This window comes from Pseudorasbora parva, chromosome 4 (genome assembly GCF_024679245.1).
Source record: "Pseudorasbora parva isolate DD20220531a chromosome 4, ASM2467924v1, whole genome shotgun sequence".
In the NCBI taxonomy this organism is placed as follows: Eukaryota; Metazoa; Chordata; class Actinopteri; order Cypriniformes; family Gobionidae; genus Pseudorasbora; species Pseudorasbora parva.
The window spans coordinates 11673839-11734786 of record NC_090175.1 but is presented as its reverse complement, the minus strand read 5'-3'; the positions used below and the strand labels follow the sequence as shown (position 1 = coordinate 11734786).

At 38.9% G+C, this 60948-nt stretch overlaps 4 protein-coding genes across 5 annotated transcripts; 1 reads left to right on the top strand and 3 right to left on the bottom strand.

Moving 5' to 3' along the window:
- Nucleotides 1-4667: 4667 nt before the first annotated feature.
- On the bottom strand, nt 4668-10200 carry snrpb2 (small nuclear ribonucleoprotein polypeptide B2). The gene is made up of 7 exons (XM_067442616.1): nt 10097-10200; nt 9794-9871; nt 9504-9676; nt 7553-7684; nt 7422-7463; nt 7222-7310; nt 4668-5085 (listed from the first exon to the last, which is right to left on the bottom strand). Exons 2-7 carry the CDS (start codon nt 9855-9857, stop codon nt 4926-4928), a joined length of 660 nt encoding a protein of 219 aa, XP_067298717.1. The 5' UTR covers nt 9858-9871; nt 10097-10200; the 3' UTR covers nt 4668-4925.
- A 595-nt stretch (nt 10201-10795) lies between these two features.
- rnaseh2a (ribonuclease H2, subunit A) lies at nt 10796-15015 on the bottom strand. The gene is made up of 9 exons (XM_067442615.1): nt 14877-15015; nt 14206-14334; nt 14058-14129; nt 13823-13949; nt 12023-12110; nt 11802-11939; nt 11615-11702; nt 11264-11387; nt 10796-11134 (listed from the first exon to the last, which is right to left on the bottom strand). Exons 2-9 carry the CDS (start codon nt 14330-14332, stop codon nt 10975-10977), a joined length of 924 nt encoding a protein of 307 aa, XP_067298716.1. The 5' UTR covers nt 14333-14334; nt 14877-15015; the 3' UTR covers nt 10796-10974.
- Nucleotides 15016-15526: 511 nt separating this feature from the next.
- prdx2 (peroxiredoxin 2) lies at nt 15527-33683 on the top strand. The gene is made up of 6 exons (XM_067440905.1): nt 15527-15649; nt 24256-24383; nt 24563-24716; nt 28598-28720; nt 29988-30118; nt 33288-33683. The coding sequence occupies exons 2-6, from the start codon at nt 24281-24283 to the stop codon at nt 33368-33370; spliced, it is 594 nt and encodes a 197-aa protein (XP_067297006.1). The 5' UTR covers nt 15527-15649; nt 24256-24280; the 3' UTR covers nt 33371-33683.
- A 5584-nt stretch (nt 33684-39267) lies between these two features.
- On the bottom strand, nt 39268-40900 carry junba (JunB proto-oncogene, AP-1 transcription factor subunit a). Of its 2 annotated transcripts, XM_067440900.1 has the most exons (2): nt 40747-40900; nt 39268-40529 (listed from the first exon to the last, which is right to left on the bottom strand). In XM_067440900.1, the coding sequence occupies exon 2, from the start codon at nt 40489-40491 to the stop codon at nt 39634-39636; it is 858 nt and encodes a 285-aa protein (XP_067297001.1). In that variant the 5' UTR covers nt 40492-40529; nt 40747-40900; the 3' UTR covers nt 39268-39633. The 2 variants fall into 2 exon arrangements, with proteins under 2 accessions (XP_067297001.1, XP_067297000.1); XM_067440899.1 differs by having other exon boundaries at nt 39268-40870.
- Between the last annotated feature and the right edge of the window lie 20048 nt (nt 40901-60948).

The following is a 60948-nucleotide window of genomic DNA, read 5'->3' as shown; positions in this document are numbered from 1 at the left end:
CTGCATAGATCAACCTACCCTCAAAGATTCGCTCTGATTGGATTTCTACGTTTCTACCCAACACGGCCCACAAAAAGAGTATTTATGATTGAATCTCTTCTCCATTCGTCCCCCCCATATATTTTCGTCTCATTTTTATTCGTTGACTAAAGTGCCAGTTATATTTCGTCACGTTCTTCGTCATCATATCTGACTTTTTATTTAGTTTTCGTCCGTGAAAAAGGTTAGTTGACGAATATTTTTCGTCATAGTCTTCGTCAACGAAATTAACACTGGTCTGAAGAAATGTTAAATCATTTGAAAACTCAACTTGTCGTGTTTGGAGGAGAAAGAACGCCGAGTTGCACCATACCTACTGTGAAGCATGGGGTGGAAACATCATGCTCTGGGGCTGCTTTTCTGCAAAGGGACCAGGACGACTGATCTGTTTAAAGGAAAGAATGAATGAGGCCATGTATCGTGAGATTTTGAGTAAAAATCTCCTTCTATCAGCAAGGGCATTGAAGATGAAACGTGGCTGGGTCTTTCAGCGTGACAATGATCCCAAACACACCGCCAGGGCAATAAAGGAGTGGCTTCGTAAGAAGCATTTCAAGGTCCTGGAGTGGCCTAGCCAGTCTCCAGATCTCAACCCCATAGAAAATCTTTGGAGGAATTTGAAAATCCGTGTTGCCCAGCGACCGCCCCAAAACATCACTGCTCTAGAGGAGATCTGCATGAGGAATGGGCCAAACTACCAGCAACTGTGTGTAAAACCCTTGTGGTGACTCTGTTATTGCCAACAAAGGGTATATAACAAAGTATTGAGATTTAAGGTCCTTTCACACCGGACGCGTAACGAAAAAGCGTAACGAATAAGGGAATATTTCACATGCGAATATTTCGCGTCAAAACCATTCACATCAGCCGCGGCACGAATTTGCGATGTTTCAGAGCTCCAACATTCCAAAACATTCGCGGCGACAGCCGAGAAAACACGGGCACTTCATCATTCAGTGAAGACGAGCTTTTCATTTTATTTAAAGGACCAAGAAGAAGGTTTTGGGTGCAGCCAGTCTTATAGAACAGAGAGTCTGAAGGGGAGGATGCTAATCTTGTACAGGAGCTAAAACTTGATCATGGCCGGTTCAGCACTTACTTTCTAAAGTCTGTGGGAGATTTGAGGATCTCCTCCAGAGACGGCAGCGCATTTGACGAGACAAACCGCACACTTCAGGGAATCAATCGATCCGAGCAGATGTTTCCAGTCGAGTCATAATGTAAACATTTCAGTGCCACAGACGTAGCCTACTGATGGCAACACGTTCACTTTCCATAATTGTGGACACAATGTTTAAAAAAAAAAAAAATCAACTATTTACAAAAGGTTATAAGATATTGCTGTCTGTACCATACAGTGGGCAAACACAGCTGCAGCTGTACAGCTTACAGTTGTAATCTCATGAGAAATGCCACACCTGGCAAAGGTTAAAGTTGATTGAATAGCTCGTCACCTTGTTTCCTTTTATGTGATTGGTTGAAACCGTTTTTGTCGCCGCTAGAGTAAAAAAAAATCGACATCGACATCGAAACGAAAAAAATAAATGTCGTTTTTTCGCCTCTGCACATTTGCGTTCGGTGTGGAAGCGCTCATTACACAAACAGCTGATCGGGAAAAAAAACCATCGCGCGAATTATTCGCACGTCAAAATCGCGTCCAGTGTGAAAGGGCCTTAACTTTTGTAATTGATTAAATACTTATTTTCCACGATAATTTGCAATAAATTCTTTTAAAATCAGACAAATGGGATTTTTTTTCTCATTCTGCCTCTCATAGTTAAGGTGTGTCTATGATGAAAATTACAGGCCTCTCTCATCTTTTTAAGTGGGAGAATTTGCACAATTGGTGGCTGACTAAATACTTTTTCTACCCCCACTGCAACTACTGCATAAATGTAATATAGTACCATCAAATCCTATAAAAATATTTTCAAACTTAAACATAGTAAGTTAATTTTGTTGAAACAAAAAAAAAGGCGTATATTCTGACCGCCACATGACCAGCACCAGAGCATTATTGGCAAATCAAGTGATCTGTTCCGTACAAGAACTTCATTAAGATCCGTTTTCACTGCTTTACCTTTTTTAGAAAATAATTCCTGTTCTGTAGAGAGCAATGATTCAGTCTGAGAGCTATTGATTTAGTCCGTTCCATATTCGTCTTCGCTTTCACTGGCCGCCGCACAACTGCTGACGCTAGAGTCTGTTTTGAAACCATGACTAAATATTCCTGTAGGAGAGCAAAAGTTCAGCTCATCCTTACTGCTCAAGCTTCCCAATTAAATGTACCCGTTTCAAGAAAATCTTTAGGGATTTCCCCCCCTTTCCATTTAACCCACCGAACAAAGAGCCTTAATGGAGTCGTGTCATTCTATATTCATGTCTGTTTTGATATGATGCTTCATGGACAGCTCATTATGTGCTGGGACTAACTTGATTGTTTCTGTCAATTATTATGCAAACGTCTTATCGTGACATTTTAAAAGCAGCATGCCTGAAAATATCAGTGACCTCTGCGTTCAGATCCCCAGCTGTTTAAATGATGAGGCTAAAATAGAAACATGGCTAATTGAATCTGGTGTGGATGCTCTGCTGCTTTGTGACAGTTTCCCCAAGTTTGCCCACAATAAATACACATCCATTGCAATTAAAGTATCAACCACAAAACAGACACGTTTATCTCTAAACCACAAAGCACTTCTGTACACAGAGTGGATGAAAATGCCATGTAGCCCTAGGGGTTTTATGTCAGTGAGGGATTATAAATCAGAGCAAAACATGCTTCTGCTGTTGATGCACCTTTGTCTGACTCTGGCTATCACCACCAGACCAAGCTCAATTTAAAATTGAACACTATGGGGAGTCTGCTCTGTATTTTCTACTGCAAAAGAGGAGTGATCAACGAGCATTATTTGAATGACTCTGTACGTAATTGGATAGTCCTTCAACCAATCAGACCACAAGGCGTGATCAACAGGAAACAACCCATCGTTTCTCTATCTGTTATCGTCCTAAACCCGGAATAGCGTAGATAAGCCAGTCTGTGATTGTTTCTCGCAAAAAAGTGTAACCGAAGCAGTAGAAATTAATGTACAGGTTTCCAGACTGTGTTGCCAGGCGAAATCAAATCGTTGGCAGATAAGGCTGGGTTCAGCTTGTGCCCAAATTCATGATCGAATTTCAACCAGAAATAAATTTGCACTCGCATTATTATCTGCGAACTATTGCAATCTTTCAAGACCTTCTGTCGAGAATACAGAGTTCAGGCCTGACAGTTTACAACTGATCTCAATTCATACGGTTATGATTTATAGGAACAGTGCAGCTACAAACAGTACATTTGGTTTCGGACCAAAAAAATTACAAAATAGAGAGAAAACAATACATTTTGTCCTGGTTTCGCCTAGTGTTCACACTGTCATTTCTAACACTTGTCGTATGCCTATATATAATACATTTTATTTGTATTGCACTTATGAAGGTGTATGATGGAGCTGAGAACTCGTGAAAAGCTTAAATGTGTGAAAGTCAAAACATCGGCAGGAATCCCCCCCGTCACACACAAACGAAGCTCTGCTGCGAGGAGACGCGGTTCTGACAGCCTGTACCGAACTGTGATGGGCAACATTGTGTCGATGACCAGAAAAAACAGGAATAATTGAGCATTCTGTCTTTTTTAGGGTTGCATCTTGTGACTTCACGTCCTGTTCTTGGCTCGGTTGCATGTCTTTGGCAAGCGGCAACCTCCCCAAATTTCTCCTGGAACCAAAACGCAAGTGCCTTAAACTGCAATCTAGGGGCAGGCTCCAGAAAGGAGCAGAATCTTATTAAGCCCCATGTTAAAATTCCCAACTTTACAGCAGAGAAAAATATGTTTACAGCCTGGTACAAATTGTGGCTTTGGTCTATACGGCTAATTTTGCCCTTCATGACAACTGAGAGGTTGAATTTTTTCATAACTCATTTGTTTAAATTATATAAGCCTTAAAGATCTGCATAATTAAGGAGCGTGGTCCCATGAGTGACAGGTGGGTTGCAACTCCACTGTTAGCTCCACCCACTCCCCTGTTAGCCCCATCCACTATCCATGTTAGCCCCACCTACTCCGCGTTAGCTCCACCCACTCCCCATGTTAGCCCCACCCACTCCACCTGTTCACTTCCCGTTAGCTCCACCCACTCCCCCTGTTAGCTCCACCCACTCCACCTGTTCGCTCCCCCTGTTAGCTCCAACCACTCCCCTGTTAGCTCCAACCACTCCCCCGTTAGCCTATTTTTAGTTATCTGGAAGTGACGAGCTGCCAAGATGGCGATGGCCCACTTTAGGTTTCAGAAACCTACGCATGACGTCACAGACACTACGTACATATTTTTTTAACAGTCTATGGTCCATGTTGTTTTCACATTTCATTAGAACCGTTTGGAAGCGGACCGAGAGCCATGTTGTCTGCTTTGGTGCACACCAGATTTCAGAAGATGACAGTGTTCACACTTATTCAAAAGAACCGCACTAACAGAGCAATTGCACTACACATGCCAAGTGTGGACACACCCTAAGTGATGCCTTTTTATTTTTAGGTGAACTGTTCCTTTAAGATCAAGCAGAAAACCAAAACGTTATTAATGATATGGAAGGGCAAGGTGAGATTTATTTTCGAGGCTAATTTTATTAGTCTACAGTACAAAATAAAGATCTGTCCTTGAATATCATAATGTCCCTCAGCGACCAAATAATTTCCTTACAAAAAAATTAAACAGTCACTGAACAAAGGGTAAAAATAAAAAAAGATTAGACCGACTGAAAAGACAAACAAATCCAAACCGAGGATCCACTGATAAAGCCTCGGTTACAGTCCAGTACAATCTGCACGATGAGTGTGAGCCGGGTCACTTTTTCGAATAAGTGATCTTCATGGCACACGTAGCTGTAATTCTGAATCCCTGTAGTGCGTCTTTCGCCACTCCGGCTTGAGTCTCGCTCTCAAACTCCACAAACGCAATGTCGTGCTTTCCGGGGACCAGACGCACTTCTTTAAACCCAGGAAACCTGAAAACGTGGAACATGACAGCGAGCCGATGAGTAAACAATCAGAGGAGGAAATCTTGCTTAAAGAGCTATACATGATATCTCTCAATCAATCAATCAACTCGTGCTTTTACAACGACGATTGTTTCAAAGCAGCTTCACAGTGTTAAACAGGACAATATTGCAACACAATTTGATTTGGCTGTACAGTCGCTCTGGTGAAAACAGTGATGTTATCAGCTTATTTTAATTTATCATAGAGCACCAATGTTGGCAGATCAGTAGTTCATAGAATTAAATAAGACCTAATTAATTTTTTTTATTTGCATATTTAGTTGAATAACTTGGGATCATAATGTTAGTGTCCCCAATTGAGCAAGCCAAGCCAAAGGCGACAGTGGTGAGGAATCAAAAATCCACCAGGGCATGATGGAGAAAAATAAACCTTGGGAGAACCAAGTCTCTCAAGACAACACGGCTAGTAGTATATTTAAAGTGTTTAACAAAAGTGAAATGTTTTCCACACTAAAAGAAAACAATGAAGAATATTTCATTTTAAAATTCTCAATAAATGCCCAGCCAAAAAAGGTCACTTTTTGGATTTAAATAGAAAAACTGAAAGTCTTTGGGATGTGCTGGAGGAGACTTTACAGAGAGCTGGACTCTTGCACTGACAATGGTAAATGGACTGCATTTATATAGCGCTTTTAACAGACCCTATGACCATCCAAAGCGCTTTACATTTTGCCTCACATTCACCCATTCATACACAGACGGTGACGTCAGCCATCACATTCACCCATTCATACACAGACGGTGACGTCAGCCATGTAAGGCACCATCCAGCTCGTCGGGAGCAGCTGGGGTTAGGTGTATTGCTCAAGGACACCTCGACACTTGGTCAGGTGGAACCGGGGATTGAACCACCAACCTTTCGGTTTGTAGATAACCTACATGAACCACTGAGCCACTGCCGCCCCTATACAATACAAGATCTGGAACAAAATCTGATGCACCACTTGATGGAAATAGTTGTGACGTTATTTCCATCAAGAGGTGCATCAATCCAGCTCTCTGTAAAGTCTACTCCAGCACATCCCAAAGACTCTCAGTGAGTTTAAACTCTGGACTCAGAGGAGACAATTCATGTGTGAAGATGATTCTTCACAACCATTCCTTCAGTCTGAGCTGATGAATCTTGACATTGTCATCCTGGAATATGGCCATGATGGGTCTTCCTACATGGATGTTTAAATGAAAAGCTGCACACTCCATCAATGAGGGTCAGAAGAACTGATGCCGAACATATAACATGCTAGAGACATAATAATTAGGGCCGGGACTTTAACGCGTTAATTAAGATTAATTACGCAAAAAATAAATCATTTTAACCACACTTATTTTTGCACCGCGGAACGTTTTTCAATTAATGAGTTTCGACGGACCGATTGTACTGGAACACCAACTAGCGCTCACGACCAACGACAACAACAAACCATAGTGAACATGAACGAAGAAGCTGATGAGACCGCTTAGCTTGGCCCCGTGGATGGGAAATTTTGTTTTTAAAAACGAAAGGATGGAAACGTCGACAAGAGCATGGTTGTGAGCAAGCTATACAACAAGGAATTTGCGTATCACCGCAGCACATCGAGCCTCAAATATCACTTGCTACACTTAATGGCAAACATTGCGCTGGTCTGCTGGACTGAAATAAATCAACAATATTTTGTTGATTAAGCTTATGTATTCAGTCATTATTCAATGGTATACTAGAAATCCATGTGAAAAATTACTTCTCATTGTTCTCAGGTCAAATATTTATAATATTTATATGCAATTAAAATGTGATTCATTTCGATTAATTAATTACAAAGCCTCTAATTAATTAGATTAATTTTTTTAATCGAGTCCCGGCCCTAATAATAATCTCTACAATAATGATACAATCATTGACTCTTAAGCATTTGGCAATTTAAATACAAACAGTGACTTTGGCAGGGCAATGTGTATGTATGTACCAATATAACACCAGACTCAAAATAGATATTATAACAATAAGTAAATAAATAAATATGATAGATAAATAAACACTGCCATTTATTACAAAAACATATACTTATTTTTCCTGTAATGTTTACTAGATTTAAAACTTACTGGTTGAATAACATGGAGAGCATCATCTCGTTGGTTTCCTCTGGGAGATTATTCAGGAACAGAATATAATTTGGTGGGTTGTCAGGGACCTAAAACAATATCAAATCATTTATCATGCTGCATCTAATCATTGCAAACAAAGTGGCTAGAAATACTAAAAATCTAAATCACAAGACAAGTGTGTGAAATGTGTGACATACCTGGACTGTGGCAGGTGGAGGAGGTTGTGTGTTTACAGAGCCCTGCAGGGAAACACAACATTTGCTTAAATGATCTGTTTTTTTACTTTGACTACACTTTTTCTAAAAACATGATGCATTTCCCAACTCACCGCTGGTTTCTTGTTGACATTGGCAGCCTGTTCCAAGGCTTTCTTTTTCTTCTCTTTCTTCTTTTCTTTATCTCCAAACGTGCCCCTCATCTTAGAGACCAGGTCCGAGTCTGTTTTTGCATACTGGATTCGCTACAAGAACAGGTGAAGGTTAGCAAATGAGAAATGTGTAAAGCATCTCTAGTACTTTATGTGAACTGACACACGAAATGAATGACAACATCCTCACATCAGAGCAGCGGTTTACCCACAAAAGAAAATGGTCATCATTGGTATTATTTTAAAAGGTGTTTTATGCCATCACAACACAAATCACAACAAAGTACGATCAATGTAGTCCCTGAATGATTTAAGCATACTTAGGATACATTTTTAGAGTTTAATGGTGGGTTGCACTAATAAGGATTAAAATCAATATGTCATTTCATGTTGCATTTTTATCGGCTAGTCAGCAGATGAAGGTCGTAGCAGCTGTGGACACACTGAGATGATCATGATAACTTTCTGACACTGTCTTTGGTTGCAAGATAGTTACGACATAAGAAAAAAAAACATTTATTAGGAGTCACGACCACAGAAATCACCACGATTGGTCATCTTTCATCCAGGACAGCCCAAAATCATACAATGCGCATCAGGCATAAAACACATGTCACAATAGAGGGGAAAAAAGACTACCGCAACTATTTCATGCCGTATTTAAACAGTTTACCAAATCAGGAATTACTATTCTAACCTGTAAATAAAACCACCATCTACATCAAATGTTAATATTACATTTCCTTTTTGACACGGAAATCAACTCTCTCTCCGACATAAGAGGCTCTTGCAGATAAAGGAAATAAATGTGTAAAACATCACCTGCATTAACCGTAACCATTACCAAGAGACAGTTAGAACAGGGCCCTATGTTATATCAACAACATCTCTGGTCCTGTTTACACCTGGTATTAGGATGCGTTTTGGTTGATCGGACCACAAGTGGACGACACTAAATACAGGTGTTAAACCGGGTCTAAAACACTAAGCTTGTCCACTTTCCACCACTTATGTGGTTGAATGTGTTCAAAGCCATAAAAGACTGTCTACTGACTTAATGCATTAATATTATTGGAAGCGCGCTAGCCAGACTGGATTTAAACTGTCGGCTGAAGACCCAAGTTTGATTTGAAGATGAAAAACCAAGGACAATGTTCTCACCATTGCTGATTTCTAACACACACACACACACGAAAGCTTATACTCTCTGTACGTTTTTCAGCTGTCTCCAGTCACGCTCATTGGTAGAAATGAGGGTGAGTAATTCATTTTTCATTTTGGGTGAACTAACCCTATAATTGTAGCCTAGAAATCTAGACGCACCCTAGCGGCAGCAAATTTAATTTGCCCGCAAGTGTCGTCTAGGCACTCTCAATACCCATCTGAGCTGTATTCCTCAGAATCTGGACGGGCCAATCACATCGTGTATAGAGTCGGCGGGTGGGGCCATAATGACGACGGCCGAGTTGCGCTTGCGTGCTTCTAGTAAATACAGAAACTGGCGAATGGCGGCGGTCTTTCGAATCAGCTCTGACTGCGACTCTGGAAGACTTGGAGTTAAGCTTTTCTTTGAGAAAAGAACAAAGAGCGGCACTGAAGTCATTCTTAAAAAGGGAAGATGTGTTCGGAGTTTAGCCGACCGGATACGGCGAATGTTTAATCAGTCAGCGAGCTCTGCTTCACCTTCATGTTGCTCTGGTTGGTGTAGCGCTATCCTATCGCGTGCAGAGGGAGTTTGAAAGACAACCGTTTATCCCGCCCCTCAGATCGAGCCCTGTCTATGGTGAGTTTCCAGACCAAACATCTTGATGTGGGTCTGGCTTGTCAGGCTACTATAATTGTATCAGATACGTAAATGTTAAATGACTGATATGCCCAAACTATGAGAGCAAAGCCAGTGTCGCTCACTGACCATGGGCTTGTTGTAGAAGGGGAATCCTTGGAGCTGTCTGAGGGCATTGGTGGCTGCAGAAAGCTCTCTGAAGATCACAAAGGCCTGACCCCTCATCTTCGCCGTCTTCAGAGCAACAATGTCCATAATCTGGCCAAACTGGGAGAATAAGGCGTACAGCGACCTCTTCAACTCTGCAGAAAAGATCCAGGAAAAGGAAAAAAGAAAAGTTTCTGATTCTGAGCTCAAACATATAATTGAATGATCATTGGGAGACAAACACTACACTCGTCACGATCTTTATTTTTTACCTTCTTTCTTGATCTTATCGTTAACATTGTTGATGTAGATTGTGTGATTAGGTCGTATGTCCATGATTAATAATTTCACTGAAATAAACAAAAGCACACAGCATGAGATTGAATTCAATGAGCAGTAAATGTGAGCAACGACGACACAATAACAAATAACACTTATTAACTTATATTTAGTGTTCCGACTAACGTTAGTTAGCCTAATCTAGTATTAATAACAGTGCTGATTTGATACATTATACACGGTGTTTATTAAACACTAATAAAACAATAAAGCTGAATGAATCGCCTCAAACTTACCACACTGCTGAATTCAGACGGAAACTGCCGCTGCGCTTCTTCGGTTCGTTTGTTGTGAAACAGTTGCCGGTTGTTGCGCCTCCTGCTGTCGCGGAGTGATTTAACGTCAAACACGGAGCATGTTGTTTTTCTTAAAGCTTCCCCGTTTCACAGACTAGCATTAAATACACAATATGTAAGACGTTTAGATAAAAATATCCACACACACACAACACCACTAGAGCGATGTTATATATTTTGTTGATTTGTGTACTAACATTCTCTCAAATGTTTCCATCAATATTAAACAGGACACGGACCGTGTCTGTGCGTCGCCTATCAATGACATCATACCCCCGTTACCCTCAATTTCCGTGTTTTTGTTGTAGAAACCATGGGAACACCAACAAATTGTGTTTTATTTTACTGTGAGCAACTGTTTGGAAACATTCATCCACAAAGTAATCATTATTATATAGCTCAACAGTAAGTCTTATTGTTTATATCTTTCTTTAGTTACCTACAATGTTTTACCATGGCAACCCTAAAATGTAGCTACTCTAAGATAAATATGTTGATTGGCTGCAAGCTAGTTTGCACTTAGGCTTAGGATTTTAATCAATAAATAACCACTAATATTCATTCAAAGACTATAGAATTGCGTAGTATGCTTACCACCTTATTTAAAAAGCTGAGGCACATTCAAAAAGATAACCTACATGAAAATACTTAACATTTATTTATGTTACATCCAGTAAAGGAACAATAAACACCATAAAACAAAGACACATGACATTATAATACATTCTGTTGCTTAGCTGGTTCATGTGCAGTTGCACAGGTCATTATTTGTTGTATTATGTTGAATGGATGTGTATTTTGTGACATGCTTTATGTGTTTAGAGTGTGTTGATGCTCTGTAGTTTGCGCTCAGTGAAGAAGCGGTGAGTGTCTCGTGTGTGTGAGAGCTCGGACGGCTTGCTGCGGCCGAAATAGGACAGCATGGAGGTGTTACTCTTACGCGCAGCCGCCTTTTCTCCATCTTCCTCATCATCATCCCTACAACATAAAACATATTGGATTCTAAGCAAAATTGCACAAGTACATTACATATTCTAAGTGTAAGTGCAGCCGGTCTGAGTTTTTTTCTTCACATGACAAGGCAGCGCCCTCTGCTGTCAATCTCACCAGTGAACAGCAACAGCTTTACTCTCCATGAGCGTCTGCGCTGTGCTCCAGCTGAACCTCACAAACTGAGGATAACCAAACACTGGGTCCAGATACTTCAGCAACCAGCTCTTAGTCTTAGGATCTAAACGAGAGAGAGAGAGAGAGAGAGAGAGAGAGAGAGAGAGAGAGAGAGAGAGAGAGAGAGAGAGAGAGAGAGAGAGAGAGAGAGAGAGAGAGAGAGAGAGAGAGAGAGAGAGAGAGAGAGAGAGAGAGAGAGAGAGAGAGAGAGAGAGAAAGAGATAATTGATTTATCTAATAAATCAATTATCTACCACTATTTTGGAAGGAAATGGAAGGCTGTCTACTGACCATTAGGATACCCAGAGCCATAATCTGTGTCCACGTTACCCAAATCTTCTGTAAACTTCCAGGATTTGACAGCATGGTCTCTGGCCACCTACAAGGAGCAAAAATGAGAGTAAAAAATAAAACCAAAGCATCTTTCTTTCCTTATTAACTAATTCTCATATCATCCACCTCTGGAGGGGCCGATTACCTTGGCACAGATGCTGGCGGCACTGACGATGGGGAAGAGTGAATCAGCTTTGGGGCGAACGGTGACCTCCACCCCGGGGAAGCGCTGGGAGAGTTTGTCCTGATACTTCTCTGCAGGACCCACGGTATCCACAAACACCTGAGAGGAATGAATCACATGTCCTGACGGGTTTATCAACATTTTGGCTGAATATCATAAAGGTGTTGGTTTGTTCCAAGTACCTCTTTGAGCTGCACCCCGCAGTCCAGCGCATACTGCACCAGACCAATGGCAGCATCGTGTGACAGAGCGTTCAGATTGTATTTCGCTCTGAAAACAAAAGGACAACAGGTTAAAATGATTCTTACCAGCTTTGGTGTGCATGCAATGAAACCAGGGCTTGGCATTAATGCTTGTCTGGGTGGAATTTTGAAGGGGCAGGTAAAAGAAAATTTTACTTGCCCGACCGGACAAGTAGCCTGATTAAAAGTCAATAACATAAAAAATAACGACGAATTCACCAAAATTTGAGAATTCTGATTTTATTTAATTTAGTGTAAGTGGCAATTGATGGTGGATAATAATATATAATGTACATTGTACATACTATAAAGTACTGACAGTAACAAGGTTGCGCTGTTGAAGCTCACACAGCCTCTCAACAAGAAATAGATACAAATGAGCTCAGCACACACAAAGATTAAGAAACTCATTTAACATACGACAGTAAAAGTGTATCATCCTGAAAACCATCACGATTGAAAATGTGACACTAATTTCATAGGATAGTTTAATAAACATGCAAGTTATCCAGTTCTGAAAACAATTAAGAGACCACTTAACACAGATTTCTCAATACAACAAATTAGTAAAAAATTAGCCCTCTGAACAAATCGTTATCAAATTAATCGCTAACAAAACGAATCGGTAACAAATTAGCCCTTTGAACGAACTGTCCAAAACCCACACTTGAGGTCTTGGCCACTTGAGAGCGGGTACATGTGACAGGAAGTAAGTGCGCAAGACTGTCACATGTCTAAAAAAGCCAAAAGGGCAGTGCCATTGATGCACACTAAACCCACACTACTTTGGAGCGATATTCGAGGCTATCCAATCATGCATGTTTGGGAACTCACATGCCACAAATTAAGTTAAATTAAAGAGATATTACATATAATTTGGTAGTAAAACATAAAGTGTTGCACATTTTATTGGTGCAAAGATGAATAGGCTTTGTGTATTTTGTGCAACATTTGTACCTGCTTTTTATCACTCAATTAGAAGCACGACAATTTTCAAATGGTCTCTTCCGTTAAATAGCGACCACTGAACAGACATTAAGACCTTTATTTTAAAATACAAAGTACTGAAAATAAAAAAGCTCTGTAAACACTTGCATTTTTAAAACACTCTAACTGTGTCCCATCGGGTAATCAAAAGTTCTATACACACTTGTAGTCTTCCCCCTACTTAAACACCAAATACAGGAAATACATCATGCAAGTAAGTAAACAAGTGGTCATGTGCAAAAAGTGCAAGTGTGGGTATCTGCACAGGGCAATAAACAACTGCTTCTTGCTTCTTGAAGGAATCAGCTGTTCGAACGAATCGTTTGAGTCAAAGATTCAATGACCCATTCATAAACAGCTGCCTCACTTTTGAATGAATAAGCTGTTTGAATGAATGACCATCTCATAACATTATTCAATGCAATTGTGATTTTTCAGTGTAATTGATTTAATTTGATTGGTAACAGCCCTATAGTGTCTTAATATTCTAACAGAATTAATTGATCAAATTTAAGATTTTAAAATGAAAGATGAAGCATGTAAAATGCCCTCAGGGTAAATCTAAAAATATGTAAATTTTTATATTTAAAAAATTGTGAAAGCTGACTGAACAAATGCTTTAGAATAAATCATATTTACACCACAAAAAAAAAAAAAAAATTCCAGACAAGCAACTTTTTTACTCAGACAAGTGACTGACCGGATTTGTCTGAAGGCTTAATGTCGAGCCCTGGGAGTCATGTGTGCGCGTACCTCTGCAGCATGCTGGTGGAGATGGTGTTGGGCGAGAGGACCTGAAGAGCCCAGCCTACAAAACCTTTGGCCTCGTCGATCTTCAGAAACAGGTTCTCTCTCTCTGCCTCCGACAGCGTCTTTGAGTCTACATAACATACGGAAAAAATTTTATAAATACTGCAGCAATCCGAACGTCTGTCAAGATCTGCTCAGAAACATCAAAAGTTTAATCAGACGAATAACTCGAACCAACCGGCCACTTTCAAATTCTTCAGGTCTTCTTTTCTGGATACAGGGCAGAAGCATATCCCATACACCATGGGTCCTGAAATACAGTATATCAAATGTAAACTTAAATTTCATTCAAATTAAACAACTGACGTTTTCCAACCATCACTCACCCAGGACGGGTCCTCTGCCCGCCTCATCGATGCCCAGGCAGCAGTCCTCTGTTTTACACACATCTGGGATGGACGAGGACAAACGGCAGCTCACCGAGTTATCAGCCTCAAAATCACTCAGATCCATGTCTGAACATTCAGTGGATAAAACATTGAAACATAAGTTTAAAAGAATATACATATAATCAATTAAGTGTTGAATAATAGGCTTACATTTTAAGCTTTGATTTAAATGAACAAATATCAACAATAATAATATAAATGTTACAACTAATAAGAAATAAATAAAATAAAAACAATAGAAAAATCAGGTTAAGAAATTACAAAAAAATGTTTTAACTTCCAGTTTAATTTTTTATTGTCTTGCCATTATGCAAATTATCAAGTTATTTATAAGCATATACAAACACCTCCTTAAATGACAACACAAGGATTATTTTTCCCATTTAAGACGCTGTAACGTTATAACAGAAACGACCCACATCTGATTACTTGAATATTACTCAATATTACGAGATAAGACACAAAAATACAGTCAAAACTAGTGCAGAGAACATGCCGTTTATTAACTCGTATTAAATAACTAACTGGGTACTTCAAATGCATAATAACACTACGTGCATTATCATTAAAATGTGAGTAAGTTGGTGCATAAACAAACTTGCCCGAACCTCGAGTGTTTGTGAGTGCAGCCAGCGCGCCTCACCCGGAAATACAGAATTGGATTTGGCGCGAGTCTGACAGCGTGACCTTTGACCGACAATATTTGCTGGATAAACCGTATTTATTAATTAATAAAAAAAATACGACACTCACAGAAACATAATCAAAAATACATCTTATTTCTAAAAGTATCCAGCGAACGTGTTTAAATATGTGCCTCCACATCTCTCTATCGCAGTGGTTTGTGGGCAATGGAGTTCAGAGAACGTTTGACAAATTTCCTCCCTAAACCTCCCCTAAGTGTTTATTTGTATTCAAGTGAGAGCAAAAAAAGTTGAACACAAGAGTGGAGCAATAAATTATAAACGGAGGTAATAGCGAATTGTCTATTACCAAGTTTTTAGGACTGTAGCAAAACACATTATACATATAATATTTTTGTGGTACTATTTATTATCATGCTATGCATGTAAAACTTGGGTAAAATAATGAATAGATTTAGAATGTACTTTTCATTTTCTTATATATTAATATGGACAATAAAAAACAATTATAAATATATTGCTTTCTAAAATGTTTACAATCTGTAAACTACACGCAAAATGTGGCTTGAATTTGTTGTAAAAAAAAAAAAAAAAAAAAAAACCGTAGAAAAGGCGGACCTCCCTCCCTCGCGGACCCGACGCTCGCGCTGGCTAGTTTTACAGCAGGTCGCACAGTTATAACTTCCTGTGCTCGTGCATCAAGGGAAAGTGAGGTGTCGCTTCCTCGTGCAGAACAGGTGAGTGTTAAAATATCACTCTTTCGCGGACATTAATAACGTTTATGCACATGCACAAAATTCTAAATGATTAGTTTTGCTGAATTTTGTTGAACAAAAGAGCGCGTGGAAAACGCCGGCGCTGTTTTGATCTTGCACTTTGTATGCTCATATTTTAACACCTGCTCGAAATATCTTCATGCATCCAGCCTTTCGGCTTTACTGTGAATAGTAGGAAAGGCTAAGGACTTTGATAAGTTATTGCAGGTGTTATGATTCACGTAATGCTACTTTTATGTAATATCACCCACAGATCTGGTTTAGCCCGCGTGGCTAAGCTGCTAAATATATCCATTGTATATTACTCGTTTTAGCAGGGAATTCATCATGCATTTTAGGTCGTCTTACGTTTCCAGTCACCAAGTGAGCAAACTTCTTAGCAATTGTAACAAATACTTTTATTAGCGCACAGTCTCGGCCTTTTCTGATAATGTTTTTTCTTTCCCTGGCACTTTTCAGGTCAAAGTCTTGGGGTCGTTGACTCATTCATGTATTTGCTAGGGGTTATTATCAGTTTTGTCTGGCGCTATCAGAGATCACAGGGCCCCGCGAAAGGCGTGTAACGTTAGTCGATCTCTGAGCCAAGTTCTCTTCATAAAACGAGCGTAAAGGCCATATTTTAACTGTAGGAAAGACAAATTCTCATGCATTTGATCTGTAGTCGAACTGAGTCGATGAAAGGCCGCTTTTAGTTTCTCAGAAGCCCATTGTTCAGAATAACTGACTGTCATGTGACCTGGAGCGTGTGATCTACTTACTGAAAGGCTTTTGCATTGATACTTCGAGGTTACAAAATGAAGTTACCCCTTGTTGTGTTAGATAACAAGCTCAGTGTCATGTTTTTTAGCTTTAGAAATGTAGAACTTATAACGCTTTTATAAGTTATTTTTAAAACTTTTTAAAAAGCGTGTAGAATTTTGACTGATTAAAGTCACCATGATTTTTTTTAATGGCATATTGCAGTATTTATCGCATTATTAAATAATTTATCTGAGTGTTTAATTCAATTAATGTGCCCTCTCATACATCCTCTCCTCTCTGGTGTGTACTGGCACGGTGGCACCTACATTTGTTCTTGTTCGAGAAGCAACAAAAACAAAGAGCGGCAATTTATTTTTTACATGACGCGTTAACTGGCCGACCAATGTGAGCCGTTTTTTTTCACGTTCCTGTAGCTGCTAGCCTAGAAATATAGACGCATCCTAGCGGCAGCAAATCTAATCTGCCGCGAGTATCGGCTAGCAACTCTCAATACACGTCTGAGCTGTAAAAACCAAACTCTGGTCGGGCCGGGGCTTAACATAATGACGGGCGAGTTGCGCTTGCGTGCTTCTAGTAAACACAGAAACTGGCGAACGGCGGTCTTTCGAATCAGCTTTGACCGCGACTCTGGAAGACTTGGAGTTAAGCTTTTCTCGGCGAAAAGAACGGCACTGAAGTCATTCTTAAAAAGGGAAGATGTGTTCGGAGTTTTGCCGACCGGATACGGTGAAAGTTTAATCTGTCAACTGGTTGGTTGTTGCGCTATCCTATCGCGTACAGAGGGAGTTATTTTTATTTCAAATCACCAAAACAAACACCCCTCTACCCCCAAAAGGGTCACGCCCTATATTGATAGCTCCGCCCCACACATACGTAACCCAGGCAACGACTATGGCAGAATCTGTGTGTTACTAATCCAGGTCGAATATTCAATGAAAAAGTCACCCCTTCCGTCACAAAAGCACAAACGTTCTCATGAACAACTCGATAGTACACGAGCCGACAGTCCAGCTAATGACATATTACAATTATGACCGGATTAGGGTTATAGCAATCACAAAACAAACAGTTCTCATGAACAACTCGATAAAGTTAGTAGGCTATACAAGCTGGATAGTCCAGCTAACGACATATTACAATTATGACGTTAATTGTTTGGGTAATATAGATGTAAAGAGGAAACAAACATAACGGTATATTAGGAGTATAGTACATGTCAAACACATTTTGTGAGCTGACGCTTGAAACCTTGAAACATTGAGGGTTTTTAGATGCTCCATACGGTGTGGAAATGAACGGGTCTTTATCATCGCTGAAGTGAGCCACAATACGATCGCAAATGGACAAACAAGCTAACATGGCACATGAGCATAGTCAAGCAAAAGCCAGCATATATTAGCTATTTCTTGGCTAATGTCCGTCATGTGTGTCTCGTGTGTTTTGCATAATGTTGTGCACTGGGCCTCTCTTCTCACCATAGACACGCTCCTTTACCTGCTGATTGGCTACAAGTTTATTCCACTCGGCCCGAGTCCTTTTTCTAAAACGGTTAGTGTGAGCACTGTCATATACTGCTAAACCGATATAATAAAAAAAATACAGTGATATAAATGTTATCATACTGCCCAGTAGGGCTGTTTTGATATTGAAGAAAAATGTGATATGCGATGTCTTGTTAAATAATGCGATATTTGATATGTGATAAGATATTGCAATAGTGTGAAATCTATTTCAATTATATTTAAAAACTGAGAATGAAACCATTTGTGTTTCACATTCTTTCTGGGAAACGAAAGCATCACTACAACTTCTGAAAGTGACCAGCTGTGTTTTAGCAAAAAATAGGTGTCACATTGTTCACGTGTGTGTGTGTGTGTGTGTGTGTGTGTGTGTGTGTGTGTGTGTCTCAAACAGCGTGAGACTGCAAATAATTGTGTTTAATAACTCTTTTAAACGTCAAGCAAGTTAAAAAAGTACCAGTAATGTACCCAGTGTAGTCTCTGCCCAATGTGACCTAAAACGTACACTTTTCACTATGTTGAACAGCCTATTAAAATCATTCAGATATTGCGATATGTGCATTTGATATATTGCACAGCCCTACTGCCCAGCACTATCGCCCATCCCTAGACAACAACTCGCATTATTCTGCCAAATCAAGGTGTCATCAAGCTATGCCGTTGTTTTGAATAAGCGACCTCTAGCGGCTAAAAACTACATATTGTACCTTTTAATGTTGCCTATTGGATCTAAATATGATTTATTAGAATAATGTTTTAATGTCATAAGTTTTTAGTTAGTATTAGTGTTGTCAAAAATATCTATTTCGAAATGTATCGATACTGGAATATCTGAAACGATACGATTCTCAGTTTTTACAATATCGATACTAGGGCTGTGTATTCGCCTTATTCACCTGGCGGCCATTTTGAAAACTCTAACGCCGTTGTGGGGTACACAAACCCGGAAGTTGGACTCCGATACAGTACTAATCAGTAGCAGCATTCTGTGTCACTCACTTTCTGCCTGCTGTGTGTAACAAAATCATGTAATTCATCACTGATAATATGTTTATGTATATAGTTTTCATTTGTTCATGTTTTTTAATTTTCCTCCTAATGTAATTTCTAATGTTCTGCCCTTTTCTGGTACGTTTTTCCATACTTACAGTATACAAGCAGGCCATTTGTATTCCTCCATTCCAATAAATGTACATAGTTACCATTTACAAACCTAGACCAGTATGCCTATCAATGTTTTTGAATGACTTATTTCTTTCTGATGTTCTGACCAGTTGTCAATTTATGAAAGACATCATCCATGTGTAATAAAAAATTACTTTATTAAGATAAATGGACATTTTATTTTACATATATGAAGATCCAGTAGCTTATACATACACATATCTCCCACATGTAAATTAACTGTATTAACTATAATACTGATCTGCCCACATTGACACTATATGATAGATTAAAATAAGCTGATAACATCACCGTTTTCTCCAGAATGATCACAGCCGAATCAAATTGTGTTGCAGTATTGTCCTGTTAACACCGTGAAGCTGCTTTGGAACAATCGGTATTGTAAAAGCGCTAATGACATGTCCCAGTCTTGCTATTGCTTAAGTCTTTCGAACTTCGTCTGTAGTAAAATGCAGAAATTACGACCAGGATCCCTTCTGATATTTTTTTAATCCACTCTCCATGTAATCCCTTATCCTCCGGAAAACGGTGAAAGGTTTGTCCTCTGTAGGATTTTTTCCTGAGTGACGAAGTGCAGTGAAACAGAATGCTGCTACTGATTAGTACTGTATCGGAGTCTAGCTTCCGGGTTTGTGTACCCCACAACAGCGTTAGAGTTTTCAAAATGGCCGCCAGGTGAATAAGGCGAATTGCCAAGACTCTGGCGATACAATACGTATCACGATACAGGGGTTACGATACGATATATTGCAATATATTGCGATATTGTAAGAGAGGCAATATATTACGATATTTCTTTTTTGTTTTTTATAATTTAAAAGAATAAAGAACACAACCATAAGCCTAAAACACGAGACAAAGTATTTTATTTAATTAATACAGTATAATTTATATCACTAATCATATGCAATGTGCAATCTAAGTTGAGGGAAATGTAAAGTTACTGCAGGATTCTTTGTGTACATTTTTTAAAGGTTCACAGTATAGCAGTGGCTATTTAACAACAGAAAGTGCAGTCCATTTCATGACTGAATGACTGTTTGTTTTATATTTAACACAGTAGCCCCGATCCCACAGAACGCGTTTTTGTAGCGAGAGGCGCCTTTTTTGAATGGATTTCGTTTGGCAGAGAGCGTTATGCGCGCTGCTTATGCGCCCTGGGCGCCTCGCGTTTAAACCGCTTGCTGCACCTCGCGTTCTTGAAGGAGCGCTCTGAGCGCATGAAGTTAACTCTGAGTGGAAAAGCGTGCAACATCATCGAGCTTATGTTCTGTTGTCCAATCGAATGAATGAAGCAGCGGGCATTCCGTTGTGTTGACCGTTACATTGATTTGACTGACAGTAGTATAGGTGATTCGGGGCTTGCCTAGAAACATTAAAGCGCACCTGAAACCTGAAAAACGCGTTCTGTGTGATCGGACCCTAAAGCTGTTTTCTATAAAGCAGTCTATTGTATAAAGTGCTATTTCAAGTAACGTTACTGAGCTGCAGAGCTGGTGCATCCATATCCACATCGCTATTATCTTTCGTTCTCCTGCCACCGCTGTCAGTTTTGGTGTGTGTTTATTTTGTTACTGAGAGGAAAGCGTGCAGGACATTCTATCGAAACGCTTCTCAGCAGCGCGGGTGACATCAGGATGTTAAGCGAGCTCTCTGTTTCAATGTGTTTCCCGAGTATTAGATTATAACTTGGCCTATTTTGCAAACAAAATGATTCTTGTCGATTTCTTTAGTGGCTTCTTTTTAGCTGAAGCCAACATGAGTCCACACTTCAGCTCTGTATACTGCAAGAGCGGAATAATTATATCGTCTTGAGAGCTGGGTTTGCTAATGTAAACACTAGCACTTTCACCTTGCGCTTCTCCAGGTCCGCGTCCGTTATACGTTCTGAGATAACACTGCCATCTAGCGGTTGGGTGTTATACAGTCTGTGGTTTAAACCGAACACAAAGCCACGAATTTTGGATATAAATAAATATATAAATATCGATACAGCGTTTTTGAGAATCGATACAGTATCGCCAAACATAATATCGCGATATTCACGTGTATCGATATTTTCTTACACCCCTTATCGATACCAGCTGCGCGCTCCTCTCCGCCCGAAAGCGAGTTGACACCGGCATATTCTCACTCAGCCCGGTTAACCTCTGAGCACGGCGAACGCGCGTTCTGCTGGACTTTTTCCTCATGACAGTGTGTTAGTGTTGGATTGGTCTGAATTTCGTGCAGGATTGCACATAAATTAATTCTACTAATCCCCGCAGATTTCGTGCTCACATCTGAAGCGCACACACATAGCTTACCGTAATAAAGCCGCCTCTGACATGATACAAGTGCAAACATTTGCTTCTTTTTCCAGCTTATAAGGCCATCGTTAAAAATATTCTTGTTTGCCGTAACCCGACCGACCCTGTCAATTTAGGGCCGACTCAAATTTTTATTTTTTTTCCCTTTTAGTCCGACCGACTTGCCGGTTGTAAATTGGCTTTAAGACCGACCAATTTCTTTTTTTTACTTTTCAAACAACTAATACAACAGTAATACAATAATATGAATTATATTTTAGTAAGTATTATAAATGTATAAATTACCTGGGCCTACATACAAACGAAGGCTACGTTCTTTCGTTTATAGAAAAACCCGTGACGTCATCTATGTTTACACTATGGTTAACGGATGTCACACTATGGCCTGCACGTGCGTTCGTTTCGGTTCGGCTCATACTCTCATTCACTGAAACGTTAGACTGTTAAAGTCCTGTCGGAGATTTCGCCGCATTGTGTGACAGGAGTCAGGGCCATGGACACGCTACACACACCAGGCAAGTGCACTGCAGAGGGAAGGGCTTTGAGCCCCTGTCCTTTTTGAAAATGAATCAAAAGTGCCCCTCTCAACATTTATCATTACTATATTGTGGCGAATAAACCAGATTTTGAATTATAATTAATATAACAACGTGTACAAAACAGTAACAAATGGCGGAAAAGCCGTTTATCTTGTCTCTGTCAGTCTGAAATGTCGTTGTCATAACGCGTTGCTATGGGTAGCGTGTGTTCTGCTCGACCCCAGCGCGTGGTGGAAGCGGCGGCACTGGTTGTAACTTGAAAAATAATGCTTTATGCATGGTTCTGTCGATGGATACACGTGCTGGTTCCTCAGTGATAGGCTACACTACAACAGCGATAATAAAAGAAAACGTGGGCAAAACGGTCTATCTTTGTAAACTGTGTTCAATGCATGCGAGTGCTGCGGTATGACCAGTCATTTTCGCCATCATCACTCAGTATATTCGCCAGAAGACGCGAATGAGAACCCTCTGCAGTGAGAGAAGATCTGTCTCTGTGCGCAGCGCGCGCACGTCACGTCTCACAGCGCGCAAATATTGAGTTCTTTCAAGTCTTGCGTTTGAACGGATAAACTCACACAAAAAGTATGTCAACATGTCGATCTTGATGAGTATCCAAGCAGACATAGTCTGTATATGGCTTAAGAGAACTTTATACAGTTGAGAAAGACGAGCATATCTCTGTATTAGGTCTTAAAGGGGCAGTAGCCTTTACTGCTGTCTGTCAAACAAAAGATAAGGACTCACTCACTGCTCTTGATTGAATAGCTGGTTATAGCTACTTAATTAATTGAATTCATAAAAACAACTTTTTGCTTTTTAATATTCAAATGCACTAGTCTATATCACCAGATGCGTTGGTCTGGCAAGAAGTGCAAGCCACTTCAGAGACACAGATAGTTGCGTGTTCAGATTTAACACAATCGAGCGTAAAAATAAGAAACATATTACGGGGAAAATACTAAAACGGGAAGACAGCGGGAAAAGAGCTAAAATACGTGAGAAACCCGGAAAAAAAGGGAGGGTTGACAGCTTTGAGTCAATGACAGCTAGCTGGTGGTTGGACCCTTTTCTTAATGAATGCACCTGAAATGTATGCAATAAACATGTTTTTGACAAATATTTCAATTTGTTTGTGGTCTATATAGCCTGCAATTAGCCTACACGCCCGAAGGCACGGCTTGAAGACCCAGTCAGTGATGTCACGATATGCCAATTTGTTTAAATTCATACCTACGTAATCACCATCAACAAAAATGTACTTTTTTTTTTTATATTAAAATTTGAAAAAAAAAATATAGACCTACCTACCGACCCTTTTTTAAAATTTTTTTACTGTTACTGCAAACCAAAATATTTTTAAGGATGGCCTAATTGGTCAAATACACTCAAAGAATAATCAGTGCACATCTGGAAGAGTATTAATTAACTTAAACACAGTCGCAAACAGTTCAGGAAGAACGAGTAACAGGAACAGTGTTCAGGATCCATGCGTCCGTTAGTCTTAAAGGGACCGCAGTCATTTGTTATTCAAACTACGAAAAGACAAACGATCACACTGCTCTTGACTGATCAACTTGTGTAACTTTAATAGTTTCATCTGTACGATATTAAATTTTTTACAAAGAACATTATCCAATGTTGTTTTAAATGTAATTACTATGCATTTTTTAAATTCAGTTTCTTATCTGAATGTTAGACCTACCTGAAAAAATAAAGCAGTCTATTTCATTTGTATCTTCTATTCTATTGCATTTATTTGTGCTATTGTTTGTAATCTGTTTATTTGTTCTTATTTTATTACTGTTTACTCGTCTTTTTAAATTCAATTTACCATTCGAAATCGAGCTTTCTTGTGCTGTGTGTAAGCTATTGCAACACAATTACCCCGTTGTAAAAAATACATTGAGATCATTTTAATAGTAATTGATCAATTGTTTAAAAAAAATTCAAATCAAAACGATGCCCAACCCTAAGGAACATGCTGGCCACATGAATTTTTAGTAAAAAATAACAATGAATAATAACAAGTTCTGTTATCATATTAAGCATCTTATTTTTTTTTTTTTTTTTTTTTTTTTTTTTTACTGTGGTATCGATTTAGTATCGAAGTCATAATTTTGGTATCGTGACAACATTAGTTAGTATTAAGTGTGATGGTGGTGGTAGTAGTAGCAATAATAATATTTTTAGTGGTCAAAGCATAAAACAGCAATGTCATTAAATTTCTTGCCTTTTTTTTTGGTCACCAGTGACAACCAATCTCTAATCTTCATCATGTCTGCTGGAAACGCCAAGATCGGTCAACCTGCTCCTCAGTTCAAGGCCACCGCTGTGGTAGACGGACAGTTTAAAGATGTTCAGCTCTCTGATTACAGAGGTGAGCGTCAAACACTGCACACTTGTAGATTGGGACAACGTCTTTCTCATTCTTAACTACTTTTGCTTTCCATTTCATCATGAGGCATCAAACACTGCCTGTTTCAAACTGAGCTCTGTTTTTACTCTGTCGGGTGTAACCTGTTTGTCAATTCATCCTTATTCTTCTTCCTTCTCTAGGGAAATATGTTGTGTTGTTCTTCTATCCTCTTGATTTCACCTTCGTCTGTCCCACTGAGATCATCGCGTTCAGCGAACGGGCGGCTGAGTTCCGGAAAATCGGCTGTGAGGTTATCGCTGCCTCCACCGACTCTCATTTCAGCCATCTGGCATGGTGAGGATTCCTTCCTACATCTTCTACATCGGAGGGGCTTAAAGGAACACTCCAACGTTTTTAGAAATAGGGCTTATTTCTTACATTTAGATATGTGGGCAAATGCATTGTCTCAGTGCATGCAGGGTCCCTGTTAGTTTAGCATAATGAATGAAATCTTATGTTGCCAGCTAGCATGTCACAAGTAAAAGTGATCCCAAAAAAAAATACCCACCTAATTCCTTATGGCCAAATTGAGTACAAATAGCGATTTTCCTAGGCAGATATTGATTTGGGACTATATTATTGGGTGCAGAGATATCACGGCTTATCCTCACGTCCTCTGGTTGTTGAGCGATCGCAATGTGTTGAGTGATATATCTGCGCCCAATCAGCAGTGCTTCCCCATACTGTTGTGCTAAGTCAATATCTGCCTAGGAAATCGCCCAGTCTTAATCTGCATCACTATTTATACTCGTTGTGAACACGCAGACAACATAAAGTAATTAGTTGTGTGTGTATATATATATATATATATATATATATATATATATATATATATATATATATATATATATATATATATATATATATATATATATATATATATATATATATATATATATATATATATATATATATATATATATATAATTTTTTTTTTTTTTTTTTTTTTTGATCACTTTTACTCAGGACATGCTAGCTGGCAACATAGGATTTCATTCATTATGCTAAGCTAACGGCGACCCTGCTAAACTAAAATAATGCATGCACTGAGATAAATCTAAATGTAGGAAAGAAGTTGAATAACTCAAGTGCTTTTATTAATTCACTTAGTAGTGAATTCATGTTGAATATATCTCAAACACTGATTATAAGTAATTTATTATAGATCAATAGTACCATTTGCCCTGTGCTGTAATAAAGATTTGAGCGTTGAGTTTTGTCATGTGAAAGTGTTTCTCAGTGGGCGCTCTGTGGCTTCACCCAGCTAGTGTTTATCTAATGGCCTTCTCACCAGCCCGTCATTGATAAGAGCCACTAAAGTGCGTTAGAGGGCACCGATAAAGGAAGGGTGTAGCACTTTATTACTTCTAGAAACTGCCATTTGAAGACATCTTGACCTTTTTATTGACGGTATTATTCCTTACGCTTGCATAAATAAATAGATAAAATAATAATGGGGTTTTTTTAGGTTTAAAAACTTTATAATAAAAAACGGACTTTTCTAAAATAAATTGAACTTATTGGATAGTGAATTTAATTTCTATTTTAATATACTTTATTTCTTTGTTGCCATTTGGTATTTTCAGCATCATTATCCAGTGTCACATGATCCTTCACAATTCAGTCTTATACAATTATTTTTATAATCAATGTTGAAAACAGTTAACCTGTGATTTTCTTTTTGTCTGGATTCTCTGAATAAAAAGTTATAAAAGGACAGCATTAAAAAAAAATTGTTACAATATACACTACCATTCAAACGTTTGATTTTCTTTTTTTGAGAGAATTTAATACTTTTATTCAGCAAGGATGTTAAATTATTAAAAGGTGATTTTTAAAGGTTTATATTGTTAGAAACAATGCTCTTTTTTCTTTTTTTTTGTATTCATCAAAAAATCCTGAAAAAAAATGATCACAGCTTCCAAAAAAAATATTAAGCGGCCCAACAGTTTCCAACATGTTTGATAAATCAGCATGTTAGAATAATTAAGATCATGTGACACTTAAGATGGGCTGATGAAAATCCAGCTTTGATCACATAATTTACATTTTCAAGTGTATTAAAATAGAAAACCTTTCTAAATTGTATAATTTATGTGCTTTTGATCAAATAAATGCAGACTTGATGACCATAAAGAACTCTTTTCAAAAACATAAAATATTTGTTTCCAAATTGACATGTATGGTAAGTAACCTGGTTGACTTAAATTTAAGTTCATTGAAATTTTAGTTCATTGAGTTCATACAATGACGGAAATTGGTTTTAATAAATAGAAAATTTAAATATTATTGTATCTGAACCACATAAAAATATGATACATCATGAAAATGGCACAATTTGTCATGTTTCACTGCGTCATCACAAATAAAACAAACAATTACCCAATATGCTTAGATATTTTAATAATATTTGAATAATTGTCCTCAATTCTAAAAATGTTCATTGTATTTAATTTTTAATTTCAATCAACTCAATTTTTAGGCAACCAGGTAACTTATTTAAACAATTTATTTAGTGTATTAATTAGGGATGTCAATTTTCACAAATTCCCATGATCGATCGTAGTTTAAATTAACGATCAATTAATCGTTAACCATAATACTAAAATATGCGTCTACAGCAGTGGCTTATAGCCGACAGCACGACAGGATGTGCAATGCTGCTCAAAACGCCATGTTCACCAAATTAATGAGAAGGATTTTTTTATCTAAACAAAGAGCTATGGGATTGTAAAACTAGGCGATGTTATTTATAATTTAATTAAATGACTTATTTAATAACCAAATATAACCTGTAATACAACACGAACGCCACCTCAGATCTGATTATTGAGAATGTGTGGACGCTCTTCCAAGAACAACGTGCTGAAACGTCACCTAAACCCAATTAATTCAAAACGATTTATTAAAATATTGTTTTCATTAATGTTATGTAATGTGACGGTCCCAATCATAGTTATTATTAGTCGTGCGTTGCTGTTTGAACCGCACGAGCTGAAGCTGATGTGCTGAATCTACACCGGTAAGTTACACTGAAGCTCTTTGTTAGCGCATTATTTAACTCAACAAAAAGCTTCCTATATGAGATTAATCAGATTTATATAAAGTTAACAAAATATTACAAATTATATATCTTCACAAAATGATGCGAATGCACAAGTGAACTTGAATTGAGTTGCTGATATTCATATTCAGAATGGGAGACGCGTGGTGTTTTTCCTGGAACAATGCTCTGAACACGGCACCTAAACCCAATGACTTTACAACCATTTATTAAAACAGTGTTCTCATTTCTGGTATATAATATGACAGTCCCAATCATCGTTATCATGCATTGCTCTGTATGCGCTAAAGCCGAAGCACTGAATGAAAACCGGTAGCCACACTGACTGAAGCCATTTGTTAGTGCGTTTTATTTTGCTAAAAGAAACGCATCCTATATGATTGATCACATATATAACGTCACAAAATAAATGTAATATTACAAATTACTTCTGCACAATCTGATGCGAATGCACAAGTGAACTTTAACCAAGTTACATGCGCGAGTCAGAGTGCGTGACCGAGAACCATGTTGTGCACGCGCTCTTCCTGGATCAATGCAATGAAACACACGGCAAATAAACCCAAATACTTAACAATCACAATGTTTTATTACAATAGTGTTGTCATTAATGCTGTGTAATAGCCTATGACAGTCCCACTCATAGTCATTATTAGCTGTGCATTGCTGTTGGAGCTGCACACTGAAGCCCATCACCACCACGCTTTTACTACCGCTCGCCTCTAACGTTAATTATTAACCAAATGCATCCTTATGAGATAAATCAGCTAAAGATAGGCCTGCACAAAATAAACACCATAGTACAAAATTTGCACAAAACAAAAGGCTGCGAATGCACATGCAAACTTGCAGTCATGATGAAGGTGTGACTCCAGCTGTAAAATGGTCCCAAATGGAACTCGGGCACGCTCGCCTCATTTTTCCTCCCGTTTCGCCTTTGAGCCGCACGCACGCGCATGACCCTGCTTAATCGATGATCTTATCGATCAAATGTCTTATCGTCAATTAATCGATCATCGATTAATCGTTGACATCCCTAGTATTAATCTGTAATGCAGTGGGTTAAACACGCTATAAATCACATGTCATTCCTGTTGTGTGCTCCGGATAGGACCAACACACCCAGGAAGCAGGGTGGGCTCGGCTCCATGAACATCCCGCTGGTGGCTGACCTGACGAAGACCATCTCTCAGGATTACGGCGTTCTGAAAGAGGACGAGGGCATCGCCTACAGGTCTGTCTGTGATGGTGATGTGCTAATGTTTGCACACGTTCAGTTAAACTACAACTTCTTTCCTCTCGGTTGCAGTGCATGATTGCCACAGGAGATAATGATCAAGTGTGCCTGATAACGTGTGTGTGTGTACTGCAGAACAATCCCTCCTTCCCAATAAATGTAATATCTAAACCGCTTTTTTATTGCACCATAGAAGTTTAAAGAATGCGTTTAGTTGTTGATTTTAAAACCAAAGTTCCGTGTTTAGAGTTACGCATTAATAAAGAGTTAATAAATATATATATATATATATATATAATGAACACCATTGTTCAGAATTGTGATAAGATTTTAAATGTTTTTGAAAGAAGTATCTTCTGCTCACAAGGGCTGCATTTATTTGATCAAAGACAGTAAAATCAGTAATGTTGTAAAATATTACAATTTAAAATAGTTGTTTTCTATTTGAATATATTGTAAAAACTAAATTTTCATCATCATTACTCCAGTCTTCAGTGTCACATGATCCTTCAGAAATCATTCTGATTTAATGCTCAAGAAACATTTCTGATTATCAATGTTGAAAACAGCTGCTTCATATTTTTTGTAAGAATGATAGTCTTTATTTTATTTGGATGAATAGGAAGTTCAAATGGACATTTATTTGAAACAGAATTTTTTTGTAACATGTCTTTGTCATGTTTTAAAAAAAAGTTATTTTGTCCTTGGATATGTTAAAATAAATTGCATGTCTTCATTCTGGAGCCTCGCACATGATGTGGGGGGAAAATATGTATATATTTTTTTCCTCTCTTTGTGGCACTTTAAAGAATCTCAATGTAAAGTGCTTTATAAGTAAAATGTAGGCATATTGTAACAGTTAGTTCCCACGACTTACTAATACGTCAACATATTTGACCAATTGTTCCCTCGTTTTAAGAAAATTGTGCACACAATATATAATTTCTCTCATTTCACTAAATCGTGGCTGCACTGTAATTATTGTTTTAACCTTTTTTTTAAATAACAAATTGGCAGATTAATGGATTTGTTTTTTTGTCCGCTCTCTGCATGTCATGTGCGGGTCACTATAATTACTAAATGAGGGACCTATTGACACTTTCTGTAGTAATCCTGCAACAAATGCTTAGTGCTCAACTTGAATTGCTCCTGAAACGTTCATTTAATGTTTAACTGGTTCAACAGCCATCATACTGATTTTATTGTAAACAGAACAGATTGCTGAACAAACAGTAAGTTTCGTCCCTCTCGCCCTACCCCACAGAGGTCTGTTTGTGATTGACGATAAAGGCATCTTGAGGCAGATCACCATCAATGACCTGCCGGTGGGCCGCTCGGTGGATGAGACGCTGAGACTGGTGCAGGCCTTCCAGCACACTGACAAATATGGAGAAGGTGGGTGAGACGCTCTCAACGTCCTGTCTCGTGATATCTTGACTGGACTGTGTAAACGCTGTCTTAAATGTTTCAGTCAAACCATATTTGGAGGTAGTCAGAGACATGTGACCACATTGTATTTGTAGTGTAAACATATGCGCCTTGATGCCAACAAAAAAAACGTTTACTCGAATAACACTGTTAGACCCTCCCCAAAATGATGATTTTAAGTGTACAAGACTTCACAGAATCTCTTCGGTATGATTGATCTTCACACATTTTACTTCACTGCAAAAAATGCTTTTCTTACTTACCAAGTATTTTTGTCTTGTTTCTAGTCCAAACACGTAAAAATTCTTAAAAAGAGAAGTTTACTAGACAAGTATAAATTATTGTCTTGTTTTGGGTAAAAAAATAATTTTCCAATGCGGTGAGAAATAATCTTGATTCAAACAGAAAACAATATTATTTTGCTTACCCCATTGGCAGATTATTTTAAGCAAAAACTCTCTTAGATTAAATGTTTTACCCAAAACAAGACAATAATTTTTACTTGACAGTAAATGTTTCTTAATGTAAGATTTTTTATATATTTTGCCTAGAAACAAGACAAAAATACTGTCTTGTCTCTAAAAAATAAGGAAAATACAAAATACAAGGAAAGCCTTTTTTGCAGTGTATATTTAAGAGCTGTGTGGTAAATGTTTTTTTTTTTTTTTTTTTTTCTCCATTCATGGAGTAATAGATTGACTGAAGTGATGTATGTTGCAGGGAAATCTTGTCACAGGCCAATGGGGTAAACAAAATAATAGGAAGGGTGACCGCCTATATGTAGAGGTGTTGGGTAACTTAGGGTGTACTCACACTAGTCAGTTTGAACCGTGCCCGAGTGTGTTCGACCACCAAAGCGCGGTTCGTTTGACTAGTGTTAGTGCTCCGAACCGTGCCTGGGCTCGGCTCGATTAGCCGTCCCTGGCCCGCTTGGAAGAGGTGGGCCAGAGCACGGATCAGTTGGACTCGAGCGCAGTTCGCATGCAGTGTGAGCGCTAACCGTGCTGGAGTCCGTAATCAAAGCTGCAAAGTCCTTGCTGTACTTCAGCTGGTACCTTGCAAACCTCATAATACGAGCAGCACGATTACGTGAACATTTTCGCGCCACTAAGGCGACACATCTGTTTAACAACGGGCTGTGGACCAAACGACACAAAATTATCCACAAAGAAAACAGAGCAATGGACTCCATTGTGTTCAGAGAGCGCCGCTCTTCCTGTTTATCCCGAAACCGTCGCACCATAATGACGTAAGCGTGCTCCGGCACGAATGCTGAAACCCGAAACCGTCGCACCATAATGACGTAAGCGTGCTCCGGCACGAATGCTGAAACCCGAAACCGTCGCACCATAATGACGTAAGCGTGCTCCGGCACGAATGCTGAAACCCGAAACCGTCGCACCATAATGACGTAAGCGTGCTCCGGCACGAATGCTGAAACCCGAAACCGTCGCACCATAATGACGTAAGCGTGCTCCGGCACGAATGCTGAAACCCGAAACCGTCGCACCATAATGACGTAAGCGTGCTCCGGCACGAATGCTGAAACCCGAAACCGTCGCACCATAATGACGTAAGCGTGCTCCGGCACGAATGCTGAAACCCGAAACCGTCGCACCATAATGACGTAAGCGTGCTCCGGCACGAATGCTGAAACCCGAAACCGTCGCACCATAATGACGTAAGCGTGCTCCGGCACGAATGCTGAAACCCTCCTATGTGAGTGCAGGCCAGCGGGGGAGTGGGGAGGGGGGACAATCGTACTCGGGGCCCGGTTCATGGCAACCGTCCCTAGTGTGAGAACACCATTAGTCACATTACAGTTGTTCAGCTTCATATGCATGTATATTTAACGTGCGTGATCTCAACCCTGCCTACACTCCAGCAGTATCTGTTACTAGTTTACTGCAGAACAATTCTTTTTGTCGGTGTGAAAAAATTAGTTTAATTTTAGGAAATGTAGAAATTAAAGCGAAAGCCTCAGTCTCCTCCCGAAAAGTCTGTTGGTGCCTCAGTGACAACTTCACTCATTCAGAGAGCAAAAAAATTAACACTTGAACTTACATCAGCATAAATAAAAACGGCCTGAAATGACAGAAACCATCTTAGGAAAAAATATATTTAAAGTGTAATTTGATTTTCACCTCCATAAGAACAGGGCATCTCAAACTTTGATGCCAAGGACCCCCAAATACGATGAATCTTTTATGAGGACCCCCATCCTAAATTCCATCTAATTTTATGAAGAAACATTTAAACTGTTAGATAAAATGTGACATTATAAATACGAATTGTTTCCAAACTTAGTAAATTGGCTATATTTAATGTTATAAACCTGAAGAAGAACATTTTTCAATTAAAAATTTTGTATCACTTTCACAATAAATGTATGCAAGCAGCTTGCGTACCGTGTTAGGAATACTGCCTTACAGTCCTAGTGAGCAAGATAAAGGGGACTCCCTAGAAAGATACAAAGCAAACATTTACAATTCTGGAAAGTAGCCTATGTATACGGCAAGAACGGAGAGAAACATTTAGTAATGAAACTGTATATTAGGTAGACTTAATCCAATTTTGCTTTCTTTTAATACTCTGAAATTTTGAAACCCCAGTTTGAAAACCCCTGCATTATAATACATGGAGGGTGTCCGTGAATACATGGATAATACCTATACTATGACCAGCCACCTGGGGGCGATCGAGACTCTTTGACTCGCAGTAGAAAGTCTTTTCAAAGACTCTTTTGGCTCGGCTCCCTTAGAAGAGCCTGCTCATACGCCTCTTCAATAAGTATCACTCGAGGACGCGCACCAGTATCGAGTTCTTCGTTTGTTCTTGAACAAACAATAAGTCACAGAATTATACCAAAATGCCTAGTTTTTGAACTTCCTCATAAGAGCAGTCTTAAATGAGTTTAATAATATCTTAAATGAACTTAGAGTATCACTGATACTGGCCTTCATTCATTTCATAAAAATATGCCTCTGTTCTGACAATAGAGTAGTTTAAAACCACAATTAACAGTCAAACTTTTTGTACTGTAATCGTTTTTGGGCTCTATCAGTCAGCCCTGTAACAGTATCTGTGACATGCTGTTGATTTGATCATTTATAATTTGTCTGTCTGTTCTCCATAGTTTGTCCTGCTGGATGGAAACCAGGAAGCGACACCATTGTTCCAGATGTGCAGAAGAGCAAGGAGTTTTTCTCCAAGCAGTAACAGTCTCGCCGCATTTCTCCACTCAATGGGGTGGTAGTGCACTTACATTTAGCCTGAGATTTCTTGAAAAGTTGTCTTAGCCGACGTAACAAACTCTTTGATGTTTAAATGCACTCGATAGACAGATTTCTTTTCCTTTCCACTGTTCCAGTCAGCGTCTCCATGCACTGAAATGTCTGTAGTTTGTTTGCAGTTGTAGTTAATCTGTATCACGTATTTGGCACTCTGTGAAGATTTTGAATAGTCTCAAGTTGTTTAACATTCTGGTTGTTCATCAGTATCTCTGTCAAATAAACAGGCTGTTATTGCGTAACAGTGCAGTTGTCTTATTTTACTGATGTATCTCAGCTGTTGGTATGTTAATAGAAACTTCTTTTTTTTTTTTTTTTAAACAAGTGTTTTGACTTGGTTCACCCTAGCCTGACGTGGTCATACTCAATTCGAGTCAGAATATGAGTCTGAAACTGCTCCATTGGGGTGAGATTATGGGGCGTGTTTCAATCGAACCAGGAAAGACCTCAATTGGATAGACCTACAACCAATCAGAGCAACGAAGCGACGTCAGAGCTCAACTGCATTGTGTTGCCAAGTCCGCGTTTTTTTCCCGCGGGTTGAACCGACTATGTGATAAATAGACCCAAACACCATTCTCTCTCTCCCCCCCCCCCCAAGCTATTGTTTAGGGCTAGTAGTTGGCGGGTTTTGTTGTAAAAACTTGGCAACCCTGTCTGCACACGCGCTGGAATAAACGATGTTAGCCGGTGTTGTAAAAATATTATTTAATGTTGCACAGAGTCCTTACCCAACATCATCATTTCTGAGAGAAATAGTGACGGTGAATGCAGATACAAACAAGCTCTCCGTTTAGGATTCGAACAAATATAATCCAAGCCCCTTTGATGATGTGCATGGGTACGTTACTGTTGATCATCTGTCCGTCATTGTCTAAAGCCCGCCCTGATGATTTCATTGGTCTGAACAGTTTCTGTTCGGAGATAATTACGCCTCTATGGAGCAAGGCCAGACCGACCCGCCCAACCTAAACATTTTATGGGCGGGACTAAGTTTGGCAGGCATCCAGGCTAGGTTCACCCACTAATGGAGATGCAAACTCATCAAGCAGTTTTCACTAAATGACAACAATCTCAGGTTGTAAATCTTCCAGTACATGACTCGGTTTACTTGCTTTGTAAGCAGTCTAGTGCACTCAAAGAGAGAAAGAGACTGGATAGTAGTCTTGTACTATTTGAGACCGGTCATAAAACGATTTTTTTTGTCTATGTCTCAACCACATTTGTACTTAGTCTCTAGCCTGTCAAGCCAGACCCACTTCAAGATGATGGGTCTGGGAACACACCATTAGGGCTCAATCCGAGGGGTGGGATAAATGTTGGCCTTTTAAATTCCCTCTGCACTACCAATAGCTCTACAACCAACCACCGTATCCAGCCTGCAAAACTCTGAACACATCTTCCTTTAAAGGGGAACATAATGCCATTTTTGTATAAGTTAATGATTTAGTGTCTAAATGAAAAGTTTGTAATATACATAAATTAAAACTTCTCCTTAGTGTTCACTCATTTTACCTAATCAAATCAGCTCGGTTTTCAGCAAACCATTTCAGTGCAAACTGCTTTAAATGATAAATGACCCCGCCCCTCTGTTCTGTGAGGCGCTTTGACCATAGACCGTAAAAAGGTTTTGACACACACGTGGAGAGTTACTTTGACAAAATTTGTAGTATATTTTGGAGAAAGAATGGCAAAGGGACTCTGAGGACCCATAGTATCAATTTGAACCCGGAACATGTTGACGGCCTGGCGAGCTGGATATTTCTGAATGGTTTGTTATCGTAATATCACTTTGAGCTGTCTTTATGTACTGGCAGGGGTAACGTTAGCGCGAATGCTACGTGTTTACTAATGTATTAGTTCATTGACAGATTGATGTTACAATGGAGATTAACTTTTTTTTTTTTTCTGTAAATGTAGGCTTGTCAGTGATGCGTAACGTTATCTATCAGTGTTAGGTACAACTGACAGGGCTGAATCACTGACATTAGGTCACCACAGGAGTGTTTCAACAGACACCGTTATAACCATATTTAAAGTAAGCTTAGTGTACGTTAACTTTATCACCAGCGTACAGTTTGTAACCCCAATTACCGGCACACATGGACGCTGAGCTCTGAAACATGGCACGACAGGAAAACATGACATCAGGCAGGGCTACACAAGATGCTTTCGCCAAATGTCTAGCCTTAATTACCCTAATTAATGCAATTAGAGTTGTGACATCACCTGCATCTCACATGCTTTAATCTATAATGTCTAATTAATATGTTTACACATCCCACAGGTCAAAGAACAGGACAGGAAAGCACATGCATTTGTGCATCTATGAGATTGAAATAGAAATAAACTGTAAAGTTCAGCAGTATTTTGTAAATGAACATAAACTGCAGTTCACATGAACATACCGGTATTCATTTTAATTTCAATGCCATATAATATTGCTTTGTCTTGCAATCTTGACTTCAGAAAACGTGTACGACAGTGAGTCAGTGGAAAAGTCTAGAACAAAATTTATGATAATTAGATTAAAATAAAAATATATTAGTTAGTTATTAAACTATTAAATAAATTAAATTAGATTAAATAAACTAAATCAAAATATTTATATTTTATAATTAAATAAACACGAAAAAAATAATACATTTAATGCTAAATTGAGTAGAACAAAATATTAAACAATTTAACTGAAACTTATTTTAGATTTAAATTTATAATTAAAGAAGTACTTCAGCGAGAGATAGACCGCATTGTCTAAATAACGCTAGATGCTAGTACAGTAACAATAGGAAACACCAAGTACCATACCAAACTAAATAGTGTCTAATGACAGGTTAATATTATTTTATATTACAAAATACAACCGTAGATACGTTGCTTACAGATCGTTCACTCGATCCTTCTAGCAAACGTCACCTTTTCCACCATATAAGTTAAAAGGACAGTCATTTGACAAGGCTAATCATTTTGTAAAAATATAAGATATATATTAATATTTTTGAGAGCTGAAGTAGGCCTATGATGTTTTTGCATGCTTGTATTTCAGACTGCATCACAGTCACTACGTAGCCTACATTGTGACTAACGTTATATGAACATGCAATATCGTTGACGAAAAAAAGACAAGTCTAAAATATAGACTGAATGACACTTTTAGCAGAACATCTCAAATGGAGATTTCTTAAATACAGCTTACTTGTTTATAGGTGTTTTCAGATCATCCACACACACACACACACACACACACACACACGAGAGAGAGAGCTCATTACATTATGGAAAATAATGTTTTTTTTTTTCAGGAGCAACTTCTTAGCCAAACCTGCTTTATACTGACTCTCGTTTATAATGCAGTCTGGTGAGAAATTATTTGCACGGCGCCAACATAAAAGCATTGATGTTGATCGGGGGGAATATTCCCTTCAAAAACAATACTGGGTCTTCAGCGGTTTGGGTTTATGAACATCAAAATGACGGCTGTGTTCATTATTACACCCAAGAACAAAACACCACAATCGATGCAGATAGAACAACCATTTGCTACCACAGTATTTTTTCCCTATATGGTAGTGAATGGTTGTTCTGCTTTGTTACAAACATTTTCCCAAATATCTTGTGTTCAGTAGAACAAAGAAACTTATACAGGTTTGGAACAACATGAGGGCAAGTAAATGATGACAGAATTTTCATTTTTGGGTGAACTATCCCTTTAAGTATTTAAAAACAATTTGCTGTAGTGAACTTTTGAAAGGGGGAGTGACTTTATGGCCTCAGGGGTGTGTCACTTTGCTCACAGCTGATTGGTCCAGTTTCAGTTTGAGATCTCTTATCCAAGTTACTATGGCGATAAACACAGCTAAAAGCCAAACCACTTTAATGGTACCTAAAACCAGGATTTGGCTAAGCTTCAACATATCTGGCTGGCCAGTTAAACCGCCTTCATGGTATAGGTCCCTGGTTTGAAACAACACATGGGTGAGCAAATCACAACATTTTCATTTTTTTAGGTGAACCGTCCCTTTAAATTAGGACAAAACAGGCCGGGAGATGGCAGTATTTCATTGCATTTGTTAGAACTAGCTAACTGTCAGAATATATCGCCTCATAGACAGCTGAAGAATTAAAGCAATATTAATCTTGCTATATAATTCATTTCAAACATGTGTTTTAATGTATATTCAGGCGTCTGGTGTCGAAATAGAGTGTTAGGGGTCCATGGAAATGTTTGGCTATGAGTAGAAAGAAACTTAATATAGCCTAGGCCTAACGTAACATAGTTTCTAACTAATGTTTTACACCTTTATAATGGCATATATATTTAATATTGAGTCATGAAAATATATGTCTGTTGATTGCTAGAGTTGTAGCCTATGATGTCAGGAGGATGATCATGAGGTGTCTTACAGATTGTGTTTGTTCAAACACACGTGATTTGTAGATTGTGGTCAAGTAAACGATAGTGGCAATCTTCTCATGATAAAACACACCCAACAATATTACAGTGAAGGCTACGGGAAATCATACCTCGAGGGATTATTACACACAGAAGTTTATCATCTGGAGCTACAGTTAAAACCATAAGTGTTGATTTTGATTTAAATGTATTGTTTTCTGCGTTTATTTGATTTGAAGTGTAAGTGTTCAACACCATGGTGTTATGTTTACACTGTCATCAAATGATTAGCGCACACAAGATTAATTGATATGAACGTGATCATGAATGGGTGTTTTTTCATAGCCTACTGAAGAGGTTCTTTGGAATGTAAATAATCACAAATAGTGAATTTATGAATGTTCAGATACAGTATGAATTTAAAGGTTTTTACAGTTCATTCACCCGTTAGCTAAGTTACTTTTTCTCAAGGTCGGTAATGACACAATAAGGGTAGGCCTATGTGCCCAGAAGTGAATATAACGCTGATATTTCTATACATATCTCGTTTTCCAACTATCTATGATGGCAGCTGTTGATGCATCACTTCAAGTCCTTTTAATAAAACAAAATGTCCAGTAATCTATTACACAAATAAATACAAAATTATGATATTTGGGTGTCTGTTTCATATATGGGTTTGTCAGTGTCTGGACTAGGCCAACGTTTAGCTGTTTATGTAAACAGTCGTGTAGTCACACAACATTTCAAAGGTATAATTTGTTGGAATGTCCAAATAATTCCTCAAAAATGAAAGGCGCAAGTGTTGTATTTTGGGCCTGACTAAAATGAAGTAAACCAGCGACTTGTGAAATAATAAAGGATGTGATAAAACACGAGCATATGCCTTAAAAGCGCGTGGGTGTGTGGTTTGAGTAGTGGACAGTTAGAAAAATCTACCGGTATATTTTCCGGTATTCACTGGAAAAGTGTCACTTCTCGTTTACAAGTCTCTTATTTACTGCGATCTGTTTTTTTCTCTCTTTCTATTTTTGTGCTCGCGACTGCTGTTTTGTGTCTGTGTATGTGTGCAAAGTACTTGGAAAATGCCCGTGCTCATATTTTTATCTCTAGTTTTCTTTTCGCTGAAACTGTTTTGGGAAGGTTTCTGAGCTCTGGGGAAAATCCCGAGTTGCTAAATTCTCTCTCATTCACACGCGCTTCATTCATCCGAGCGTCAGACCCGAAAGCGCGGCGGACTTCCTGACCGGTAGCGTGGGCGGGGGTTCCCGCAAGTCTACCCTCAGTGACGTACATGCAGCAAAACAGCCCATATATGGGCATTGCGTCAGCAGGAAAAAAGAAGCCAACGTGGGCACGTCTCCAACGTAAACGTAAAGCCGTATGCGTTCGTTTTCCTCCTGTGCTTGTAATGAACAACCCCAAACAAGTAGTTGATTTTCAACGTTTTTACTTAAATATAAAAAAAATATTTAAACAAAACAAACAGAAACACATGAAAAGTCTGGATCAAACTTACACAATAATCAATAACTTACAGGAATGTTTTCATAGGGCAGCACTTAACAACAAGTCACTCAGTCACTTCACTTTAATAAGTGCTCTTATTTTGTCCAGACGGAAGTACCTTGTTTTGAAAACAACTATAACACTATAGTTTTCTACAGAAAACACTTAAGAAATATACAACGCTCGTACTCAGTGCAGCAACAGCATTTTTTGCATCATCATAAACATGGTCTGCTCTTCCAGTGTTTCCCATTTGTCAGTGTCCGTGCAGTTCACCATAGCAGTTCGCTTTAAAACGACTTGATCTTCGGCGTTAACATCAGCTGGCAGCCGCTGCTCACATGGGTCATGACTTTCTGCTTGAGCTGGGCCACTTGCTCCCTCAGCAGGGACGCGGTGCTGGACAGTCCGGCGTTATCCGTCTTTAGGATTTTCACTTTGTCCTCCAGCCTGGAGATGCGCTCCAGCTTCCGTCGCCGGCATTTAGTGGCCGCCAGCCGGTTCCTGAGCCTCTTGCGCTCCGCTTTGATGCGCTCCTGGTCCTCCATGTCGATTGGAGACATGGGAGGAGAGCCGTCGCTGCTCTGCAGATCCGGGACGGTCTGTGGCTCCTCTTTGAGCGTGACAAGTCGCTGCGGATGTTGGAAATGATGAGGGTGCGTCGTGGCTTGGTGGTGATGGTACTGTTGGTGGTGGTGGTGAGGCAGGTAGCTGATGGTTGCTGTCGGGTAGTTGGCTGCAGGTGTGAGGTTAGTGTTGGGATTGCAGCTGTTTAGAGTGGTGTACACGGGGGTCTCCGGCTGGAGGGAGGCGCCGAAGACGGACGAAGCCACCGAGCAGGACGACAGTCCGCCGGCTCCGATGGAGACGTTCGGCGGGGGCATTTGGTTCATTTTGTGGAGCTCGTCCAGCGCTTTCACGAAGCCGTCGGCGAAGCCCTCCTGCTCCTCTGTGATGCTCCGGGTGTACAGATACTGCCCCGGGGTGGGTGATGTGATGACACCGTTACCGTTCTGGATGATGAGTCTCTCCAGCTCCGGAGAGGCGAGTTTCAGCGAGCCCACGTCTCCGGTCGCCGCGGTGTAGAAGTCGCTTTCGGAGCGGAGGGACTTGAGGTTCCGGTAAGGTTCGGTGAAGCCCACGCTCATGTTCTGCTTTAGGAGCTTGTAGTCGTGCAGGGCAGCGTCTGGATGACCATAAGCAGAAAGAAACGAGTCGTCATGATAAAACGGTTGCTCCATTTTTGTTGACATGTGAACAGAAATTACGTCGGACGTTCTGAGCTGACTGTAGCTACACTTTAATGTCCGTTAATTTTGTTCTCCTCGTAATATTACATGAGGCAAAAAAGATGTCAAAGAGAAAAGAAACTTCCAAAATGAGTTTGAACAACTTTACTGTACCAAGTAGACAGGTGTTTTCCCTTGACAGCTGATGTCCAAAAAGTGCTTTTTCGCTGTTCCCGAGTTATTTACAAACAGCCGTACGCGTTGTCTTCGGGCTCCGTGCGCACTCAGTCTTACGAGAATTGCGCCTCGGCGTTACTTTTATTACTCGGCGTTTCGAGGGCGTGTCTAGGAGAATCGCTGCCGCCGCTGATTGGACAAGAGTTCGTTCCGCTCCTCGAGCTGTCAGATGGGCGATGACGTTGTTGCCAGGAACCGCTGAGATTGAAAACAACGCTGGAGGCGAGAGTGCAAAACTGAAGGGAGACTGCGCTCTTATTTTTGTTTCCATAAACAAGACGCAAAAACTGGCCGCAATAGTTGCATAGGCACTTTTAAGAAAAAATTCCCATGGCCAAGAAAACAGAAACACTGTTGTGGTCTTGAGAAAAATAAAATAAACAGCCCTTAGACGGCGTTAAAGAACCACATTCTGTTTCAACGGTCAAATATGGACAAACCCAACCGTTGGGTTTAAAAATGTAATTCAAAAATGTAAAATAACGTTTGGGGTTGTCCATATTTGATCGGTGTAACAACCCAGCATTTAAAAAAAAAAGATATAGCCTAACCTAAACATTAAACAAACAGTTTTTCTAAAAATGGAAAACCCCAATGGTTTCAACCCAATGTTCTTCTCTTTAAGAAGATTTTAGGCAGAATGTCTAAAAGCAGTTCTTTTACACACAAGTGGAAATTATTTTAAATGTCAGGCTCTAAATAGGCTATTCCTTCAATTTAAGCTGCACAACAAAACTGGCCATTTAAGTAACTTAAATACAGGATCGTAAAATGGGATTGGATCATTTTAACCCAGATGAATGTGTCAGGGCTACCACATCATCCCGGGCCCTTGTGAAAAGTCAAGAGGGGCCCACTATAAGGCCCTCTATTGTAAAGCGTATAATAGTAAAAGCTAGCTAAATGAGTAATATATAATTCAGATTTATTTGAGGGGATATTGACCATATGTATTTGAGTGATTTTAATGACTGAGTCATAACACACAGAACATGAGTAATAATAGGCCTTTCTCACAGTTTTAAGAGTCCCACAGATAGACCATAACATGTTGTAAAAGTCTTTACGTTTAAGTATAAGTTGAAAGCCATAGCTCTCTATTGATCAGGAATAAACTTGACTCACGATTTGACGACTGATATCAGTCCCATATATGGGCAAGACCACACAGTAGTTCCTCCTTATTGAACAACCGGGAAACCTCTCCCATGTGGGCCTGAGTCCAGAAGAGACGCCTCTGCACATGGAGAGGTGGAATGGAGGAGTGGAGGAGTGGAGGAGGGGGAGTACACTTGAGAAGGCAGAGAGAGAGAGAGAGAGAGAGGCAGCACGTACACAACATGCTGTCGCAAGAGTGTGAGACTGAAAGACCAACTTTAATGTGACATGTTAATGCAAACTATTTCAATATAGTCATGGTCTCTCATGCTTTATGCATAGACATTTAGGGAACATGTAGTCAGACACAATGGCACTTCACACCTGCGGCATGTGAAGACGTTCACACACGACCACATGCGAACACCTGTTTTGCCCAAAAAGAAAGCCACTGTCTCCTCAATATGTTAATAAGACTGAATCATCACTGGCTGGCTTAAAGCCAGGTGCAAACCCATGTTTCGCCATTCGGCAGCTGCGCAGAACCTTTCACCTATATCATTCCTGTCAGGACGACACACTCACCTTCCCCTCCTGCTGCAGTGGATAAATGTTAAGCAATGTTAGTAAACAGGCAATGTTCAGAGAAAAATGATGCTTAACCTTTTCGGATCAGGAGGTCAAACTAAATACTATATGAGCTGCGTTATTTAGGTATAAAAAATTTGCAATCATGTTACCGAAATTGAAGGTAAATTCAGTTTAACACCCTGATTGTGATTCTGCATTTGTTTTGCAATAAATATTTGGGAAAATTCATAAAATTAGTTACATTTTTTGAAACAATAATAAAAAATTGAGTTGTACATTTTTCCAAAATAAAGTTTAGTACCCAGCTAGGACAACATCGTGGTTTGGAGTTATTGATAATATTACAATATATAAATATATATTGAAAGGTTTATTGACTGTTGTATACAGTCATGCTCAAACATTTACATACACCTTGCAGAATCTGCAAAATGGTAATTATTTTAACAAAATAAGAGGGATCATACCAAGCAGTGACTGTATGATTTTGAGATCCATTTTTTCACACTGAGGATAATCAGACGACTCAAACACAACTATTAAAAAAAGGTTCAAACATTCACTGATGCTCCATAAGAAAAAACCTTGAAGATCAAGGTAAATTGTACTTAATTTGTCTTCCAGGAAAAATGTAAGTATCTTCTTTTGCTTCTGAAGGGCAGTTCTAAATATATTTTTTAAAATATTTAAACAAAATAAGAAAAAATCAGACATTTTCATCCTATTTTAAAGTTTTCACCCCCACTTTATTTGAATGCTTCACTTAGTGTGAAAAGATGGATCTCACACTCATGTCACTGCTGGAAAGGGTTCAAATATGCAAAAGATCCTGGAAAACTGAAAAATTTCCGAAGAACGTTGAACATTAACTGCTCAGGAAAAACAAAGGACAGATTCTGCAGATTCTCTCAGGTGTATGTAAACTTTTTGAGCAAAACTGTACACACACACACACACACACACACACACACACACACACACACACACACACACACACACACACACACACACACACACACACACACACACAAACTGTCCTCTGAATAATTTTTTGGAGTGACAATGATTCACTGACAATGATCTGAGTGGACTTTTATTTGTGTCATCAGTGTAGATCAGGGTGGAGGTCATTCTTCAACTTAACGGACACACACATTCTTCAGAAGTCTTATAGCATAATGCTTTAACACCACAGGTTCAGTTTTGAGGAAGGAATGCATATATTCATAAAAATGTATATCTTACACTTTTGGATGTGCATAGTTTAAACGTTACGCTAAATGTACAGTTTTAGCTGACATATTGTTTGCATCACAATAAATGATACTGCCAAGCTACTCATTTTGATTCCATTGTCTACCATAATAATGAGTAAGTCTTTTTTTCAATTCAAAAGTAGTTTTTGTTCATGAATGAGCCAGTCATAGTGAAAGTGTGAGGCTAGAGAAAAAAAAAGAAAATAAGACATCCAACCGTAACCATGTGGTATCTGCAAAGAGAGCAGTGGCTTCCGTCTCACTTCTTTGATATCTTCAAATCAAAATGGCTACACAGGAAGTTGGCTTCCTCTCTCTTCATTCCACCACCGCAAAAGTTCAATTCCTATTCTAGATATCATTCTTGTTAAGAATTGCTGTATCATATAGTGGTCTTTTATAGATTTGCTTTACTAATGTATTTTTGGATTTTTTTTTTTTTTTTGGTTTATGTGGGCCGCTGCACTGCATCACTTAATACTAAATGTCGCAAAAAGGTTAAAACCTTTATTTGATCTTTTTGCCACACCACCAGAATCTGTCCACATATATTACTGTATAAGTAACATAAAGGTGGTCATGGCCTATATTTTTCCCTCTTTATTTGCATTTTCCCATCAAACAGCTTTCGATATTAATTGATCCCACTCGCATGACGTCAGACGTCTGTCAGTTTCATCACACCAAGTCCAGATCAAAGTCAACTACAAAGAAGAGTTCTTCTGTTTTCTTTGAAGGCAGAGACACCAGAGAAAGTTGTAAACAGTACTTCCCCTTTAAAAAAAACATTTAAAAGAACATTGATAATTCTCATATCCCTTCATCATGTTTACTGGAGCTTCTAAAGCACAGCAAGTGCGTCGTCTTTCATCATGCTGCTCATACGCACAAACACAATCTCGCCTCATGTAAGCGATTTCCGTGTAAGTGTCGTTTTGTTCTGAGTGAAAAGATAATCTGGGTTGACAGATTGTAGTTTAAGGCAGTGAAGAAGGTACGGCGTGGGGTGAACGAGAAAAGCTGAAGAAAAGAGAGAAAGGGCGGCAGTCGTGTGCCTGCGGTCATATCAGTCAAGCTGGTGAACATGGAGCCTGTGGCTAAGCCGAGAGAGGGAACACTTAAATATGTTCACCGACTATTAGCACATCAATGCTCACTTCACCGCCAGAGACAGAGACCGAGCGAGAGCGGATGAAATCGGAACAGCAAGATTTCCAAACATTCCTCCTAGAAATCTGCTTTTCTGTTCATTTGCAGTGGAATAGGAAATGCACGTTGACAGTCTCACAAAATATTTGACCTACATGGGTCATATCGTGGAACACAAAAGCTCCTTATAACAGTTCGTCATACTACAAAAAAATAGCTCATATAGTCCCATATTAATTTCAGAAGACTTCTAATATAATGCATGTTTCGAACCACTTTTGACTACTGAACCATCGACAATATCCGGCCTTATTGGAAATCTGTTTGACATGAGATCATTGGTTTCATTTGCAAATCTGATAGAAAACACATGTATTGATTGCTGAAATATTATCGGAGAAATTGATTCTCATGTTGGTATACAATAATCTTCCAAAAAATCCACCAAAGCGTTTTTAGCCGGATGAAAACACTACTCTTACTCTTACTCTAGTATCTCATTTCACAGATACGGTAGTTTGTTTCTATATTGTTTCTATATATAAAAATGTTGATGCTATGTAATGTATTTGCTCTGGCTCTTGTTTTAAATGATTTTCTTGCATTATTATGCTAGTTTTTGTCATCTGCTGATGTTGAACAAGCAGAATGTGGCGGTTGATCGGTGTTGTATTTGTCCCGTCCCTCCTCCACTGTGATTGGATGGCTAGATAAAAAGTGACAGTCATGAGCGCTGCGCTACCCCTAAGTTGAACTCACGGCGACCGGTAAAAAACAGTTCTCTCTGCAGAGCCATCACCCCCACCACCCCACCCCTCTGAGATCCAGCTCCCCCCTCTCTTGTGGGCAGGATGGGTGGAGCTGCATTCCCAAACCACACCCTAACCCCACTCATAACCATCTCTTCACCTATTAAACAGGTTAAGCTCCACCCTTGAGCTCCAAATGCTCTGCAGCGAGCACTATTGTAAAAAAAGAAAGAAAGTATAAAATAGACGCTCAATGCCCCGTTACGCTTCTGGCGTTTTAAATACACGACACTCCCATTGAAAATAACTGCAAAAATACGCCAGCTGCAGAAAAAAACGCTTTGGTGGACACATGGCTATAGGGCCAGATTTACTTAACAGAGCAAATTAACGTGAGCGTGCAATTCCAAAAGATGAAGATGGGAGTGGAAAGTTTTGCACGTGATCTACTGACGACGTGTAAATTAAAGAACACAAACGCAGCCGGATCATTTCCATAATGATGACCACAACCTATCAAGAGCAGCGCAAATTAGCATCTCATTTAAATAATCACGCTAATACCATTAAATTGATGAGCGCAAACTTTATTAAATCATCTTGCATAATTCATTGTCTCATAAGGATTTATCAGCAATAATTTACAGTGTTATTTCACCTGTTAAAAGGATCTGCTGAATATGGAGATGCTAAAGAGACATCATGGTCAGAAGAAAAAAATCCCTCACAAAAGTTTTGCCTTCCCCTGAAACTTTGCACTGCAAAAAAAAATATTGTTGGTTTAACTTAAATAAGAAAGTAACCTGGTTGCCTTAAAACATTTTTTTTTTTTTATTGAAATAAGAAATTTGAGTTGGTACAATCAAGGAAATTGGTTTAATAAATAGAAACTCAAAATATTATTGTATCTGAACCACAAACAAAATGTGATAAATCATGAAAATATCACTATTTGGCATGTTTCACTGCGTGATCACAAATAAAACAGACACAAATACCCAATATGCTTACAAAATATTTTAATAAAGGTTGTTGATTCTCAGAAAATGTTCATTGTATTAACTCAAAATTTGAATTTCAATGAACTCAAAAATTTAAGGCAACCAGGTGACTTATTTTTTACATTTTTACAGTGTGCGTTTGCTCGTAAAATCATTGTACTCCCCTAAAAAAAAAACATTTGCATTCCCTAGGAAACATTGTGAGCGCTCGCCTAAAGGGATTTGCGCGCAAACACAAAGTTTTTGCCGATTTCTGATATCATGCCAGTGTTTCTCAACCTCGGTCCTGGGGGTCCCCCAACGCTGCACATTTTGCATGTTTCCCTAATCAAACACACCTGATTCAAATCATCAGCTTATTAGTAGAGGCTCCAAGACCCAAAATGGGTGTATCAGACAAAGAAGAAATGCAAAATGTGCAGTGTTGGGGGACCTCCAGGAACATGGTTGGCATTTTGACTGTAATGCAGTAGAAGTTCGTTCAAGTACTGAGGAGCTAAACCATTTCAAACCATATAGTAGCCTACATACAAACAGTATTATAGAAATTTAACATGACTTCCTTGACAGGACAGCAAAAACCAGGACTGTTCCCAGAAAACTGTGCTGTTGAGCACCATCTCTCCCTCATCTTGGGCAAGGTTAGCGTTAGCATCAGCACTGATCCGTGAGAGGCCTGTAGGAGTCATGAGTCAGGTAAGAGTGACTCTATCTGTCCCCACGGGCAAGGAGAATAATGTACAAGTCCTTCACAAGCATATAAGGGGACACTAAAATCATGATCTAAGGTATTCAACTAAATATACAATTAATTAATTAGGTCTTATTTAATTCTATAAACCATAATACTGATCTGCCAACATTGTCATTGTATCATAAATTAAAATAAGCTTATAACATCAGCGTTTTCACCAGAACGACTGTACAGCCAAAATCTAAATTGTGTTGCAATATTGTCCTGTTTAACACTGTGAAGCTGCTTTGAAACATTATTGTAAAAGCACGAGTTGATTGATTGATTGATTGATTGATATTAAGGTTGTGCGAATAAAAAAAAAACAACCTAACGAAAGTTCGAGTTAGCTTGTCTTGTTAGTGCTAACAGATGGCTATTGGCATTTAAAACTCAAGCACCCCCACTCGGCCATCATTATCCCACTGTGCCGTGGGTCTGGGGGTCTGTTGTGTCCGCAGATAATCGCGCTAATGAACGCTCTGCTAATCACCGCTGTGACTGCGCGGAAACCGCCGCATAGCTGCAGGTAATGCGCCGAGGAGCCTCGTAGCCGTCGGAGACCTTTAGCACAAGGCATGCGGATGTCAACGGGATGAGCGAGATTGGCAGGAAAAGGCCGCGCCACGCTGCCCTGGCACTCGAGGGCTCGGGCAGACAGACAGGGGGCATATGGACGACAGTGAGGAGGGGAAATATTTAGAGAGCACAAGTGAAGACACTTGACGACACGCCAGATGCCAGTTAAACAGGCTGTAATGTTCTTCTCTTCGATTTCTACAACAGTGGTGATACTGGAAGGGACATTTAGAGAAGAGATATATGAGAAATAGAAATCTGTTTTTGCCATGTTTAAACGAGCTTGTTACAAAAATGGTCTACTTGAATAAATATAACCTAATGTTTAAAGAAAGTCTAATCTATTTTTAAAGGGAAAGTTCACCCAAAAATGAAAATGTAATGTTTACTGGTACATCCAACATTTAGGTGACTTTTTTTTACGATCAGTTTGTGTAGGAAATCGAGCCGTTGCTACTAGAAACACACTGTGTTTACTGTGACGTTTACTGTCAGAGTGCAAAATAGTCCACTTGAATATGCGTAACATTTTAAAAATGTCTGGTTTATTTTCACATATTCAAATATTTCATGTTGAGGTTTGCATGCAGTTTCTTCAGTTATATGGCGTTGAACTGTGCTGCGCTAACATAAAGAAACAAATGCTCTGGCGTGTGCTATCTTCGACAGAGGGACAGATTTTGAGTGAATATGACTTAAATTTTCATCTATTTTTCACACCGAGCCATCAAATAAATGGAGAAGCCCTGGAATATTGCATATAGAATATATCCTATGGACTTATTTTCTTTTCTTTTTGGAGATTGACAGTTACAACCAACTCATCCTTGTTTTTCTCCTATGAAAACGTCGTGTTTGGAGCGTCATGAGGGTCTGTACGTAAGGGTGAGTACACAAGGATAAATACAGAAAATTATTCAAGGAGGGCGGAAAACTAGAAAAGGTTTTGCAACTTTATGTAGGTCTACTCATCCTCATGTACTCACACTTACGCACCCTTTATGTACTCACCCATACTTGTTTATTAGTAAATAAATAAGCAAAAGTATACGTGTGTAAACTTTTTTTTTTTTTGAGTTCTAAAGCCTGTTTACACCTGGTTTTGAGATTTGTTAGATCGGGTCACAAGTAGACAAGGGAGAGACATTCCTGTTTACACCTGGGGTTTACTCCATCTATTTTATCCACTTTTAACCACTTCTGTCCTGATTTCTTCAAGGGGAGGCTATCCGGACGGGAAAGTATGAGTTTTTGGAGATCTTTCAAAAATGGACCAAAAAAAGCTCACGTAATTTACATATGAAAGCGAAAGGAGACAATAGGAAAACAAGACTGTGAGACCACACTGAACACTGTGTGTGTGTAAGAAATCAGGAATGGTGAGAGAACATTGTTCTTAGTATACATTTTTTTTTAAAATCTTGAACCCAAATTCGGGTCTTCAGCCAACAAAGTTTAAATCCCGTCTGGCTAGCACGCATGTGTAAACATAATGTTTACACATTAGGTCAGTAGGTGGAGAGTAGGCAGTCTTTTGTGGCTTTTCGAACACGTTTGACCACATGAGCGTTTACACTACGAAAGCATCCGGTCAAATGCGTTTTCAACTACCTCTGGAAGTGGTGGAAAATAGACAAGCTCAAAGCATTTAGACCCGGTTTACGCCTGTATTTAGCTTGAGATCAGATCGACCCAAACTCATCTTAGTAAACAGGGCCTATAGGAAGCGTTTGGACTTACAACAGTAGCCACACACTGATGATATTTTTTGGTCATTAATATGTCAGCGCTCACGGTATCACAACTGGATGCAAGTTTAATATGCTATGTATATTTGCAAACCAAAGGCATTTGGACGGCAAATAATAGATGTTGGTACTTTGTGTGGTTTTTAAGTAATTCATTAAAGATAATCACTTGTTCTTTCAGTTTTATTGTTCTTAATTAAGGATCTTAAAGGAGCTAATTTAAAACTTAAAATAAAATGTGTCTGTGGTAAATGTTCTGAATTGCTGTGCCATGCCAGAACATGTTAGAAGATTCTAGGATTGCTGCAATTTTTATTGGCTTTGATTCTGAGAATTATGGGGAGCAGTGCCAAAATAAAACACTATCAGGAAATGCTATTTCAGCTCCACCCAATTTGATACGTAACTACTGTCCTTTAAATAAATTCTGCCTGTATTACTCCCATTTTTTCATCTTATTTAGGATGATGATTACGGGTCACCAATAGGTCATAAATATGGCGTCATTTTCTGATGATGTGAGATCAGAGTTTTTGTGTGTGTGTGTGTGAGAGAGTAACGTCCCACACACGCCCAAACAAATCACATCACACACATGTGTGAGTGACTATTCATACTAATGAAAGCACAGTCACTGTTTGGGTTCCCTTAAAACTCTTCTTCTCTAACACAGACGCCTCCAGGCTGGGCTCACACCAATTGTTTGCAGTCTTGTAAGGCCTAATGACATGACTTGAGTTTCAGTTGCAGATAAAGGTGTTTTAGGGTCAATTAAATGACGTCAGACGCTAAAAAGGCTATGATTATTTTCAGGCAGCATGCCTTCTGATTGATTTGTATGTTGTCTATCATGTGAACACCTTAGTGTTTGTGTAAAGAGGACTTTCTGAGCGGCTGCCGTTGAAACTGACACTGCATAGAAATATATTTAGCTCTCTGAGGTGTTGGTGATTTCCCTCTGTGGTGGTGTGCTGTCAGTGAAGTTTCACCTAAATGCTCTTTGTAACTGAAAATTGCAGGACAGACAGGCATATGAATGCACACACACCGTAACACTCGGGGAACACATTCACTATTAACTATGACTTTTGCCTCAAACTCCTAATTTACTGCTTATTAATAGGTAGTAAGGTAGTTTTTAAGTTTAGGTATTGGGTCGGATTAAGGGATGTAGAATAAGGTCATGAAGAATAAGGCATTAATATGTGCTTTATAAGTAATAAACAGCCAATATCCCAGTAATATGCATGCTAAGCAACTAGTTAATTGTGAAATCTGAACCCTAAAATAGAGTTACCACACACACTTTTGTGTGTATTTTCTTTCTATCCACATGCATGTTGTTAGGATTGACAGATGCACATGTGTCTATATTGAGGGCCACAATGTGCCCAGTTGCATCACACCGTGTTGCAACCAGAGTTTTTCAATAATTCACCCACCCTAAGAGAAAAGGAACAAAAGAGAAAAAAAGGAAAAGAAAAACAGAAATGAGCTCTTCGACCACCCCAATTAGCCATTGGTCTGCACCCCCTCCCTCTCCCCAGCTCTGGAGTGCTTCCTCTTTTTTAAATTAGCAGAAGTGTGTGTGTGTGTGTGTGTGTGTGTGTGTGTGTGTGTGTGTGTGTGTGTGTGTGTTAGTGTTTGTGAGCACAACCCAGACTGCAAACACAAGAAACACACCTTTAATAAACTGTTTAATGTCCTGTCTGTGCAGTATTAGGATGAGAAACCACAGAAGTATATATCATTGTTTCATTTCAACATATGTAAAGGAAGCCAACAGCACGCAATGTAGAAGCTAAACTACTGAATGTGCCTACATTTACAAGACAGCGATGTACAGGTCACAGCGTTGCCAAAACGTTGCCAACAGATCTGTTGGACGCAGGAAAACGAGATCGAAGATCGCATTAATGTTCATCCAGGCCAGTAGATGGCGATGTCAATTTGTAAAGAAACTCTACTATGGACTGAACATGTAATATGCATGCACATGACGTCACCATTTGCGCAAATTTGTGAAACGATAACAGTATAGTTTCCAAAAGCTTGCACTTCCAAACCCCTTTTTAAAAGTTTGCGTTTTAAGGCCACCAAAGCGCAGCTGTCGTGTAAATGAACGGGCAAATGCATGAAAAGTTTTCTGGTTTTAGTTGAAAACGGTGTTGTGTAAACCGCCCCTGAGTCTCATTGTGAACACCTTCAAAATTGTAGCTGCTGGAGAGGACGGCGTCGACATCTGATGCGGTAACGTTAGACAAACTGAAAGCTGTGGTGATTGCTTAGTGGCGCTTCATATTGATTAAGCTGATAACCTGCTTTTTCAAACATTACGTTAACCATACAGGCTGTGGCCTGAGTCCTGTTTATGACTGTCAGACTGTTAATGCATTTGTGATCGAATCTCTGTTACGGCGGAGATTTTTTTTTTTTTGGTCTTTTTTTTTATTCGGGGGATAGGGGGGTCGTAGATATTCGAATACATTGCTTGATATTTGATATCCGTTCGAATTAGATTTTTTTTTTTAAATGACAGCCCTATTGTGAACAGGGCCGTACCCACCATTGAGGTCCCCGAGGTCCGGACCTCGGTAATTCTCCGAGGTGTACATAACAGAAGTTCCAAAATAATAGGCTATTAAGGCGGCGTGTACAAACAGGTGTTCTCGCCTCGCCCGGCGTATGTTTTCAATTGTTTCCAATGGATGCGCCGCACTTTTCAAAAGCGCCAACACCTGGCAGGTTTTGTCCATTTTTACGCGTTGAGCGTCCGCAGTTCAACTTTGGCTGAACATAAATGTCCAATCACAGTGGAGGAGAGGCGGGACAAATGCCACAACCACCAACCGGCGCTTCAAACAACGACTGATGTTTGACATCACAACATCGCAAGAGCGCTTAATAATCAGGAATGCAAACTAATAACGTTTTCTTTACCAGTTTTTTTTTTTTGGAAGCCTTAAAGGTGCACTATGGAACTTTTATGGAACACTATGGAAAAGGGCGCCTATTCAAAACAAATGCGTAGTTTGATGACGCAACGTGTGAGCGCAGCATCTTTGGAGATGTGGTCTTCTCATCACAGCCGGTGGAAAATAGGACTCGGGCAGAAATCACGTTCATGCATGCGGTTATTAACGTTACTGTAGTGAAGCAGAGCAGGACCGAGTGTTGTGGAGCTGAGCACGGCTGCTGGAGTGATTGTTAAACAAATACCCGCCTCGCGAACACCGGGACTTTTATTATGAAGGGACGGGAGACAGTCGCTGGTCGCCTGCACTGATCAGCTCTTCCGGTTATGATTTTGAGGTAATGGAGCTCTGTTTATCATATTAGATACATTTAAGTGGGTTTAAAACGATGTTATGACGTTACTCCGTGCGTTCACTTGTTCACACTGCTAAGAGTAAAGCGCTCCTGCCAAATAAAACCCGAAACCGAGGGTAACGCAGATATGGAACAATTGACAGGCGACTCTGTCAAATGCAATGCTGAAACGTCCCGGTCCTTAGTTAAAATCGCAATTTTCTCACAATTTACAAATAGTTGAAAACATTTGGGATATTGTAAGAACTCAACTGAACAAAATATATAACACCGGCCTAGTGGTTTTTGGATATTTTACTGCAAAAATACTACATAGTGCACCTTTAAGTAAATTTACATTTACAACTTTGTTTTTACCGATACAGACGAAAATGAAAAGACTGCTTCAAACAAAGCGCAGCTTTGAAAAGAGAAAAGATACAGGGCAAGAGAAGGAGACTGGGGAAAAAAGAAAGAGAGATGATGGCGATGAGACAGAAAAAGCAGATAGCCCACTGTGATCAGAATAGAAAAAGCATTAGCCTACAATATATTCCTAATTGCTACTCATAATGTGATTCTTGTCTGTGAAATCCAAACTAAAGTCTCATAATCTAATATTGAGATTAGGAGCATCACATTTTGATTTCACTCATTGGTTATATTTTCACATTGATTTCTATCTTTGACATGATCTTACTCATTCAACATTAAATATATCAAGGTTATATGTTCAAAAAATGTTCTTTACATAATGTAAATCACAAAAATGTACTTTAGCTAGGTTTTCAAAGACGGAGTCACACATATGTCGTCTTTGGCTCAATTTAACTACAAAACTGATTTTCTGATTTTCTAATTTGGAGTCTAATTTTTTTGCAACATTTAACCAGATTCTCATTTATAAAAATCTGTTGTCTTTTTAAAATAATTTATACTGGACACTGACCTGGTTTTAAAGCTACAGTTAGCTGAGTCTTTGATTTTCTTATGTCTTAAAATGCATATGTAAAGGAGGGACTTTTTTTTTTTTTTCAAACCCTCCAAAATTCATATTTGGACCTCGGTATTTAGAAAATCCTGGGTACGGCCCTGATTGTGAACACCTTTAAAATTGTAGATGCAACAATTGTAGAATGAGAGTTGATTGGGGGTTGGGTGGGGTTCACCTTGTTACACTTGCGGTTTATGGTGTTCGAATGTGGTAATGTCAGATGGATGAATAAATATTAGATGCAGTTCAGGGTACAAAACAATTTATCTCTGCGGATGAATGTGTGCAATATACTCAAAATTGTGTGTGTGTGTGTGTGTGTGTGTGTGTGTGTGTTCCTTGTTTGGCAATACTTGTGAGGACACAAATGTCCTCACTTATATAGTAAAACATGAAAATGACCCACTAGTGAGGACATTGGACTGGTCCTCACTAGTTTAAAAGGCTTATAAATCAGCCAAAACATGTTTTTATTTAAATCTATTGTTCTGCACATGTTTCTGTGATGGGTAGGTTTAGGGATAGGGGTTGGGTTAGGGGATAGAAAGTATCATTAACCTGATATAAAATCAATGGAAGTCTATGTAATGTCCTCACTAATATAGTGAAACACCTGTGTGTGTGTGTGTGTGTGTGTGTGTGTGTGTGTGTGTGTGTGTGTGTGTGTGTGTGTGTGTGTGTGTGTGTGTGTGTGTGTGTGTGTGTGTGTGTGTGTGTGTGTTTGCATGTACCCACATGTGCACAGGTCCAAGGGCTCTCTGTCTGCATGCTCACATGTGAACATGAACATAATGAACATGCATTTTTCTCTTATTTTCAGTCTCTCCCATTCACTTTCAATGGCCGGTCATGAAACACTAGGAACACCACAAGTGTGACTTTGTGCCATTTTGTACAAAATAAAAATTTAAAAGCAAACTTTCTGATTAAAACATTATACTAGTCATTGTACTAATTTAAATTTAATATTATGAAAATTATTAATAATGCTTTTTTTCACTCAAAAAATGAGTTGCCTACATTTAATTGGATGCTTAAATACAAAACCAGTCCTAAATTAAAGAAAACAAGCTGACAAAAAGATTGAATCCAATTTGTGGCGATAATATTGCATAATGAGCAATTTATAAGCAATTTTTTGTAAGCCGGCCATTTCTGACACCTCAAGTGTTACAGGGTTTTCAACACAACACAAGGGTTTTAAACAAGCGAGGCTGTTTCAGCAGGGTAATGAAAAAAATATACTATGAAAGCTGTCATTGTAGGAGTTAATACGGTCAAGTTTAATTTCCTCTGTCCTGATATACATCCTCAGAAGACAGTGATTTTCAAAACGCCCTGTCACTTCTCATGTTATCACTTATCTTCTTCATGTTCTGTAAGTGTTATTGTGAGTGTGACGTTCAGATGCTCCGCTTGATTGGGTTGTATGGATTTCTAGCTCTGCAGACTCATCAGTCAATATTATAAAACAGTGAAAGCCATTTCCAGAAACTTGTGTTCACTCACTTCCCTGCAGATGGGTTTCAAAGAAGTGCAAAGAGAGTTTGATGTATAGAGAGAGAGAGAGAGTGAAGTCTGGAGGAAGTGTGGTTGGCCAGCCTTCGTGCATTGCACTTTGGTGATGCATGTGAAAAAGCATAGATGCGCACACACATTCATGGGCTAAATATATATTGCGTAACGGAAATAAGACGGCATTAATTGGATGTTAGAGAGTAAATTTGATCAACATGACCCAATAACACACTGACCTGTTTAAAAAATAGTATCAGCATACAGTGAAATTGTGTACTTTTTACAGTAGTTGGTGAAAAATGTTGAAATAGTGGCTCGGGTATAATTATTATTATTATTATTATTATAATACATCTTTCTTCATTTGGTTCTTGGTTCATGCAAAGGGTGTTTAAATTCCTGCGATTTCGAGCCTTAACGAAAAATGATTTTCACTCTAATCATCCATTAAACTTTGTCCAATCGTCATCAGAATTGGCAGAGATGACAATGCCAAAATTATTGCGAAACTTTAGAATGGCTTGGTCTAAAATGATGGTCCATATTCCTCTAGTTTTTCCGTTAAACCATACCCAATATGTCAAGATTCACCTCAATATTGCTCCAAAAGAGTTATTTTCTCTACTCCCCTAAATAAATTTTTATATTTTCTTATAAATCGGCACAGATGATCTTCAGACCAAGTCTCACACCATGCCGGCTCTGTCCTTGGCATCATATATCGGCCCAAACCTCAAGTTGTGACAACTTGGATATTTGAGTTGACTAAACTTAAAATTTGAAGGCAACCTCAAACACTTCCTTTTTTTTAAGTAACAACAACTCATTGTTGTTCACAGTGAAACAGATTTTTAATTTTCAACCCAAATCTGCAACGAATTCATGGTATTATGTTGTCTCGAATGCAAAAATACTCACATAGGTCACATATAAGCTTTATTTTCTTTATTCTGAACACGTTTCCACACAATGACAAAGCAAAACTGCTTAACACATACAAATTACAGTACATTTTAACCCTTACTGGAGGATGATTTCACTGAGAAGTCATGTAAATAGCATTTAGGGGATCGGTAGTGAGCACTGATCTCATGTGTTACTCATCCGCGAGTGTCAGAATTACTGCGCTGTGCATCTGCTAATAAAGCAGCCGTCGCTGGTTCGCATGTGTTTCCCTCAGTGAGTTCTGTGGTAATAATGGTGTGACCCAGCGGTGCGCTTGCAGATGTTCTAGTCATCTTGCTGTGGTCTGATCGCCCAGTTTGTGTTCCAGCAAAGCATCTTCCCATAACCTGTCCCACATGTGGGTGGGTGATTCTTGCGAAAACCGATTAAGAACATGCCTAGGTTCTACCTATTTTCTGTTTCATTACATTTATCTAATTTTATATTTCATTAGTAAACATGTTTTGACCAAAATGTATGACCTTTTACATACGATTGATTTTCATTAGATCCTCATTATTGTAATAAGCATCTTTAAATAGTTACATATCAACATAACATATATACAAATCAAATAATACATGGCTGTTTTTGGTCAACTTACATGAGAGTTAAGATTTTTTTTCGGTAATGAGAACTGGGGGCAGGGTGCGTGATTAATTCTAATGCAAAATGCACAAAAATGATTAAAAAATATGATTAATTTTCTTCAGGCAAAGCACTGTCTAATTTATTTCATTTGGGGCTTTTATTTGTGGTTAAATATGACCTTAACACTTTCTTGACTGGTTTTGTGAGATTCACTCTTGCACGTACACACAGACTAACATGAAATCAGATTGGTCTGTTTTACTCACCCTGTGAATTTCCAGATATTCACACACACACATACTTGTACTCTCTGTCTGTTTGTGAGTGTGAACAACAAGAAAAACGCAGTGTCACCTGTGGTTATGTTAATGCGTGTGTATGAGTGGATGTGTGGGTTTTGTCGAGAAACTAAAAGCGCCGTTCTGTGTGTGACCTGGCCTGGTTGCTGCTCTTCCGCAGCTGGTGTCTGAAGCATGCCAGAAGCCTTGATAAACATCAGGGTGTGAGCATAAGACACTTTCTACAACTTATTAATATTGATTTCTCAGTACCCCTCTTGGTACGAGATCTTACTCACTGTATGCACACTAATGTGTGCAAGAACACCCTCATCTCAAGGGAACATCAAATGCTGTACAGTTTATGAGGCAACCGTTATCAAATCATAAAATAACAAATATGTTGTATGCTGTATTCTCCCAGACCAGAGGAACAACATGGAGGATCTCAGGAACTATTATGCAAATTTCACTTTGTGTCTGCAGTGTGTGTACATTACCACCCTACACTCTTCGAAGAAAAGGTTCTATATAGAACCTTAAAAGGTTCTATCGGTGCTACGTGTTTGGAACCCCTAAAAGGTTCTATATAGAACCCTTTTTAAGTGCCAAAAGGGTTCTTTCTTGTCACCATAGAACATCTTTAGCGTAAAAGGTTCTTTGAAGTTTACACCAAATGCTATTTTTTTTATCCTTTTATGCTAAAAATGTTCTATAATGACAAGAAAGAACCCTTTTGGCACTTAAAAAGGGTTCTATATAGAACCTTTTATAGGGGTTCCAAATACATAGCACCGATATAACCTTTTAAGGTTCTATATAGAACCTTTTCTTCTGAGAGTGTGTGCTAAAAATCCATCCACCCTTTTTATTTTCCCCATAAATCGAGTCGAGTCAAGTCACTTTTATTTATATAGTGATTTTTTTTTTCAACGCTTTGTAGGTAATTAGCAAGATTTAAAAATGTATACAATGTTTAATAGGGAGCCAATGCAGTGTTGACAGAAGTGGGCTAATATGATCATACTTCCTGGCTCTAGTAAGAACTCGAGCTGCTGCGTTTTGGACCAGCTGGAGTTTGTTTATTAAGCGAGCAGGGCAACCACCCAGTACAGCATTACAATAATCTATCCTTGAGCTCATGAACGCATTAACTAACTGTTCAGCATTTGTCATTTAAAGCATGTGCGGTGGTTTAGATATATTTTAAAGGTGGAAGAATGCAGTTTTTCAGGTGGAACGTGACTTTAAAATTAAAGACTGGCATCAAAGAATTCCTCACTGACGACAAGGACTTGACAGAGCAGCCATTGTTAAACAATATTCTAGGTTACTTCTAGGTGTCACATGCCTGTCCTGTCTTGTCTGATCCCTCCCCCCTTGTTATCTAATTAGTGTTTGATTTCTCCCACCTGTGTTCCCTCATTCCTTGCCTCAATTATTCCCTTTTATAAGCTCCTGGTGTTTGTCAGTCTTGGTCAGATCATTCTGTCACGTCACAAACACAAAGGAAAATGGTGCGAGAACTCAAGTGCAAGGAAAGGTGATTTATTTACAACATAAAACATAAATATTGTCCGTCCCTCCCGTGCCCCCCCTGGTCCATCCCTCCTCTGCCCCCCCCCCCCCCGCTCCATCCCTCCCGTGGACTCTACTGGACTTGAGTCCTCGCACCATCTTTCTTTGTGTTGAACGTGACACTAGGTTTATGGTCCAATAATTATAAATTCTGTTTCAGAAAAGAGCCATTCAGGAATGTGCTCCAATGTGATGTCACATTGTACAGGCCCCGCCCACGACTGCTGAAAGACTCTTCGCTATTAGCTTAGCTCTTTCCCCGGTTGAGCTGTACACAGTCCGCCATGTTTATCTCCTCGCCAGAGCATTTAACACACTGTAAAAAAATATTTTAAAAATAAGTTACCTGGTTGCCTTAAAATTTTGAGTTTATTGAAATTAAAAAGTTAATACAATGAATTTCTGAGAATCGACAACCTTTATTCAAATATTATTAAAATATTTTGTTGGCATATTGTGTAATTGTGTGTGTTTTATTTGTGATGACACAGTGAAACAATTGTGCTGTTTTCATGATCTATCAATTTTTTTTAATGTACAATCCTATTTTGAGTTTCTATTTATTAAATCAATTTCCCTCATTGTTTTAACTCAATTTTAATTTCAATAAAGCAAGTAACCTGGTTGCCTTAATATTAATTTTAAGTTTTTATTAAAGCTACTAAAGTACAAGAGCAGGGAGATGTTCTGTTTTTCTTTTGTTGATTGGTCGTATTAATGGCAGCTTGAGCATTTTGAGCCTAAGCCTTTTGCCAAATCAAAGATTGTTAATAAATTTCAATCTCAAAGTGGTCCTGACTGAACTTAGTTTAATACTCACAGGACGCGCTGTCTGACATCCAAGCTCTGTGTGCATGATTCAGGTGTGTGTGCTCAGAAAACCATATACACTAAAAAAATGCTGGATTAAAAACAACCCAAGTTGGGCTGAAAATGGACTAACCCAGCAATTTGGTCGTTTTAACCCAACGGTTGAGTTGTTTTAACCCCACAATTGGGTTGTTTTATTAACCCAGTAGTTGGGTTAAATGTTGCTTAAGACAACCCAATTGCTGGGTTAAAACAAACCAATTGCTGGGTTAGTCCATTTTCAACCCAACTTGGGTTGTTTTTAGTCCACCATTTTTTAGAGTGTATCAGAAGTTTAGACTGATATGGTTTTAAAATGCATGCAGATAACAAACTTTCATGAGCATGACCGCGATGGGAAGGATAATCAAAACCAAACCGATGTTTTGAAAGTTGTTGTATCCGCGTTGTAAAGGCTCCGCCCTCTTCTGGATAGGGGGCGGGGAGCAGCAACTCATTTGCATTTAAAGATACAGTACATGCACGAAAACAGCATGATTTTCCTTCCCCTCAAAAATGGGCATTTATAACATGCCGTATTAAATGATCTGTGGGATATTTTGAGCTGAAACTTTACAGACACATTCTGGCGACAATGGAGACTTATTACATCTTGTAAAAAGAGGCAAAATTACAATTACCTGTATAACTAATTATATGACATGACACAAAATATAACATAACAAACATGACAATGTCAGTACTAGGCTCTATACACATATACACACATAAACATGAAGTACTAAAATTCTAATCATATTATTTAATAATAAATAAATAAAATCTGTATACGAGATCAGGTAGTTGGACCCCATTTCATTTCACGGTATGAACAAAAACACATTTTCAAAAATATTTTTTCCCCCGTTGATGAAAGTCCAGTACAACAACATGCGAGTAAATTATGACAAAAATATTTTTTTTTGTAAACTATTACCTTGGTCTCCTAAAATGTCTGATGAAAAATGATGTTTGCGTAAAGGGCTTTATGAATATAGCTTTTTGATAAACTGTGATATCATCAAATATAAACACAGTTTGAGACATTGAGATCTCATTTGACGCTCCTGAGAAGACACACAAGAGATTATTATTCATATTTTTACTCAGGAGATATATTTGAGAAACAAAGTAAGAGTCTCAAGGCAAGCAAAAGAAACATCTCAGATATTA

Bases quoted from the DNA above. Each gene is read 5' to 3' on its own strand.
- snrpb2 (XM_067442616.1), bottom strand. From the start codon at position 9,857: ATGGACATACGACCTAATCACACAATCTACATCAACAATGTTAACGAT. The intron at 9,677-9,793 runs GTAAAAAATAAA...TCTTTTCTGCAG, and splicing joins CGATAAGATCAAGAAAGAAG to AGTTGAAGAGGTCGCTGTAC. The intron at 7,464-7,552 runs GTGAGTTGGGAA...GTTTCCCTGCAG, and splicing joins ATGTCAACAAGAAACCAGCG to GGCTCTGTAAACACACAACC.
- prdx2 (XM_067440905.1), top strand. From the start codon at position 24,281: ATGTCTGCTGGAAACGCCAAGATCGGTCAACCTGCTCCTCAGTTCAAG. The intron at 24,384-24,562 runs GTGAGCGTCAAA...TTCCTTCTCTAG, and splicing joins TCAGCTCTCTGATTACAGAG to GGAAATATGTTGTGTTGTTC. The intron at 28,721-29,987 runs GTCTGTCTGTGA...CCTACCCCACAG, and splicing joins GACGAGGGCATCGCCTACAG to AGGTCTGTTTGTGATTGACG.
- rnaseh2a (XM_067442615.1), bottom strand. From the start codon at position 14,332: ATGGATCTGAGTGATTTTGAGGCTGATAACTCGGTGAGCTGCCGTTTG. The intron at 13,950-14,057 runs GTTGGTTCGAGT...TATGTTATGTAG, and splicing joins GAAGAATTTGAAAGTGGCCG to ACTCAAAGACGCTGTCGGAG. The intron at 11,940-12,022 runs GTACTTGGAACA...CATTCCTCTCAG, and splicing joins GCGGGGTGCAGCTCAAAGAG to GTGTTTGTGGATACCGTGGG.
- junba (XM_067440899.1), bottom strand. From the start codon at position 40,596: ATGTCAACAAAAATGGAGCAACCGTTTTATCATGACGACTCGTTTCTT.